A 71614-nucleotide genomic window follows, 5' to 3' on the forward strand; every position below is an offset into this window, starting at 1 on the left:
ACGAAAACGACATATGCGTTCCAAGTAAGTCGCATTTTCATTCCGATATGACAGTTTTTGCTGCAAGTAACAGAAACGAAACCGAAACGAGGCACCACACCAAGAGGCAGCACAGACCGCCAATAGGGATGGAACGATCTTGCCTTGGAACCCGATTAATCTTCTGGTGATCCTGTCGACTGCGCCATATGTCAGGCATAGACGGGATGACGACGTGCCACTGGTCGCTGATGACCCGTGATGGTGAAAACGGTGACCCAGATGACGTACCTGTTTATCCAGACGAAGAATCAGCAGGCGAGTTCAAGAAAAGACAAAGGTTTATTATGGCTTTAGGGTGGTACAGGGCAGAAGTAAGAGTTCATGGTAGATGTTTAGTCGTCGACAATGCCCGATCAACTCCAGGTACTCCAGGGCTTGTGTGGCGCTGGCTGCATTTTACCCGTTGTCCCCGTTGCTGCCACGATGTTGATGATGACGGGTCTGCGGAGGTGATGGTGATGACGCTGTCACTCACACACAACACGTTACCTCATGCATGCCCTCAAATCCGAGGCGCTGCACGCTATACCCCTTCCCAAGAAGGATGAGGATGTCCCCAATATCTCAGACGCTAAAGTATATGTACAGCATAAAGCGCATTGCCGAGAAAAAAAACAGAACATTTCGCTCTTCGCGTCGCGCACATGGAAGTATCTTCAAAGTAACTTGGGAAATGAGTAGAAGTTATTGAAAAAGGTATATTAGAAACTAAGTACTGACCTTTGAAAGTGTTTGCAAGATACCAAGTTTCCCGCAGAAGTATTTAAGATATGTAACTATACCCACTCACAAGTCTGCTGTTCTCATAAAAATTACAGTGTCAGGTACCTACTATGTGCGACTGTCACACAGTGCCCACTGCACCCATGTACCGAAAGTCTTGCATATGCCCAGATGAATCTAGACGAAGACGTGATTAATTTTTTCTCGGCTGATGTAAACTTGTTGGAGTTACGATCAGCGCGCTAATGTGCATGATGCTCTAAAGTCCGATTACCTTTGTCCTTTTTAACACATATCTGAGAAATTTCGTGCCCGGGGAGTACATTCTGACCGAGTGACACATTAACAGAGTGCTGACCACATTTGAATGCCATTTGGCGTTCCGCCAGAAACGCGCTTCCTCCCTCGCCCTTAAACGTGAGAAGGAAAGATAGCTGCTATTTTTTCCCATCGCATTTAAGGGCAAGTGAGGAAGCACGTTTCAAATCTGCCGGTTTTTGGGAGGCCAGGTCGTAACACATTGGCTAATCACGAATGGCATGCATAATTGCTATCTACTGTATCCGTTAGGGGTGTGCGAATCCGATCATTTGAAGTCGAATCGAATATCGAATCGAATGGGGGGGAAATGCCGAATACACAAACGAATATTCGTGCAAATTTTACAATACGTGCCTTTTGTCGTAAAAGTTTGCAATTTGTAACCCGTGGCTTTAGTGTAATTTTTCTGCCATTAACTATCACAAGCGAGACATCTAAATCTCGCTGCCTGCTTCAATCTACTTGCCTCGCTACCTGCTTCAATCTGCAGGTCACTTGTGAAACAAAACAAAAAAGGAGTTCTGCCACGAACCTTTGCCATGCGTTTAGCTTGTTTGCTTTAGTGTGTATATCTCACCTTGGTATGTTGCATTGCTGAAATTTTGAACGTAAGTGATGTCTTTAAGGCACCCTTTTGCTCCTGGGCTGCAAGCATTATCGATGAGTCTTCAAGGCAGCCTTCCAGACATCAAATCAAAATTCCCCGCCGCCAACCCTAAAGTGAACGTGGGAGAGACGTCGCCCCTTCGTCAGGCGAAGTATACACTTGTAAGTCCGTCGAACACAAACGTCGGGGGGCGCCCGAACTTCGCAGAGACCAGAAAACACACGACCACTTCGTAGCTTTGAAAAGAGACGACTATTTTATTTACAAAAAGAAGGGAGAGGCAGAGGCACAAGAAACAGTGACCAGATGCGCCTCTCGGAAGACGTTGCTTTGGGTATCAGGTTACACTGACCCATTCGGGGACGTTTCAGTGAGGGGTGCAGGTGCAGCGCCCCATAAATAACATGAACTGGTTGACAAGCCCCCGTGGCTCACATGAACAGTCAAAAAAACACAGTTCGACTGGCATCGTCAACAACATTCTCCGTTACTTTGTTACACGTTGTGATATTCGCCACATTCGGCCATCCTTATAAAATTTCGTCCTCGAAATTTCCATCATAGCAAAAACGTAGAGTTATACATTGCTAAATGAAGACACATAAGACACATAACAGGCTATGCTCTTAAACACATGGTGGGTACATCAAACATTGAAGAGGTGACATGCTTTCATCGATTAACGTAGCATTTGAAATATAGCATCAAAAATAAAACACTTCAATGTCAATTGAACATACGTGGTAAAATGGAATATGTAACACGTTTACGTTTACTCGTAATCTGAGTCTTTGTCGTCATCATCATCTTCATTCCCTGAACGCGAACTCCATAGCTTGAGTTGGTCGGCATGCGCCGTAGTGCTATAACGGCGGCCTTTTTGTCCGCTCAGACGAGTGATGCGGTATGTGTCGTTAGGTAGCACTGCTTCGATAACCAAGGGACCACGATACTTTGGTTGGACCTTGGTTGGCTTTCCGCCGCTTACGGGTAGTCTTCGCACTGCGACTATATCGCCAATTTCGTATCTTGGGGCTTTTGATCTTCGTAAGTTGTAGTGTCGAGATTGCTTTTCTTGTTGCTGCTTTATTGTTGGTTTTGCTTCTTCGCGGATGGTTTGTATGCTTTTGCTTGATCCTTCGTCGACATCTAAGTCACGCAAACGACAGTCTTGGTGTCTTGCAGTGAAACCAAATAACAACTCGAATGGCGTCTTTTGAGTTGTCTTGCTTCGTGTTTGGTTCAGGTTCCGTTGCACTTCATCTAGGTGTTGGTCCCAGTCCTTTTGATCAGGTCGTTCAATCGACATTGCAATCCTTGGTATGAGTGTTCTGTGTATCCTCTCGACTTGTCCGTTTCCTTGAGGTCTTTGAGTCGACACCAGAACGTGCTGGATGCCTTTGCCTTGACAGAATGCTTCGAACTGGCCTGAGGTGAACGCAGTTCCCCTGTCAGTTACAATGCGCCTTGGGACGTCGTAGTCATTTATGTATCGTTCCAAGGCTTTTAACACGTTCGAAGTTGAAGTGTTTCGTGATGGGTAGAGTCGTACAAATTTCGTGAAATTGTCAACTATTACGAGGAGTTCTTGGTTCCGGCTTCTGCTTACAGGAAAAGGTCCTAAGTGGTCCAAATGAAGCACTTCAAAAGGCTGTGCGCCTGGAGGAATCGGATTCAGCTTACCAGGCTTCCTCCCGGTTTCACCTTTGTGGATTACACACTCCAAACAGTGTGAAATATGCCGCTCAACGTATTTCCTTAATCCTGGAAACCAATACCGCCTCTTAATTTTGTCAACGGTTTCTTCGAGATGGCTATGCCCCATGAGATCATGGTGTTTGATAACCATCGCTTTGCGGTTACTCTTTGGAATGACAAAAAGCCATTTCCTCGCGCCGTCGTTTTCTTCAACCTTGTAGAGCAGTCCATTCTTGAGTGTGAAACCTTTTACTGCCCCTTTTTCTCGCTTTGTCCTGTCTTCGGCTTTCTTTTCCAGAATTTTAATTACTCTGTTAACGTATTCGTCTGCATGCTGTATCGCAATAACATGTTCTTCCTCGGTGACAGAGTACCAGACGTCAAGTCTGTCTTCGAAGTTTTCGTTTTCTGGAACTGAAACTGGAGCTCGACTAAGCGCATCAACATGCTCCATTTTCTTTCCCTCTCGGTGGTGGATGGAGAAGTCAAATTCCTGGATGTAGTCCATCCACCGTGCTATCTGAGGTATCTTCGTCTTCGCGGCATTCATGTAGACTATGGCACGGCAGTCCGTGTATATCGTGAAGTGTATGTCTATCAAGTAGATGCGTAGCTTGTCTACTGCCCACATCACTGCCGTTAGTTCGAGTCGCGTCGAATGGTATCGTGTTTCGGCTTCGGTGGTTCTACGGCTGATGCAGAACACCAGATGCATGTTTCCATCATCACCTCTTTGCAGTAACATCCCTGCCAATCCATCCTTTGATGCGTCCGTGTGTAACTCAGTTTCGGCATTACGGTCATAGAGAGCCAAAACGGGAGCTTTTGTTAGCTCTTGCTTCAGTTGAGTGAAGGCTTCTTCTTGTTTCTCACTCCACACGAAGGGCTTTCCTTTCTTCGTCAGCTCCGTTAGAGGAGCGGCTTTGGTAGCATGATACGGAATAAATCGTCGAAAGTAACTAGTAAGGCCCAGAAATCTTCGAATTTCGTGAACATCTTTAGGTCGTGGAAACTCGGCGATTGCTTCGAGCTTAGCTTCACCTGGCTGTATTCCGAAACTTGTGATCTGAAATCCTAGGAAACTTACTTCGGGCATTAGAAATGCACACTTGCTTAATTTTAAAGTCAATCCTGCTTCTTGTAGAGCTTTCAATACGCTCTCAAGATTGCTTATGGCTTCTTCGAACGTTTTCCCGGGCACTAGGATGTCATCAAGATAACAGACAGCTATGTTGAACCGGAGCTGTCCTAGTACAGTGTTTATCAGCCGTTGGAATACACTAGGAGCGTTGCATAAACCAAACGGCATGTACAAGTACTCGTAGTGGCCATCTGGAGTTATGAATGCAGTTTTCTCAATTGATTCTTCTGCCATGGGAACCTGAAAGTAGCCACTCGCTAAATCGAGGGTTGTGAAAAACACGTTGCCGCTTAGGCGATCTAACTGGTCATCGATGATAGGGATGGGAAATCCTTCTTCGTTTGTTGGTTCAACCGTCGGTAATCGACAACCTTGCGATACCGTCCTGTTTTCTTTTTAACTAGAAGACATGGGCTGGCGTATGGCGATACAGAGTCTCTTACGATTCCTGCCTCCTTGAGGTCCCGAACAATGGTGCGCATGTGCTCCCTTTCATCGTGCGTTGCTCTGTACGGTCTGCTGTAGACTGGCTTCGTATCATCAATTTCTTCGATTTTCATTTCAGACATCTTTGTTTTTCCGAGTTCGTGGATGTCTAGTGCAAACCAATCTCGGTAAGATGTCAATAATGTGATCAGTTGGCTCTTCTGTTCTCGTGTTACTGCCGGTCCGCATTGTACTTCGTGTTCCATGGTGCATCGCGAACCTACGGCATCTTCGACTGTGAGCACTGGAGAAACATCATGGACTTGTTCTATCCCCTGTGCCGTGCTCTCGTCAACGTCGTTGAGCTCGCAAACGTGTGTCGAAACTGGGTCTACTTTCACCGCTCTACCGAATGAAAAGTTCTTCTTTATTGTTATTTCATCGGAGCTTCTGTTTACAATCGGAATTCGCGTCCTTCCATCTTGTAGCTCAAGTAGGCATCCGATGTCTTGCTCGTAGAAGTTAAGCATAACAGTTCCTGAATCATCGCTGTTTTCGGCCTTAACGTCTATCAACTGCACGGAGTTTGGCGGTACTTTAATAGGGCCTTCGTTCCTCAGAGTATATTTAATGTCACCATCGTCCAGTGTGAAATCCTTAAACGGGCCGTCCTTTCGACTGTCGATTAGTTTCATGCAGTTCTTCGCCTTAATCATAACAACATTGTCAAGGTCGAGCAGAGTTCGTCCCACGAGTACATCGTAACAAATCACATCATCGCTCACAACATAGGCTGGGACTTCAGCTGTGATGTCATCGATAGATATCTTAATGACAGTCCTTCCAACTGGCATAGTTTTCTTTTGCGCGAGTCCGTACAGCGCATCCTTCTCGGCGACATCGAAAATTGTCAGTCCACATTTCGCTGCTGCGGAAACTGTAATCATGCTTACGGCACTACCTTGATCAATAAATGATGTCACCAATATTTCGTCGTTGATGACGGCTTGTTTTACGTATTTGCTGGGTCCATTGTCGCCGACGCAGAGGGATTCTTTCGTCGCTTTCTCACTTCGCGACTTGCACTCTCGTTTTCCGTGACCATACTTGTTACATGTCGTGCAGTACTTTATCCTCTTCTCTTTGGGGCAGTCCTTAGCTATGTGATTAGCGTATTCGTTACAATTGAAACATTTTTGGTTGCCCTGCGAGTCCTTTGCTGGGGCCCACATTCCTCCTTTACGAGTCTGGATTGAATTTTCAGTTGCACTGATACCGACTTTTTTCTTGTTTTCGGGCGTTGATTTTTGAGTTCCTCTGCCAAACATATCATTTCTTTCTTTCTCCAATCGGACGTGACGCTTTAGATCATGCAGTAGCTGTTCTAATGAGCTGTGATGTTTAGGCATAAGCATTTGGTACGCTGACCTGTCGGCAATACCTAGAAGGATCATTTCCTTCGTTTCGTCGTCCTTTAGCTCACAGCGTTTACAGAGATGCATCTTATCCATAAAATAATCAAGCACTGATTCGCCCTTAACTTGAACTCTGTTGCGCATTTCTTCGTACTTAGTTACAGGATTAGTAACAGGCACAAACATATTCCTAAAATGGTACTCAAAATGTTCCCACGTATCACATTCCTTTGACTTACTGCGATACCATGTTGCTGCAGGTCCCTTTAACTTCGTCTGTACCACGGTTAGCCTCATAGGCTCAGTCCATTGGCACTGGATGGACAGCTGCTTAAATGTCTCTAGCCACTCTTCTGCTTGCTTCTCGTCACCGGCGCCGTCGAACACATGGACCTCCTTGGAGATATCCGGCATGATGCGTGCAGAAGGGGCTTGACCATCGGTCCTCTTCGATGAGATTAAGTCGTAGAACATCTTGTCACGAACTTCGTCACGTTCTTGCATATACTTGATAAGTTTTTCCAGCTCAGTCATCGTTTTTGCTGAAACGTCGTTGCCGTCGTGAGCTTCGATAATCGTTGACGAGCCGTCTTCGTCACTTAAACCAGATTGCTGCTGGTGTTCGTCGCTGGTCGTAACGTTATCTTCGGTGCTGTTAGTTTTCGATCCCTGAGGGCGTCTTCGTTGCAATCTCGGCATTGTCTACCTTCGGTGCTTACGGGCTAAAGTCCAGATGAGTCAAATTTGATGAAAATGTTCACCTGCTCATCAGTCCAGTCAGTCCTTATCCCACTTCTGATAAAAATGTAAGTCCGTCGAACACAAACGTCGGGGGGCGCCCGAACTTCGCAGAGACCAGAAAACACACGACCACTTCGTAGCTTTGAAAAGAGACGACTATTTTATTTACAAAAAGAAGGGAGAGGCAGAGGCACAAGAAACAGTCACCAGATGCGCCTCTCGGAAGACGTTGCTTTGGGTATCAGGTTACACTGACCCATTCGGGGACGTTCCAGCGAGGGGTGCAGGTGCAGCGCCCCATAAATAACATGAACTGGTTGACAAGCCCCCGTGGCTCACATGAACAGTCAAAAAAACACAGTTCGACTGGCATCGTCAACAACATTCTCCGTTACTTTGTTACACGTTGTGATATTCGCCACACACTATTAACTTGAGCTAAGGTTATCTCACGCTAAACAACAACAGCCTGCCTGTACAGCCTCATGCAGGTGAAGCCCACTCTCGCGGTGGTGTAATTCATATTCGTGGAATAATCGAATATTTGGAAAACAGAATACTAGATATTCGATTTGCAAACCGAATACTTCGAGTGATTCATATTCGAATCGAATTCGAGAACTCGAATATTCGCACACCCCTATAGTATCCGTTCTTGTACAGGAGCTTATCCATGCGAATCGAGACAAGATCTACACTCCGTGCCCCTTCTTGGCCTCAAAATGACTGTCGACTTGGACAGCGCTCGCGTGAGCTCCTCTCCTAACGACACGTTTCCGGTATCCCCTCCCTAGAAGGGATTTCTTTTCTGGCGGACTCCTCTTCCAGTTTCGCAACGTTTACGTGCGAATTGCAATATAGCTATCCATATTCCATTGGCTAATTTGGCGACCTTGCTATATCAGAGACACAGAGAGGATCAGAGGAGGTACTACATGTAGAGGAGTCAATAACAACAACATGAAGAAATCTCGGGTTCAGTGATGACAATGATTGCTAGATAAAACAGACAAGCTGGTGGGCAAGATGTGTGAGGTCCTAGGAAGCACAATGTACTGAAAGTCGAGTGCAATGGGGGTGGACGGGTAGATGGAAGGCCTTGAACAGATCCGTGAAACTAAAGAACGTTGACAAGACACATACCGTCCACCCCTGTTGCACTCGACTTTCAGTACATTGTGCTGCTTGGGGTGGAAAGCTTGGGCTTGGGCAGGAAAATTAGACACACTGATGACACAACGATATCTTGCTGTCGTTCACCCAAGATACCAAAAAAGGAAAGTGTCCGCAGCACTACACGTGAGCGTTCGCAGAACCTGTTCATGACCGGTGTAAGACACAGTGGCGGACTCGGGGGGAGGGGGACCGTCCCCCCAAAAAAAAACATCATTTTATACACGGGATTTCCTTCTCTCCCCTCCCCGCTACGCGCTCCCACAAATACCCCCCCACACACACACAAAAAAAAAAAAAAAACAGTCGCATTCCTCAAATATCACCGTACTGACAAGAAGTCGCTTGCTCAATCATGCGTGCGTCAGAACAAAGGGAAAGGCTTGCAACCAGGGTGTCGAACCGAAACGTTTTTCGTTCCGGTTTTCGTTCCGGTTACATCATAAACGATCCGGTACCGGTTCGGCTCCGGAGCAAAAAAATAACGGTTCATACCGGTTTTTGAACCGGTTCCGCTTCCGCTAGGAATATTCATCCCCACAAAAAAAAAACAATGTTACAAAATGTAAACCCGTTTATTCCGCATACATGGTATTTAATATTAATAGACAGCTGTGAAATTGGTAGCTCCTGGTTCCTGTAGGTTACTGTCTGTTCAAATGGGCTTTCTCCTTTCTTGAAGTGCATGCTACAAACGGACTTGTTTGTCGTGATGTCTTACATAAAGTACTTTCTTGCTGGGTTGGAGCGATCGCTTCCCATCCAAATATCTGTTGCTACTGTCTAGCCAGCAAGCACCACCGCACGAGTACGACGCAAATCGAGGAACACCTTCACTCACAAAAGCGCTCGACGGCTTCGTTTTATTGTCTCCGTGTCCTGTCCACAAAAGAGTTGCCACTTCGCACAGGCTTGCCCTCGCGTATACGTAAATGCATTCAACATAGCTGCTCTCACACAAGGAACGCGTTGCGCGACATTACCGATAAAGAAGCCGTTATGCAGCCCCCTTGGGTCGCTGTTTAGTTGAGGAGAGTTTGGGGGGATCAAATTAAAACTAGCACTACGGCACATTGCTAGAGAGTCACATGCACCTCTAAGTCTGTGTGCGTGCTCGAACGATAAGCCATTACAAAGGGAGCCTAAGGGTCATACCGACATACATTCTACCGTAACCGTAACCCTCGTACAGTATCCATGACATGACTTCAGAGCACACGTCGTCTGTTTCATTCGCCTATCCGGAGTCCAAACCGGCGAAGTTTTTTCTTGGACCGAAAACCGTTAAATATATTTTTCGGTTTCCCTCCTGAGCGAAAAAAACGTATACGGTTTCGATTCCGTTCCGGTTCGCACCAAAATAGCGGTTTTTTTCGGTTTTCGGTTCCGGTTTTCGGTTCGCTCCGACACCCTGCTTGCAACAGGAGTCCGTGCTCATAACTCTCGCAGCTCACAGGCAGTCCCCTAAACTTTGCCCGAAGCGCTGGGAAAACCGAAACCGTGTTTGTGCTCCGTCTTTTGCAATCGAAACCTGAGGAAACCCCAAGATAAGGCGTGAATATATGTGCCACTCAAGTTCCTGCTTTGATAGCTGCACATGTCGTCGTTTCAGACGCTGCTTCACACAGTGACACGCAGCTAGACCGTCCTTCCAACGTAAGTTACACTTTTGACATACTTACCAACCACTATTACTTTAACTAAACGTCGGCAAAAAAAATGCACGTTGCGCTTGAAAAAGGCGTATTGAAGTTCTTGCTGTAAATGAAACAAGAAGTTTCTTCGTGGTGTATTGGGGATGGCTCCAATCTTTCATCAGGTGCGTTGCGTCGTCTGCCAGTGTTTCTTGGGCGCACTAGGCATTTGTCGTGATATGGAGACAATGCTATCCAAATAGAGAAAGGAATTAAGCAGATTAAGCATGCATTAAGAGTTATAAGCAGAAGTGCTCACATTCTGACCCCCTGAAGCTGTAAAAAATATCTCGTGCATGATGATTCAAAACTGTATGCGCATTAGACATCGTACCCTTATTGAGTTCGCTTATACTGCGTGTAAAGGGAAGTAAAATGACCTCCATAACCCCCACAAAAGAAATGGAGCTGCAGACGTCCGATGGGGCAGCCACCCTGCACCAGCACTCCGTCCAGCTTATGTACTGCTGCTGCTGCTAAAAGGAAGTTGAAATGGGGAGACATCAGAATACTCCGCATCCCTCCCCAGCGGGCAATTACACCAGAACCCCCTTTTCTTTTTCTTTTTCTTTTTTTCATTATCGTTGTCGAACTTAGCTTTCACTAAAGATGTTAAGGAGCCACACTGTTCGCGTTAGCTGTGTACAACGTGGACAGATACGAGATGACGAATATTGATGTTACTGAACGTACATGCGACAGGGCATACTAATTGTTGGAAATCTACACAGTCTAGAAATGGCCGTCACTGCATCTATACTGGTGGTACTCATCGTTGCCTCCAGTACTTTATGCGCACCAACGGTCGAGCAGTCCCTGACAAATATAGAACAGTCCGTTGCGGATCTGAGAAAGACCCTTCTGAGCGGTAAGACATATAGATAAGCGTACGTTATTATTATCTATATTTATTCGGGTGGTTCGACAAGTGACTGCAGATACGAGTGAAATACGAGAAAAACTTCTTCTGACCTTCCAGGCCGTCCAAGAGATTGCGCCGATCTTTATATCTCTGGCCAGAACCACAGTGGTGTCTTCAACATCTTTCCTTACGAAGGATCAAAGCCGGCTATTGCAACTTACTGCGATATGGAATCAGACGGAGGTGGTTGGACGGTGAGTTTTGAAGCTCGTTGCCGTGGATGATGCTGAAACTACGTCTACTAAAAAGTAGAGCAACAAGTCTCGAATGTGGGAGGGGAGCGACATCAGTGAGTGCATGTTGACTACGTTAACATCCTAGAAGTCTTGCCACTGCCATTAACTCGACCTAGAAATATGTGAAACATATATTGATGCATAGCTTGAAATTCGAGCCGTTCGCAAAGTAGGGCACGCGCGTATGGTTAGGTGTGCGATCGCTATGGCCGACCCGTAAAGTCTTTAAGGCTTCAGTTTCGTCTGGACCAAGTGCGTCAAGAACGCTGCGTTTTCATGGGCTCCAAAAGACCGCTCTGAAGGCTCATCCCACACCTTCTGCCCAGATCAAGGCTCTGCCCCTGGTCCTCCTTGGCCTCCGGTCTGTCTGCAAACCCGACCACGGCTGAGCTCCATCCGAGCTGCATGGCGTACTCCTGGCCCCATCTTTTCCCTCCGTCCTCCCCGACGCTCAGAACTATGTCAGCCGCCTCCGCGCCCGCAAACGTCCCCGGCCCTTTTCGTCCACACCAGCACATTCACCCATGTCTTCTCGAAACGGCTTTGCCCTTAGAAGTTAGATACTTTGTAACCTCGGTGATTTCTGAACGTTGCTGTGCTCCAATTTGCTTCTGCAGGCTGGTGACGCTCTTCTATATTTACGACAAAGAAACATGTTTTTTGGGTTACAATTGCAAATTGCATTAGTCACATATCGTACATGTTTTACATTTCTTTAGGTTTTTCAACGGCGCGGGCAGTTTGGAAATACAGTGTACGACTTCTATCGAGATTGGAAGGCTTACAAAAATGGTTTCGGGGACCCAGCAAAAGAATTCTGGCTAGGTATGGTAAGCAGATCAGAATATGAATGCTTGCAAAGTTTACTCGGTCACTGTTTCCGTCCATGAGCTGAGAGCGAAGGTGCTCTTTAAATACATAAGTAAACGCAGCATAAGATGCACGATCTCACAGTCCAATTGGCGTATTGCGCAATTTGACAGGAAATGACCTGATCCACGTCATGACATCTAACAAGGCAATGTCACTCCGTATCGTACTCACGAATCGCACGGGAGAGACTTTCGCAGCGGACTACGCTTCCTTCAAAATTGCTGGTGAAAAGGAACAGTACAAGCTCATAGTCAGCGGGTACACGGGAGCAAAAGGTAAATCTAAAGAACGTAGTACAGTTTCAAGGCTTTCTACCCACATGCAAGCCATCTTCCGCCGTTCGCTTCAAAATTTTTGCGCATGTATTCTTCCCAGGTTATGATGCATTCAGTCAAGCAAACGGATCCAGGTTCAGCACGTTTGACAGGGACTACGACATGAGCCGTGACAGCAACTGTGCCGTTACATACAGGGGAGCCTGGTGGTACACGAGCTGTCACGTGGCAAATCTCAATGGCCTCAACCTCGCCGGGGCCCACGCGAGCTTCGCTGACGGCATCGAATGGTCAATCAGAGGCGGCATAGGAAGCCTATATCATTACTCCTTCCCGCAGGTAGAAATGAAAATCAGAGAGAGAAGCTTTGGAACTTTGGCTGCTGGAACTGCAGACGCATAAAAAAAGAAATCTCACTCAATCGGCATGCGCTTCGTTACACGTTTATGAATAAATTCTAAACTCTAAACGCTGTACCTTTAAAAAAAAACCTTTTATAGGTACAATTTTGCAAAAATGTACCTTGGCGTAGGAGGCCTCTATCATTATTCCTATCCCCAGGTAGAGATGCAAGCTTTGGAACTTTGGCTGCTAGAATAAATTGAAATAAAGGATGGATAAATTCTTGATGCCTCAGTCACAAGTCCTAAAAGAACTCTGTACCTTGTGAGCTTATTTTCGACACCTTTAGCTCAACGCTATCGCCGCGATGCCAAACATTACTTCACCCAGGCTCAATGTACCGTACAGCGCACGTCTTCAAACTGAGCAGGCGTGACTTTCCGAACTGCAGTGAGTGTGACGTTGTAGAGGACGTATAGAACATATCCTTCCCAGTTGTCGGAAATACGTTCATACTCGAAGAGTTTTAGAGGCGAGCGTGCCTCGTGTGAACTCCCGAGCCTTTGACATCGCGAAACTGTTAGCTCCTCAGTCGTCCGATAAGGCGCTGAGGGCACTTGAAGATTTTCTACGAACAACCGGGCTTATGGACATTCTATGACTTCCTTAATGTGTGCTGTGTATACCCCCAGCGCTTTCGACATTTTACACTGACTTGGCTGAAACTTTTGAACTACATGTTGAACCCCATCACATTAACTCGTTCATTCGTTTGTATTTTCTGTGTGCAAGCGTCTTGGGGTAGCCAGTTCGACTTTGTCGTGACTCACATGGCCATGTTTTTCTTTATCACATCACCATCACCAGTTCATCCAGATTCATGGGGTGAGGGGCAGTCATCATTACAGCTATGTCCAGGGTTGTTAAGTAACTTAGTAAAAGTATCTGAGTACTTAGAGTACTTAGATACTTTTTGTGTATCTTGAGGAAATATTAGGTACATTTTCAAACACGCACTTCTAACTGTAACTTAATTACTTTTTCACTAACTTGTATCTGTCTTTTCGAGTATATTTTGAGTAAAAACGAGAAACACCGTCGCCGAGCAGGAGGTGGCGCGAAGCGTGCGCCGTCACAAGGGATCCTGCATGCGCGTGAGAAGCAGCAGAAACCCGTCGAGGCTCCCTAGCCGACACCAGGCACGAGCTCCACTCTTCCTCGCCCTTGCTGCACGTGCTCACGCCCCCGCACTCGCAAGTGACATTCCTTGTTTCTCGCCACTCTCTTGGCAGCCTTGGCGGTAGTGAAGAGAATGGCCGAGTTTGAAGGCGTCGACGCCACCTCGGGCGCGGACGCCGTCTGTGAGGCTGTTACGACGAGTAGCCCGAGCAAAGTTGCCTCCGTTCTTGTCAGAGGTACCGTGGCCACAATACCAAGAGCACTTTAAAGTCATCAGAACGAAGGAGAACGGAAATTTTGGGCTGAAATGTCTCCGCTGTGAGCCGAAGACGAAGCTTCTAAGCGTTTCACCTGTCCCTGTCTCGGTTACCTCCAGTTTAGGCGTTCCTTTCAATATTTTGCCTGCGATTACGTACGATTACCCAAAAAGGGATGTCTCTGTGGCTCTAGAGTGACACCTATTATGAGCCAAAGGCGAAAGATATGGTCTGCGTGCAGAATTGCAAAAAGTAACTCCACCCGTACTCGGATACTTTTCCAAGGTATTTATCACTGTATCTCAGTATATTTTCCTGACAGTAACTCTAACTGTAACTTAGTTACTTTTGAAAAGTAACTTTAACAATCCTGGCTATGTCGTAAAGAAAAACAATTACGGGGTGGCGCAAAAACTTTTTTTTTGGGGGGGGGGGATCTTGATAAATCCCTGAATATACCTGATGAGGTCCCCCTGATTGCTTTCGAGGGAGTGTGAGAACGTTGCAGAATGTATTGTGAATGGACGGCTTTCTGCATAAGGAAGTGGAAACATGGTGCATCTCAATTTATTTACAAGTTTGAGTTTGAATGTAAAAAAAAAAAATAATTTCGTATTACGCTGACCTGGTTCCCAGGACTGTTTGGGGCAACCCAACATCAGCGACATCCAAAAGAGATCGAACAGGAGAGATGACATTTCGTGAAATGAAATCAGCCAGTACATGCTGGGTTCGCAAAGAACTGTTTGTTTCCCGAAAGAAAATCTGCGAATTCCTTCTCTAAACACTCTAACCCCCATGCACCACTGTGCAACCATTGTGCACTACCACTGCTATAGGAAGGCTTGCTATCCAAACGTGACAACCGATTTCTGATCCCGAAAGGACACAAACTGGCAGGGTTACATGTCGGGATAGAAAGTTGAAAGAGGGACTGACAGATGTCCGATAGGACGCGTGACACGCCATGCGGCATCTCTATGGACTGAGGCCTGTTAGCAGTAATCACGCGCACTCAGATAGTTCCTCTGCTGCAGCACAGCGGAGCAATGCAACTTGAATTATTATTCGCAGCTTTGATGCTAGTGACATGACCTTGACCGTGGCACTTTAGAGGAGAGGTGTACACGAGTCTTTGTATAATTTTATTTCATTTCCTCCAGAAGCACAGCGGAGCAATGTAATTTGAATTACAGTTTACCGCTTTAGTGGCAGCGGTACAACCACCGGCATACTCCAGTTTAAGGGTCGGTGCACACGCTTTTGGAAATTTTATTTAACTTCTTCCAGAAGCACAGCGGAGCAATGTAATTTCAATTACAGTTTGCCGCTTTAGTGGCAGCGGTACAACCACCGGCATCAGAGGCGTTGCACGCGAGTTTGTTGAGAATTTTTAATTTTATTTAAAGGGTCAAAAAATTGCAAAAATTTCGCGACAGGAAAGGTGCCGCTACTTTGACACTGACACAAACAGGATTCACCGGCTGTGCCCGAAATTTGTAAGCGATAGAAACCGCAATTTATGATTAGCCTCTCCCTGTCTAAGGGGAAGCGCGGTAATTCAGAAAAAGCAGCAGCAGAGCGTTTAAACTGGGGGAACGCCCTTGTATCACGGGGGCAAAGAGATTAGCGACGACTTAAGCTATGCCCTTCTACTGGGATTGTACCTGAGGCGACCGCAAACTTCAGAAAAGACGGCAACATAGCCCTTTAAAGTGGATGAAACCCCTTGTATCGTGGTGCCAGAGGCATATTAGCGACGACTTATGCTATGCCCTTCTACTGGGATTGCAACTGAGGCGACCGCAAACTTCAGAAAACACGGCAACAGAGCCCGTGCTGCAGCCCATTTCAGCAACTTTGGCTATGAGCGGCGTACAGATGTGGAGAGATGGAGAGAGGACAGCAGGAAGGAGTGGGGGACAGGGGGGTTAGTATGCGTCTTGTGCCGACTTCAGGGGGAACTGTGCCGACATTCTTCGAAGCCCTGGGAAAACCTCAGCCCTCTTCGGAAAACCCTGGGAAAACCTCAGGCAGCACAGCCGGTGGTAGGATTCGAACCCTCCACCTCCCAGTCTTCAGCACGACATTGGCTACCACCAACGAGACGGACGCCATAAGCCGTTCGGCCATGCCGCTGGTTGCTTGCGTGGCATATGAGAGTGAAGGGTCGTGCTGAAGACTGGGAGATGGTGGGTTCGAATACTACCACGGACTGTGCTGTCTGAGGTTTTCCCTGGGTTTTCCGGTAGACTTTCCAGACGAATGTCGGCACAATTCCTTTTGAAGTCGGCCCAGGACGCATATGAACCCCATTGTCCCCAGACCCTCGCTTTGGAGGGGGGGGGGACACGGGGACAATTTCTTTGTTGAAACGCGTAACTGGGGAGGGGAGAGGGGAAAACTAATGTTATAACATAACGTTTTGGGGGCGTTTGCCCAGTCGCCCCTCCCCCCCCCCCTGGATCCGCCACTGACTGTCCCCCACTCGTTTTTGCTGTTCTCTCTCTCCATTTGCCCAGGTCTGTACGCCGCTCATAGCCACAGTTGCTTCGCGACGCTTACGCGGGGAAAAAAGGGGCGCAGAGAGGCGCAGAGGAGCTACTACACGTAGAGGAGTCAACAAGAACACGTAAAGATGCTTACGATCAGTGATTTTGTGTACAAAACGCGGAACGCAAATGACATGATTGCTAGATAAAACAGCATAACCGCAGGCAGTGGCGTATCTAGGGTGTGGCAGGTGTGGACAGGTGCCATGGGCGCCAGGTGAACAGGGGCGCCATTATGTGGTAGGGTGTGAATGTGCCAGGTCGGGCACTCAACCTCGCACATTCATAAATGATCTAAAACACCCCCATTAGAGAGGTCGTACCGTGAAACCTAGTGCGGACCACACGAAAACGCATCCCCAAGGACATCATGTTAACCATGTTGCCATGGGCGCAGGTAGCTCTAGATACGCCACTGACCGCAGGCAAGCTGGTGAACAAGATCTATGAGGAGGAGACGCTTGGGCACGAAAATTAGACAGAACGACACGACGATATCTTACTGTCGTTCACCCAAGAGACTAAAAGGAAGGTGTCGAGAGCACTACACGTGAGCGTGCAGGGCCCGGGCTCAACCTGTTCAAGACCGATTTGAGACGGCAGAAGTTTAAAGGAGCAGTCTAAGACCGAGAAAACAAAAATTAGTTTTTGATCGTGATCGTGAAAAAAACATCATTTTATACACGGGATTTCCTTCTCTCCCCTCCCCGCTACGCGCTCCCACAAAAAACGCCCCCCCCCCCACACACACAAACAGTCGCATTCCTCAAATATCACCGTACTGACTGACAAGAAGTCGCTTGCTCAATCATGCGTGCGTCAGAACAAAGGGAAAGGCTTGCAACATGGGCCCTTGCTCATAACTCTCGCAGCTCACAGGCAGTCCCCTAAACTTTGCCCGAAGTGCTGGGAAAACCGAAACAGTGTTTATTCTCCGTCATTTGCAATCGAAACCTGAGGAAACCCCAAGATAAGGCGTGAATATATGTGCCACTCAAGCTCCTGCTTTGATAGCTGCACGTGTCGTCGTTTCAGACGCTGCTTCACACAGTGACACGCTGCTAGACCGTCCTTCCAACGTAAGTTACACTTTTGACATACTTACCAACCACTATTACTTTAACTAAACGTCGGCAAACAAAACGCACGTTGCACTTGAAAAAGGCGTCTTGAAGTTCTCGCTGTAAATGAAACAAGAAGTTTCTTCGTGGTGTATTGGGGATGGCTCGAATCTTTCATCAGGTGCGTTGCGTCGTCTGCCAGTGTTTCTTGGGCGCACTAGGCATTTGTCGTGATATGGAGATAATGCTATCCAAATAGAGAAAGGAATTAAGCAGATTAAGCATGCATTAAGAGTTAAGCAGAAGTGCTCACATTCTGACCCCCTGAAGCTGTAAAAAATATCTCGTGCATGATGATTCAAAACTGTATGCGCATTAGACATCGTACCCTTATTGAGTTCGCTTATACTGCGTGTAAAAGGAAGTAAAATGATCCCATAATCCCCATAAAAGAAATAGAGCTGCAGACGCCCGATAGGGCAGCCACCCTGCATCAGCACTCCATCCAGCTTATGTACTGCTGCTGCTGCTAAAAGGAAGTTGAAATGGGGAGACGTCAGAATATTCCGCACCCCTCCCCAGCGGGCAATTACACCAGAACCCCCTTTTCTTTTCTTTTTTTTTTTTTTTTTGATTATCGTTATCGAACTTAGCTTTCACTAAATATGTTAAGGAGCCACACTGTTCGTGTTAGCTGTGTACAACGTGGACAGATACGAGATGACGAATATTGATGTTACTGAACGTACATGCGACAGAGCATACTAATTGTTGGAAACCTACACAGTCTAGAAATGGCCGTCACTGCATCTACATTGGTGGTACTCATCGTTGCCTCCAGTGCTTTATGCGCACCAACGGTCGAGCAGTCCCTGACAAATATAGAACAGTCCGTTGCGGATCTGAGAAAGGCCCTTCTGAGCGGTAAGACATATAGATAAGCGTACGTTATTATTATCTATATTTATTCGGGTGGTTCGACAAGTGACTGCAGATACGAGTGAAATACGAGAAAAACTTCTTGTGACCTTCCAGGCCGTCCAAGAGATTGCGCCGATCTTTATATCTCAGGCCAGAACCACAGTGGTGTCTTCAACATCTTTCCTTACGAAGGATCAAAGCCGGCTATTGCAACTTACTGCGATATGGAATCAGACGGAGGTGGTTGGACGGTGAGTTTTGAAGCTCGTTGCCGTGGATGATGCAGAAACTACGTCTTCTAAAAGGTAGAGCAACAAGTCTCGAATGTGGGAGGGGAGCGACATCAGTGAGTGCATGGTGACTACGTTAACATCCTAGAAGTCTTGCCACTGCCATTAACTCGACCTAGAAATATGTGAAACATATATTGATGCATACCTTGAAATCAGAGCCGTTCGCAAAGTAGGACACGCGCGTATGATTAGGTGTGCGATCGCTATGGCCGACCCGTAAAGTCTTTAAGGCTTCAGTTTCGTCTGGACCAAGTGCGTCAAGAACGCTGCGTTTTCATGGGCTCCAAAAGACCGCTCTGAAGGCTCATCCCACACCTTCTGCCCAGATCAAGGCTCTGCCCGTGGTCCTCCTTGTCCTCCGGTCTGTCTGCAAACTCGGCCACGGCTGAGCTCCATCCGAGCTGCCTGGCGTACTCCTGGCCCCATCTTTTCCCTCCGTCCTCCCCGACGCTCGGAACTATGTCAGCCGGCTCCGCGCCATTTTCCGCGCCCGCACGCGGCCAGTTTCGTCCACACCAGCACATTCACCCATGTCTTCTCGAAACGGCTTTGCCCTTAGAAGTTAGATACTTTGTAACCTCGATTATTTCTGAACGTTGCTGTGCTCCAATTTGCTTCTGCAGGCTGGTGATGTTCTTCTATATTTACGACAAAGAAACATGTTTTTTGGGTTTCAGTTGCAAGTTGCATTAGTCACATATCGTACATGTTTTACATTTCTTTAGGTTTTTCAACGGCGCGGGCAGTTTGGAAATCCAGTGTACGACTTCTATCGAGATTGGAAGGCTTACAAAAATGGTTTCGGGGACCCAGCAAAAGAATTCTGGCTAGGTATGGTAAGCAGATCAGAAGATGAATGCTTGCAAAGTTTACTCGGTCACTGTTTCCGTCCATGAGCTGAGAGCGAAGGTGCTCTTTAAATACATAAGTAAACGCAGCATAAGATGCACGATCTCACAGTCCAATTGGCGTATTGCGCAATTTGACAGGAAATCAGCTGATCCACGTCATGACATCTAACAAGGCAACGTCACTCCGGATCGTACTCACGAATCGCACGGGAGAGACTTTCACGGCGGACTACGCTCTCTTCAAAATTGCTGGTGAAAATGAACTGTACAAGCTCATAGTCAGCGGGTACACGGGAGCAAAAGGTAAATCTAAAGAACGTAGTACAGTTTCAAGGCTTTCTACCCAGATGCGAGCAATCTTCCGCCGTTCGCTTCAAAATTTTTGGGCATGTATTCTTCCCAGGTTATGATGCATTCAGTCAAGCAAACGGATCCAGCTTCAGCACGTTTGACAAGGACAACGACATGAACCCTGACGGCAACTGTGCCGTTACATACAGGGGAGCCTGGTGGTACACGCGCTGTCACGTGGCAAATCTCAATGGACTCAACCTCGCCGGGGCCCACGCCAGCTTCGCCGACGGCATCGAATGGTCAATCAGAGGCGGCGTAGGAGGCCTCTATCATTATTCCTATCCCCAGGTAGAAATGAAGATGAGAGATGCAAGCTTTGAAACTTTGACTGCTAGAATAAATTGAAATAAAGGATGGATAAATTATTGATGCCTCAGTCACAAGTCCTAAAATAACTCTGTGTTTCAAACTCGACCACTAGTTGCGAACTTTTTGTCAACAGCTTTAGCTCAACGCTATTGCCGCAATGCCAAACAGTACTTCATCCAAACTCAATGTACCGTACAGGGCACGTCTCACTTCTGGGCACGTCTGGGCATGTCTCTTCAAACTGGGCAGGCGTGACTCTCCGAACTGCAGTGAGTGTGGCGTTGTATAGAGGACGTAGAACCATCCTTCTCAGGTGTCGGAAATACGTTGATTGATATTCCAAGGGTTTTAGAGGCGAGCCTGTCTCGTGTGGACTCCCGAGCCTTCGACATCGCGAAACTGTTAGGTCCTCAGTCGTCCGACAAGGCGCCGAGGGCAATTGAAGATTTCCTACGTACAACCGGGCTTATGGACATTCTATGAGTCGCTCAATATGTGCTGTGTGTGCCCCCAGCGATTCCGACATTTTACACTCACTTTGTTGAAACTTTTGAACTACATGTTGAACCCCATCACATTAACTCGTTCATCCGTTTGTATTTTCTGCGTGCAAGCGTCCTGGGGTAGCCAGTTCGACTTTGTCGTGACTCACATGGCCATGTTTTCCTTTATCACATCACCATCACCAGTTCATCCAGATTCGCAAACATCGGGCTGTAGCAAAAACATGGGGGGAGGGGCGGTCATCATTACAGCTATGTCTAGGGTTGTTAAGCAACTTAGTAAAAGTATCTGAGTACTTAGAGTACTTAGATACTTTTTGTGTATCTTGAGGAAATATTAGATACATTTTCAAACACGCACTTCTAACTGTAACTTAATTACTTTTTCAGAAACTTGTATCTGTCGTTTCGAGTATATTTTGAGTAAAAACGACGAAACACCGTCGCCGAGCAGGAGGTGGCGCGAAGCGTGCGCCGTCACAAGGGATCCTGCATGCGCGTGAGAAGCAGCAGAAACCCGTCGAGGCTCCCTAGCCGACACCAGGCACGAGCTCCACTCTTCCTCGCCCTTGCTGCACGTGCTCACGCCCTCGCACTCGCAAGTGACATTCCTTGTTCCTCGCCACTCTCTTGGCAGCCTTGGCGGTAGTGAAGAGAATGGCCGAGTTTGAAGGCGTCGACGCCACCTCAGGCGCGGACGCCGTCTGTGAGGCTGTTACGACGAGTAGCCCGAACAAAGTTGCCTCCGTTCTGTCAGAGGTACCGTGGCCAGAATACCAAGAGCACTTTAAAGTCATCAGAACGAAGGAGAACGGAAATTTTGGGCTGAAATGTCTCCGCTGTGAGCCGAAAACGAAGCTTCTAAGCGTTACACCTGTCCCTGTCTCGGTTACCCCCAGTTTAGGCGTTCCTTTCAATATTTTCCCTGCGATTACGTACGATTACCCAAAAAGGGATGTCTCTGTGGCTCTAGTGACACCTATTATGAGCCAAAGGCGAAAGATATGGTCTGCGTGCAGAATTGCAAAAAGTAACCCCACTCGTACTCGGATACCTTTCCAAGGTATTTATCACTGTATCTCAGTATATTTTCCTGTCAGTAACTCTAACTGTAACTTAATTACTTTTGAAGCTGAATATCTGTAACTTAGTTACTTTTGAAAAGTAACTGAGGCGACCCCAAACTTCAGAGAAGAGGGCAACAGAGCCCTTTAAAGTGGATGAAACCCCTTGTATCATGGTGCCAGAGGCATATTAGCGACGACTTATGCCCTTCGACTGGGATTGTAACTGAGGCGACCCCAAACTTCAGAGAAGACGGCAACAGAGCCCTTTAAAGTGGATGAAACCCCTTGTATCATGGTGCCAGAGGCATATTAGCGACGACTTATGCCCTTCGACTGGGATTGTAACTGAGGCGACCCCAAACTTCAGAGAAGACGGCAACAGAGCCCTTTAAAGTGGATGAAACCCCTTGTATCATGGTGCCAGAGGCATATTATAGCGACGACTTATGCCCTTCGACTGGGATTGTAACTGAGGCGACCCCAAACTTCAGAGAAGACGGCAACAGAGCCCTTTAAAGTGGATGAAACCCCTTGTATCATGGTGCCAGAGGCATATTATAGCGACGACTTATACCCTTCGACTGGGATTGTAACTGAGGCGACCCCAAACTTCAGAGAAGACGGCAACAGAGCCCTTTAAAGTGGATGAAACCCCTTGTATCATGGTGCCAGAGGCATATTAGCGACGACTTATGCCCTTCGACTGGGATTGTAACTGAGGCGACCCCAAACTTCAGAGAAGACGGCAACAGAGCCCTTTAAAGTGGATGAAACCCCTTTTATCATGGTGCCAGAGGCATATTAGCGACGACTTATGCCCTTCGACTGGGATTGTAACTGAGGCGACCCCAAACTTCAGAGAAGAGGGCAACAGAGCCCTTTAAAGTGGATGAAACCCCTTGTATCATGGTGCCAGAGGCATATTAGCGACGACTTATGCCCTTCGACTGGGATTGTAACTGAGGCGACCCCAAACTTCAGAGAAGAGGGCAACAGAGCCCTTTAAAGTGGATGAAACCCCTTGTATCATGGTGCCAGAGGCATATTAGCGACGACTTATGCCCTTCGACTGGGATTGTAACTGAGGCGACCCCAAACTTCAGAGAAGACGGCAACAGAGCCCTTTAAAGTGGATGAAACCCCTTGTATCATGGTGCCAGAGGCATATTAGCGACGACTTATGCCCTTCGACTGGGATTGTAACTGAGGCGACCCCAAACTTCAGAGAAGACGGCAACAGAGCCCTTTAAAGTGGATGAAACCCCTTGTATAATGGTGCCAGAGGCATATTATAGCGACGACTTATACCCTTCGACTGGGATTGTAACTGAGGCGACCCCAAACTTCAGAGAAGACGGCAACAGAGCCCTTTAAAGTGGATGAAACCCCTTGTATCATGGTGCCAGAGGCATATTAGCGACGACTTATGCCCTTCGACTGGGATTGTAACTGAGGCGACCCCAAACTTCAGAGAAGACGGCAACAGAGCCCTTTAAAGTGGATGAAACCCCTTTTATCATGGTGCCAGAGGCATATTAGCGACGACTTATGCCCTTCGACTGGGATTGTAACTGAGGCGACCCCAAACTTCAGAGAAGACGGCAACAGAGCCCTTTAAAGTGGATGAAACCCCTTTTATCATGGTGCCAGAGGCATATTGGCGACGACTTATGCCCTTCGACTGGGATTGTAACTGAGGCGACCCCAAACTTCAGAGAAGACGGCAACAGAGCCCTTTAAAGTGGATGAAACCCCTTGTATCATGGTGCCAGAGGCATATTAGCGACGACTTATGCCCTTCGACTGGGATTGTAACTGAGGCGACCCCAAACTTCAGGGAAGACGGCAACAGAGCCCTTTAAAGTGGATGAAACCCCTTTTATCATGGTGCCAGAGGCATATTAGCGACGACTTATGCCCTTCGACTGGGATTGTAACTGAGGCGACCCCAAACTTCAGAGAAGACGGCAACAGAGCCCTTTAAAGTGGATGAAACCCCTTGTATCATGGTGCCAGAGGCATATTATAGCTACGACTTATGCCCTTCGACTGGGATTGTAACTGAGGCGACCCCAAACTTCAGAGAAGACGGCAACAGAGCCCTTTAAAGTGGATGAAACCCCTTGTATCATGGTGCCAGAGGCATATTAGCGACGACTTATGCCCTTCGACTGGGATTGTAACTGAGGCGACCCCAAACTTCAGAGAAGACGGCAACAGAGCCCTTTAAAGTGGATGAAACCCCTTGTATCATGGTGCCAGAGGCATATTAGCGACGACTTATGCCCTTCGACTGGGATTGTAACTGAGGCGACCCCAAACTTCAGAGAAGACGGCAACAGAGCCCTTTAAAGTGGATGAAACCCCTTGTATCATGGTGCCAGAGGCATATTAGCGACGACTTATGCCCTTCGACTGGGATTGTAACTGAGGCGACCCCAAACTTCAGAGAAGACGGCAACATAGCCCTTTAAAGTGGATGAAACCCCTTGTATCATGGTGCCAGAGGCATATTAGCGACGACTTATGCCCTTCGACTGGGATTGTAACTGAGGCGACCCCAAACTTCAGAGAAGACGGCAACAGAGCCCTTTAAAGTGGATGAAACCCCTTGTATCATGGTGCCAGAGGCATATTAGCGACGACTTATGCCCTTCGACTGGGATTGTAACTGAGGCGACCCCAAACTTCAGAGAAGACGGCAACAGAGCCCTTTAAAGTGGATGAAACCCCTTGTATCATGGTGCCAGAGGCATATTAGCGACGACTTATGCCCTTCGACTGGGATTGTAACTGAGGCGACCCCAAACTTCAGAGAAGACGGCAACAGAGCCCTTTAAAGTGGATGAAACCCCTTTTATCATGGTGCCAGAGGCATATTAGCGACGACTTATGCCCTTCGACTGGGATTGTAACCGAGGCGACCCCAAACTTCAGAGAAGACGGCAACAGAGCCCTTTAAAGTGGATGAAACCCCTTGTATCATGGTGCCAGAGGCATATTAGCGACGACTTATGCCCTTCGACTGGGATTGTAACTGAGGCGACCCCAAACTTCAGAGAAGACGGCAACAGAGCCCTTTAAAGTGGATGAAACCCCTTGTATCATGGTGCCAGAGGCATATTAGCGACGACTTATGCCCTTCGACTGGGATTGTAACTGAGGCGACCCCAAACTTCAGAGAAGACGGCAACAGAGCCCTTTAAAGTGGATGAAACCCCTTTTATCATGGTGCCAGAGGCATATTAGCGACGACTTATGCCCTTCGACTGGGATTGTAACTGAGGCGACCCCAAACTTCAGAGAAGACGGCAACAGAGCCCTTTAAAGTGGATGAAACCCCTTGTATCATGGTGCCAGAGGCATATTAGCGACGACTTATGCCCTTCGACTGGGATTGTAACCGAGGCGACCCCAAACTTCAGAGAAGACGGCAACAGAGCCCTTTAAAGTGGATGAAACCCCTTGTATCATGGTGCCAGAGGCATATTAGCGACGACTTATGCCCTTCGACTGGGATTGTAACTGAGGCGACCCCAAACTTCAGAGAAGACGGCAACAGAGCCCTTTAAAGTGGATGAAACCCCTTTTATCATGGTGCCAGAGGCATATTAGCGACGACTTATGCCCTTCGACTGGGATTGTAACGGAGGCGACCCCAAACTTCAGAGAAGACGGCAACAGAGCCCTTTAAAGTGGATGAAACCCCTTGTATCATGGTGCCAGAGGCATATTATAGCGACGACTTATGCCCTTCGACTGGGATTGTAACTGAGGCGACCCCAAACTTCAGAGAAGACGGCAACAGAGCCCTTTAAAGTGGACGAAACCCCTTGTATCATGGTGCCAGAGGCATATTAGCGACGACTTATGCCCTTCAACTGGGATTGTAACTGAGGCGACCTCAAACTTCAGAGAAGACGGCAACAGAGCCCTTTAAAGTGGATGAAACCCCTTGTATCATGGTGCCAGAGGCATATTAGCGACGACTTATGCCCTTCGACTGGGATTGTAACTGAGGCGACCCCAAACTTCAGAGAAGACGGCAACAGAGCCCTTTAAAGTGGATGAAACCCCTTGTATCATGGTGCCAGAGGCATATTAGCGACGACTTATGCCCTTCGACTGGGATTGTAACTGAGGCGACCCCAAACTTCAGAGAAGACGGCAACAGAGCCCTTTAAAGTGGATGAAACCCCTTGTATCATGGTGCCAGAGGCATATTAGCGACGACTTATGCCCTTCGACTGGGATTTTAACTGAGGCGACCCCAAACTTCAGAGAAGACGGCAACAGAGCCCTTTAAAGTGGATGAAACCCCTTGTATCATGGTGCCAGAGGCATATTAGCGACGACTTATGCCCTTCGACTGGGATTGTAACTGAGGCGACCCCAAACTTCAGAGAAGACAGCAACAGAGCCCTTTAAAGTGGATGAAACCCCTTGTATCATGGTGCCAGAGGCATATTAGCGACGACTTATGCCCTTCGACTGGGATTGTAACTGAGGCGACCCCAAACTTCAGAGAAGACGGCAACAGAGCCCTTTAAAGTGGATGAAACCCCTTGTATCATGGTGCCAGAGGCATATTAGCGACGACTTATGCCCTTCGACTGGGATTGTAACTGAGGCGACCCCAAACTTCAGAGAAGACGGCAACAGAGCCCTTTAAAGTGGATGAAACCCCTTGTATCATGGTGCCAGAGGCATATTAGCGACGACTTATGCCCTTCGACTGGGATTGTAACTGAGGCGACCCCAAACTTCAGAGAAGACGGCAACAGAGCCCTTTAAAGTGGATGAAACCCCTTGTATCATAGTGCCAGAGGCATATTAGCGACGACTTATGCCCTTCGACTGGGATTGTAACTGAGGCGACCCCAAACTTCAGAGAAGACGGCAACAGAGCCCTTTAAAGTGGATGAAACCCCTTGTATCATGGTGCCAGAGGCATATTAGCGACGACTTATGCCCTTCGACTGGGATTGTAACGGAGGCGACCCCAAACTTCAGAGAAGACGGCAACAGAGCCCTTTAAAGTGGATGAAACCCCTTGTATCATGGTGCCAGAGGCATATTAGCGACGACTTATGCCCTTCGACTGGGATTGTAACTGAGGCGACCCCAAACTTCAGAGAAGACGGCAACAGAGCCCTTTAAAGTGGATGAAACCCCTTGTATCATGGTGCCAGAGGCATATTAGCGACGACTTATGCCCTTCGACTGGGATTGTAACTGAGGCGACCCCAAACTTCAGAAAGCACGGCAACAGAGCCCGTGCTCCAGCCCATTTCAGCAACTGTGGTTATGAGCGGCGTACAGATGGAGAGAGAACAGTAGGAAGGAGTGTGTGTGTGGGGGGGGGGGGGTTAGTATGCGTCTTGTGCCGACTTCAGGGGGAACTGTGCCGACATTCTTCGAAGTCTTCGGAAAACACAGGGAAAACTTCAGACAGCACAGCCGGTGGTAGGATTCGAACCCTCCACCTCCCAGTCTTCAGGCACGACCTTGGCTACCACCAGCGAGACGGACGCCTTAACCCGTTCGGCCATGCCGCTGGTTGCTTGCGTGGCATATGAGGGTGAAGGGCCGTGCTGAAGACTGGGAGGTGGTGGATTCGAAAAAGAGAGGTACAGGAGGCGCAGAGGAGCTACTACACGTAGAGGAGTCAACAAGAACTCGTAAAGATGCTTACGATCAGTGATTTTGAGTACAAAACGCGGAACGCAAATGACATGATTGCTAGATAAAACAGCATAACCGCAGGCAAGCTGGTGAACAAGATCTATGAGGAGGAAAGCCTACGCTTGGGCACGAAAATTAGACAGAACGACACGACGATATCTTACTGTCGTTCACCCAAGAGACTAAAAGGAAGGTGTCGAGAGCACTACACGTGAGTGTGCAGGGCCCGGGCTCAACCTGTTCAGACCGAGAAAAAAAAATTAGTTTTTGATCGTGATGGAATGTCCAATCACTAAATAACGTTTTCACGCAAGAAATACTTTCCTCGATTCTTTTCGGTTGCACGGCGAAGACACGCAGTGCAACGAAATCGGGAACTCGCGTGTGGATTGAGGTCAGCACTACTCCAAAAGGGAATGGGGACGTGCAGGTGCAGTGCGAGTGGAAGTTACGATCGTTGAACTAGTTCAATAAGTTGCAAACAGAAAGAACGCACTTTGTTTGTCTTGTTTTCCAGAAACGAATACGAGGTGAGCCGCGTCATGTTGCATCGCTTCGCGAACAGCACGAACCGCCACCCTGCGTATCGCCTCATGTGAGAGTGAGACGCTGGCACTTTTCGTTAGTTGGAGACGTATATAAGAAACAAAAACAATGACTATAAGACACACGATCGCGTTACCATTATGAGCGTAATGTTTTATTGTTCGTTTGCACCTCTGTTTTATGCCTCAAACCAACAGAACATAATGAACCGCTGTCAACAATGAGCATGCCTCTCATGGCATGCTCATGCATGGCTTTCAGCATGGCTCTCTCACATGTCCGTTTTTGTCGTCCATTTCCTTCAAAAATAGAACCTAAGGGCAATCGAGCCCCGTAGTTTCCAATGGGTCCGTTTTGCTTCCGTTAAAAACACGGACGAGAAAAACGTTCGCGTGAAACAGGCCTAACACGAAGCTACTTGCGCAATCAGTCGTGTGCCAGAACAAAGGTAGAGGCTTGCAACAGGAGTCCTCATATAACTCTGGCAGCTAACAGGCGATCACCTAAACTTTGCCCGAAGTGCTGGGAAAATCAAAACAGTGTCTGGAAAACAACCTCCAAACGTATGCTCCGTCCTTTGCAATCGAAACTTGGCGAAGATATGGCGTGATTTTATGCTACTCAAGTGCCTGCTTAGATAGCTGCACCTGTCATCGTTCCAGACGCTGCTTCACACAGTGACTCGCTCACCAGGCCGTTCTTCCAAAGTAAGTTACACTTTTGGCACACCTACCAACCACTATTGTTTTAACTGAACGTCAGCAAACAAAATAAACGTTGCAGTTGAAGAAGGCATCTTGAAGTTCTTGCTGTAAATGAAACAAGAGATCTCTTCGTTGTGCATTCGGGATGGCTTGAATCTGGTATTAACCGATCAGACCACAATAATTTTTCGTCGGGTGCTCTCTATCAGTGTTTCTTGGGCGCACTGGGCATTTGTCGTGATATGGAGATATATGCTATCCGAAGAAAGAAAGACATTTTTGCAAATGTAAAGCGGGACCCGCATACGACGTTTTTCTCGAGCTCGTGACGTCAGCCCGACAGTAAGGTAAACCGCCGAGCTCACCCGCAAACGGCGATTTCTCGACGTCTCCTTGCGCGGCGTAGGCGATGCTTGGCCTTCGCAGCCCCTAGCGGCGTTCTTTGTCACGAGCATGAACATACGAGAGGGACGGATAAGGTTTCACGTTTATATTATAAAACACAACACTGCATCCATATACTTTGATGCCCAGCAATTCGGGACAAAACGTAAAGCAGGCTTCACCTGATACTGCTACCATAGAAGCCATGTATTAGGAATTGAAAATCGCGTGCAGCACGCTCCGTTGTTGACGCTTTGCATTCGTTCTCTAGTGGGACGTTGCCTGTGTCATAGCGAAACATTTAGTGCAAGTTTCGCTGACGAATATTGGGTTCTTCGAGGTTCCATTTTGGTTCCAAATTTCCGACCTGTAAAGGGGGCTTCACGAGATACACTGACGCTTTGGTTGAGGTCCTCAACAAGGTGAGTTAACGCAAATACACCACGCATTTTGCAAGAAACGCGTGAGTTGAATGCTCTGTACGGCATCTTAAACACCCTACAAGAGAGGTAAGTTCGCAGAATTTGTTGCGCATGCAAAAATAAAACAAATCCCTTGCTGTCACGAGACTCTTGCTTCGATGCACGAAGCTTGTGAGGGGATCTGAGGCCAGTGGCGTGCCCTGCAAGGAATATCGTTATATAAGCGATGGCAAACTAGCACAGAGGCCGATATCAGAGCACTCAGTTGACTCCTTTCGCCTCGTAAAGCGGGCAACATCTACCTATCGCCGAGGGATGCGCGCGTTGAAAATCGAAGAGCGCGTGTTGTGCGTTGTTGTTCTTATGGCAATGCCTTTAAATGCTGATTTGTGGGTGCATATTGTCAGGTTCCTTTAAGGTTCCAAACTTTTCCGCTCGGTTTGTTTGGGAGCCCCATTTGATGGGGGGGGGGGGGGTCCAAATGCCGCTTGCATGAATTGGAAACATGGAACTGGTCCAGCTCCTCCTATAACCCGAAGTCTTGAATAGGCTGTAAAAAGGACAACGAAAATCAGGTGAGAAGATGTTCATATTCAAAGGGTATTGGTATTGCTAACATCCCAGCAACGAACATCTGTTTCCAAAGTCCCGAACGTACAGATCATCCTCGCCTAGGTTCTTTAATCTTCTTTATGCCATCTCTCTTCAAACAGCCATCATTGCGTGTGGATGACTTTGGTTGGGCTACTCTGATACGCGCGTTTCGGATCGTTTTTTTTTTCTCTGTTTGGTTTCTAACAGGTATTACCCAACATTTATTTATGTATAATTTGTCACCTATTGTCCATCCTCCTGTCTCATCCCTACAAGCCTGACATCATGCTGCTGCACAAAAAAGAAAAAAGGAAAGCTTTGCAGACATAGTATGTGCGCAGTTGGTAGAAGCGGAAGACAAGCTGTCCAGCACCGGACCAGACTCCGTAAAACTCGAGCACACCTCCATTTGTTGTTGAGTATACGGTCAGTGTAGTGCAGTGCACATTTCAAGCAATTTTCGTTAACAAGTTTCGTCGGTAAACATTTATTTGCATAAAGGTGACATCAGGCGCTTTTACAGCACCCTGTTGTGTGTGATCAAGAAGCTCCAAGTGCGTATACAACGTGTTGTGATAGATGTGAAAGATGTCATCTTTAGTTCACCGGTAAAATATCAATGAGAAAACATACAACGCCCTCGTACCGTTATCACATTATCGCTACTTCAGAGACACGTAAGAGGGAAGCAACGCTTCTTCTGACACTTCCAAATCACACAATATCTTCTTTTTTATCTTCAGATTTATCTAACCACAGTTGAAGCGCACGGGTCTCAAGGAATGTAAGCTATGTAAGCACCTGCTGTACAACACCTGCGGTCTGTGCATCAGCATCGTGATAATAGCATGTAAAGGTTTATTTTAAGCTCTCTAGGAAGAGCGGCCGGCACTTCAGAGATACATATTACATGATAAGCCAATCGCACCGCTTCTTTGAAACGGGTGACATCACATTGCTAAGCTTGGATTTAATAACTTCCTTTATCGTATCGTTTTTGTAGAATTCTTCCAATGTACTAAAACACACGATAATGCAGAGTTTCAGTGCACCGTATGCTATCGCCTTTGCGTACGTAAGGGATAGCGTGGTGGTCCTGCGCAATGCGCGAAGCTCTCTTTATGTTTTTGCGCGCGCGCAGAGCGCAGAACCAACAACGCTTAAGTCCATCGTACGCTATCTCCTTTGCGTTCGTAAAAGGTCTTTTACGTACGCAATGTATGCACTGAAGCTCACTACTAGAAAGTTTTAGTGCATAAGTGCAAGTAGTGCATAAAACACAAAGAGAGCTACAGAAGATACGCAGTCATCCATTTTTTTCTTTTAAAAATCAATCAATCATACGCAGTCAGAGACAAGGGACGACAGACACGCAACAACTGCTTACTAATAACTGAATTAATCTAATGCAACAGAAAACAAGGGGAACACAAGGGGAAGTGACAGGAAAAAAACTGACTTGTTAGTCAATATATTCCTGTTTGGTGGTCTAATAGCGGGAGTCGCACAAGTAGCTAATCTCTTGTGGCGATAAGTCAATTGACCACCGAACAGTAAGATAATGACTAACAAGCCAGTTTTTCCTGTCACTTCCCCCTGTGTTTTCCTTATTTTCTGTTGCATTTAATTCTATCAGTTGTTGGCTAGCAACTGTTGCGTGAAGTCTGCCAACCCTTGTCACTGGCTGCGTATCTTATGTATCGAATATTGACCAACTACTCCATGAACGCGTTCATAAAGAGAGCTTCGCACAGTGCGCAGAACGATCATGCTATCACTTACGTACGCAAAGGCGATAGCGTACTTTGCACTAAAGCTCGCTGTTTGAACCTCCGGTAAATAGGTTACTCTTAACATTGGCGATTGAATGAATGATAGCGAAAAGTTAAGCAGCAAAATGAAAAAAAAAGAGCATAAAGTGATGTTTTTTCACAGCCGGCGTCTTGGCTGATTCGATTACAAACAGCTCCAGAAGTATACTGGGGGTCCCTGAAAACGTGTCATTGGATAAAAAAAAAAAAAAGAAACTACGCCACCTAGAATCGTGTGGTCAATGGCATTTGTTCTTACTAGGTTTTTCCCACCTCCTGATGTGAATGTCATGTATCGTAAGTTTAATTATGTAAGTATTTGCGAATTGAACTCTGAAATTTGCCAAGTAAAGGTCGCTTTTTTACACCACCAATATGAAGAGCGTGAAACTCAAACTCAAACTTATGATAATTTACATTGATATTCACGAGCTATCCCATCGGAAAAAATAGCCGAATATCATGCTTTCCGGAGCACCGGACCATGACGCGCGACGACTTCTTGAACGCAATCACGGCGTCTCGCTCGTGGGTTTCATGCTGAGTGGGAGGTGGTAGGTTCGAATCCTCCCACCGGCTGTGCTTTCTCAGGTTTTCTTAGGTCTGAGGTTTTCCCTGGGTTTTCCGAAGACTTTCCAGACGAATGTCGGCACAGTTCCCCTTGAAGTCGGCCCGGGACGCATACTAACCCCCCTGTCCCTCACTCCTTCCTGCTGTCCTCTCTCCATCTGTCTTCATCTATGCGCCGCTCATAGCCACAGTTGCTTCGCGATGCTAACACGAAAGTAAAAAAAAAGAACGCAATCCCACTCTCAGTCCGACGAAAGGAGGTTCCAAACCCAGCCCACAGAGTGATAGTAGAAAAAGTGATAGTTCCTGAAATTGGGAGAGGGAAAGCATGATCCCAGCGGAAGGCGGACGCGATAAGCCATGCCTGTGTTATCTCTTTCTGCGATGTGGGTTTGAGCTGAGTTTCCAACCTCCTTTCGTCGGACTGCAAACGATTGCCCTGAAAAATTCGTAGCGCGCTATCCTCACTGAGCTCAGTAGGGCATGCTGTACGGCTATTTTTTCTGATGAGATAGCTCCTGAATATCCCTGTCAATTATCATGAATCTGAGAAAATTACACACGCACCTCATACTTGTGGTGTAAAAAAGTGACCTTTATTCGGCAAATTTCCGAATTCACTTCGCAAAAGTTACATAATGAAACTTACGTTACACAACATTCACATCAGGAGGTGACAAAAACCTAGTTAGAACAAATGCCGTTGATCGCATGATTCTAGGTGGTGTACTTTTTTAAATTACAATTCAATTACACGTTTCTGGGGAAACCCTGTATGTCTTCCGCATAACATCAACAGCAATTTACCTGGCGAAGCGTGATGTAGAGTACAATTATGACTTTTCTTTTGTATTTCTTTTTTACGTGCGGGTCATCTGGAGCACCACACTATTGAGGCGCCTCCGTCTACAATTTGGGTTGATTTGGTTGGAAAAACACTGAAATTTCCCTTGCGACTCCAAAAGCCGGCCTCGCAGCTATATCTCATCGTTCTTGGAAAAAGGCCGTACGGCGTCAACAGTACGAGACATCCTGTTAGCGTATCGCAAGTGCACAGACATCGGTCACGACGTCATTCTTCAGTGGATACCTGGCCATATTGGCATAAGTGGTAACAAGAAGGTGGACGAAATGGCGAATATCGCACAGCTGTCATCGACAGAACATCTAGTTACGTTTTCTAAGCAGGACATCAAATGAGAGAGGCGGTACCCGAGACGGGGAGGAAGAGGGACGACACAACAAGAATTGTCGTCCCTCTTCCTCCCCGTCTCGGGTACCGCCTCTCTCATCATGCACCAGCTTGTCAGCGCCCTGTCACTTCTTAGGACATCAAATCTCTCCTAAAATCTATGACTGATGACATCCGCAGGACAAAATGACACCAAGTCGACAGTGGTCCGTCACTGCTGCGCACGCTAGACCCGGAGCTGAATTTTACCATACCCTCCAGAACACCCAGACACATAGAAACTCTCCTGCATCGTCTACGCCTGAATGTGCCCTATGGTCGCAGTTTTTTCATAAAGTCGGCAAGGTGGACTCGCCCAACTGCTTACTGTGCGGGGCAGTGGAAAACACTGAACATATCATCGTGTATTTTCCAAAACATGCTGCACAAAGAGACATGTTGAGGCAGACCCTTGGCCATCTCGACAACAGGGACCTTAGCATAGAGAAAGTCTTAGGCGTATGGGACGCTAAGCACAGGGACGCGGCCTTCAATGCTCTTGCCAATTTCATTGTGAAATCTGGACTAGAAACCCTATACTAGACTGTGCGTGGACATTACTATGATCCTTGAGGTGAACGGCGCGCTCCGTCCTGCGTGGTCGCGGTCGTGACGCTCGCCGCGGTGAACTGTTGCGGGTGCGCTCGCACCTTCTGTGGTGCAATCGTACCGTTTCTTTTCTTTCGGGGGGGTTGCAACCTCCCCTTGTTATTTAAACAACCAACAACAACAACACCGAAATTTCAGTACGCAAAGGAAGCTAAGACAGAAAATCTCAAAAAGATTAAACAAGAAATGTAGCTGGGGCTGCGTTGTTGGATGTACGATATAATGTTGCGATGTACGTTGAGGAACAGCCCTTCTGCTGTTGCTCAACGTACATCCCTGTGCACTTCAGCGTGCGTCATGGAGTTCACGGAAATGTGGTTGCTTCAACCTGAAGAGAGAAGAGAAAAAAAACGATATTGTGCGATTCGGGTGATAAGAGGCATCGTTGCTTCCCTCTTAAGTGTCTCTGAAGCACCGATAAGCGATAACTGTACGAGGGCATTGTTTGTTTTCTTATCGATATTGTACTGGACATGGTTTCATCACAGCACGTGGTATAAACTCGTGAAGCTTCTTCATCGTATACAGCAGGGTTTAGTAAACGCGTCTCGATGTCACCTTTATGTGAGGAGATGTTTAAACGAAAAATGTTGGAACTGTGCGCTGCACTACGTTGACTGTATATACCCAACAAATGGAGTTGTACTTGACTTTTACAGATTCAACTCTGCTGCTGGACAGTTGGTCCTCCGCTTGATGTACTGCTTGGGACAAAAGTTTACGCAACACCATGGTGTCGTACTTCCCAATTCGAGCGACAGCTGTGCAGCAAACAGGAGCGGACACACACACTGACATGGATAGGATATAGCCGGTCACTCGTTTCTTATTCGATCTCTTCCTGATAGTTAACACAGGGCCGCTTCGACGAAGAAATACGTCAGCGCCGTGTTCCGTAAACGGTTACCAAAAGCTGCACAAATTGCTCATGTACTATGTCTGAAATGCTTTCTTCTTTCTTTTCTTTTGCGTGCAGAGCAGCAGGGTGTCCGGCTTGACAAAGTGAGACGTGATGATGGACATTGGATGACGAAGGACACATGAACAATTGTTTGATTTTTTTGTGTGTGTTAATTCTGTGTTAGCGCCGAGAAGCAACTGTGGCTATGAGCGAAGTACAGACATGGCAGATAGAGAGAGGACAGCAGGAAGTAGCGGGGGGTTTGTATTCGTCCTGGGTCAGCTTCAGAGGGAACTGTGCCGACATTCGTATGTAAAGTATGTCGGAAAACCCAGGGAGAACCTCAAACATTACAGTCGGTAACGGGATTCGAACCCGCGGAAATCCCAGCCAAAATGCCACGGTAGTTTGCACATAAATAAATATTGGTTAATACACGTTACCAATCAAAGAGGGGAAAAACGACCCGAAACGCGCGTATAGCCAAGTAGCGCAAACAAAAAGTCACCCATACGCAAATATGGCTACGTAAATTAGTTGTTTGAAGGACGAATCATAAAGGGCAAAGGCGGCGAGGCCGGCTCTGTAGTTTGGGGACTTTGGAAACAGATGTTCGTAACTGGGATGTTACCATTAGCGTTTGAATATCGAGCATTATTTGTGCATTAGCATTATTAGCGGTATTTGGAGCACGCGAAGTTGATGCGTAAGTGTGCAGAGGAACCACCCACGTTATGGGCTCCCAAGTGGAGCTCCCTCAACCAGCCCTGCTGAAAAGTTTGGAACCTCAAAGGAACCTGACAATATTCACGCATAAATCTACGTTTAAAAGCATCGCGATAAGAAAAACAACAAACTACACGCGCTCTTCGATTTTCAATGCGCGCATCCCGCGGCGGTAGGTAGATGATGCCTACCTTACGAGACGAAAGGAATCAACTTAGTGCTATAATATCGGCCTCTGTGATAGTTTACCATCGCTCATATCACGATATTCCTTGCATACGCGCCACTGACCTCAGACCTCATCCCGTGCATCGAAGCAAGAGTCTCGTGACAGCGAGGGATTTGTTTTATTTTTGCGTGCGCAACAAATTCTGCGAACTTATCTGTCTTGTAGGGTGTTTGAGATGCCGTACAGAGCATTCAACTCACGCGCTTCTTGCAAAATGCGTCGTGTATTTGCGTTAACTCACCTGGTTGAGGGCCTCAACCAAAGCTTCAGTGTATCTCGTGAAGCCTCCTTTACAGGTCGGAAATTTGGAACCTAAACGGAACCTCGAAGAACCCAATATTCGTCAATGAAAGTTGCACTAAATGTTTCGCTATGACACAGGCAACGTCCCACTAGAGAACGAATGCAAAGCGGCAACAACCGGGCGTGCTGCACGCGATTTTCTGTTCCTAATACATGGCTTCTACGGTAGCAGTATCAGATGAAGCCTGCTTTACGTTTTGTCCCGAATTGCTGGGCATGTTGGTAACCGAAGCTCGCGAATACGAGATAGAAGAATGGGAAAACAGTCATCCCATTTTATAGGACCGTAGGGAAGCAACCGTCGCCAGAATCTAGGTGTTCTGTAACTGGGACGGACTTTTGTTTTTTGGTTCCTTCCACAAGGGGAATGTTCCTGTGTCCTCAATTGTGTTGCCCACTTCGTCCGTACGCCAACTTGGTCGTCTGCTGCTTACTGTCCACGCCGGCGCGAGCACACTGGTGTGCACGGGCGGATCCAGGCGGGGAGCGGTTGCGCGATCGCCCTCCCCCAAAACGTCAGTTTATATATGGAATTTCCCTCTCTCCCCTCCCCCACTACGCGCTCTGACAATGAAACCGCCCCCCCCCCCCTTCAAACCGAGGGTCTGGATCTGCCCCTGCTGCTGTGCCGGCGACCGCTTCCGGCAGAGACCGACTGGTCAAGACAGACGCGTCACTTCCGCCGCTCGCCTCAAATACAGTATCTACTCACCTCAGACGTCGGCAAAACAAGTTTGCGCCTATTGTCTTCGCAGTCGAGCGCAAAACCGTTGAGCCCTCGACGTTTTTCCGTCGAGAAGACGTCGTATGCGGGTCGGCCTTAAAACAGAAGTGCTCACATTCTGACCCCCTTGAAACCTGGAGAACTGTCGCGTGCTTGATGATCCAAAACTGTATGCACGCATGGACATCGTTTCTTTAAACCTTTATGGAGTTCGCGTACACTACATGAAAAAGGAAGATCAAATGGGGAGACATTATGGTGTTCTGCATTCCTCTTTAGCAGGCAATTGCAGGAAGCGTTTCACCGGGGCCCCCTTTTTCTTCCCTTTTTTTTTTCTTTTGCGCTTTTAAACTTAGCTTGCACAAAAGATGTTAGGAGCCACTCTTCTAGAGCAGTGCTCCTGTTAACTGTGCACAACATGAACAGATACCACATCACGAATATTGATGTTACTGAACGTGCATGCGACAGTATACTAATTGTCGGAAACCTACACAGTCTAGAAATGGTCGTCACTGCATCTACACTGGTGGTACTCATCGTTGCCTCCAGTACTTTATGCGCACCAACGGTCGAGCAGTCCCTGACCAATATAGAACAGTCCGTTGCGTATCTGAGAAAGGTTCTTCTAAGCGGTAAGACATAGATGAGCGTATACTATTATCTATATTCATCCGGGGGTTCGACGAGTGACTGTAGGATACGACTGAAATACGAGAAAAACTTCTTGTGACCTTCAAGGCCGGCCCAGAGACTGCGCAGATATCTATATCTCTGGCCAGAACCGCAGTGGTGTCTTCAACATCTTTCCTTACGAAGGTTCAACGCTATCTGTTGCAACTTACTGCGATATGGAATCAGACGGAGGCGGTTGGACGTTGAGTTTGGAAGCTCGTAGCTGCAGATACCACGTCTTCTTCAAAGTAGAGCAACAAGAGGATAGAGAGCTAGCACGCGAGCTGGTGGTATAGATCCATAACTTAAAAACCCGAGACTAGGGGACAAAAAACGATCACACAGACCTCTTGAGACCTTGTCTGTGTTGTCGCTTTTTGTCCCCTAGTCTCGGGTTTTTAAGTTATAGCGCAACAAGCCTGGAATGTGGGAGGGGAGCGACATGAGTGAGGGCATGGTGACTGCGATACAATCCCAGATGTCGTGCCACTGCCGTGAACTCGACCTGGAAACTCATATGTTGATGAATAGTTTGAAATCGTTCGCGAAGCAAGAGAAGTGACGCGACGTATGGTTAGGCGTGCGATCGCTATGGCCGACGTCTACAGGCTCCAGTTTTGTCTGCACCAAGTACGTCAAGAACAAGCCCTTTATTTAGCCTCCCACGCGTGCTTCCCGTACGCCTTATACCCTCATTCAACGTACATCTATATCGCATACCATAAAGGTAGACTTAATTCTCACGAACAACACATCAGTCGCCTTCGTTGCTTCCATGGATCATCATGGAATTCAAACTTTCGTCCGAAAATCCACGAAGCTGTGGTTTTGCTACAACGCTTCAAAGCAGGGTTCGCAAGCAAGGTGCGTGTCGTTGTTGGTCTACCTTTAAAGTTTGGATCACGTAGATATGGTAGTAGCAGCTGTGCTGTAGGGACCAGGGATTTCCCTACCCCCCTAAGACACTGAGATATTGCCCAATACAGCTCGGCTACCAATGCATAATACCCACAAACATGTATCCATATACATATACACTCCCCCCCCCCCCCCCGGAAGCTCGGTACCTCCTCCACCAGGTGTCGATTTCTGGGGGCATTACTGATAGGGACTAATGTTCACGTCAAGTGTCGTGCGGAAAGATGCGACGCACAGTATCACTCGAGCGGTTCAACTACAGCCAGGCCCTCCATTATGCATAGCAAACAAAATATAGAGGAACATTCCTCCATGACTTCCAGAAGTGGTTCCTGCAGCCTTTGCACCCAAGAAATGCCATCAGCGAAATGGGATCTGCGAACGACTTCACGGAATAGTGGGTGTTCTTGGAACCACGCAGGTGAAGGGGTTAGACCCTTAGACACTTCGTAAGCTCGGTGATTTCTGAACGTTCGTGTGCTCCAGATTGCTTCTGCGAGCTGGAGAAGTTCTTCTATACTCTCCGCAGAGAAACTTGTTTGTTTTTGGCTTATAATTAAAAGTTGCGTTAGTCTCATACCTACATGCTTTACTTTTTTATTTTAGGTTTTTCAACGGCGCGGACAGTTTGGAAATCCAGTGTACGACTTCTATCGAGATTGGGAGGCATACAAAAATGGTTTCGGGGACCCAGCGAAAGAATTCTGGCTAGGTATGCGTAGCAAATCAGAAGATGAATGTTTAAGTTTCTTCGGTCGGTTACAAAGGAATATAAGACTGTGCTGTCCAAAGTGCCATTTCTGCTTGTCCAATACAAAAGCAGTATAAGATGGACGCTCTCCCAATCCAATTGGTGTATTGCGCAATTGGACAGGAAATCAGCTGATCCACATCATGACATCTAACAAGGCAACGTCACTCCGTATCGTACTCACGAATCGCACGGGAGAGACTCTCACAGCGTACTACGCTCTCTTCAAAATTGCTGGTGAAGATGAGCAGTACGAGCTCACAGTCAGCGGGTACACGGGAGACACAGGTAAATCTAATGAACGTATAGTACAGCTTCTAGGCCTTCTACCCATATTCAGTCTTACGCTGTTAGCTTAAAAACATTTATTCTTCCCAGGTTATGATGCATTCAGTGGGGAAAACGGAGCCAGCTTCAGCACGTTTGACAGGGACAACGACATGGACCCTGACAGCAACTGTGCCGTTACATACAGGGGGGCCTGGTGGTACAAGCGCTGTCACCTGGCAAACCTAAATGGCCTCAATCTCAACGGGGCCCACACGAGCTACGCCGACGGCATCGAATGGTCAATCAGAGACGGCATAGAAGACCTCTATCATTATTCCTACCCGCAGGTAGAAATGAAGATGAGAGATGCGAGCTTTGGAACTTTTGCTGCTAGAACTGCATGAACATAAAAAAAAAGACACCTCACTGTATCGGCATGCGCTTCATTACTTTTTTATGAATAAATTCTAGATAACTCAGGCACAAGTCCTAAAAGAACTCTGTGCTTCAAACTCGACCACTAGCTGCGAACTTATTTCCAGCATTTTTAGCCCAACGCTATAGTGCCGGAATGCAAAACACCGGACAATATACCTCAAGGTTTTCCCCCAGAATGCTTCCAGTAGTGCGTGAGAACGTTACAGAATGTATAGTAAATGGACGACTTTCTGCATAAAGAAGTGGATCAACGTTTTATGAAAATGAAAACATGGTGCGTCTCAATTTATTTGCAAGTTTATTTCGTATTGCTTACCAGGACCGTTTGGGACACCCTAACAAAAGCAACATCCAGAGACAGATCAAACGGGAGAGGTGATATGTCGTAAAATGAAATCAGCCACTACGTGCTAGGTTCGCTGAGAACTGCTTGTTCCCCGAAAGAAAATTTGCGAATCCTTCCTCTAGCAAGCCGACCTCCGTCTGGCTGACCTTTCCTTTCCTTTTTTCTTCTTAATAAACATATCCCCACCCCCTCCTCTAAACTCTCTAACCACCATGCATACTACGCATGGACTGTGCAACCACTGTACACTAATAGGAAGGCGCGCTATCCAAACCTGAGAGTTGATTGCTCGTCGCGAAAGGACACAAACTGACAGTGGTTTCATGTCGGGATAGAAAGCTGAAAGAGGAACTGAAAGATCTCCAATAGGACACGTCAAACGCCGTACGGCATCTCTGTGGACAGAGAGAGTAAGGCAGAACGCATCTATGTAAGACGTGTTCCACAGGCTCACCATCGCGACAGAGCAGAAAGAAACGCGTTGTGATCTCAAAGTAAAAAAAAAGAAACAGTATTTCGAACACATTGTTTTTCTGCTAGGGCCTATAGTCCGATAGAAGAGCAGTCAATGTTCGAACTATCGGCTGCTTCCTGTCTGAGGCTTCTGCCTACCTTACCTGGACCGCTAGATTTTTTCACTTTTCGACGTCAGAGGCCCCTGAAGACCTGCTCTGGCCTCGACGGACGTCCAACCCGCCTACAGAGACAGACGCGGTGCCATAAGAGTACTAATCTGGGCAGCTTTTTAGAAGGACAGATAAGGGCGCTGTATTAATTCCTTGTTTTTGTGTTACTTGACACCCCTTCTCTAAAATGAAAGAAAGAAAACAGAAATGACTTCACGGACCATTTTGCCCACCATGAGGCAACGAAACCAGCCCACGTAAGTGAATAGCGGCAACCCCCCGTGGTGAGTACATTGACGGTGGCACTGGGTTCTGCTGCGCGCATTACCACACAGGCTACAAGCCAGTACTTCAGAACGAAATCTCGTTCACAGCGCACACACGACGTGTTCCGACGGACGAGGAATACTAACCAGGAGCACTGCGTTTGCATCCGTTTTATTAAGCACGCGATGGGCACCCTGTCGCTTTGCTTCCCTATCAGTAAATGGGGGGGGGGGGGTATATTTATTAGACGAAAGGAAAAAAAGTGGGGGGAAAGGTCACCCAAACGGGACGTCGGCTTGCTATTCCGCAAAGAAAAAAAGAAGTCTAAAATAAATAAAAAAAGAACAGAAAAGAATCAGGAAATAAAGGTAAACTAACAAACGGTGAAAGAAGGATGAGATAGATTAAAGACGACAACAAAAAAAAAGATGACTAACAAACGGTGAAAGAATGATGAGATGGATTACAGAAGATGACTTTAAAAGAAAAGCATGAGGTTAATGCGTTGAGTGGGGCACTGAAGAATGAGATTGCACGACTGGAGTTCACAGGCTGTTCATAAGACCTGAATCGCTCAAGAAAGTCAAAACTGCTTTGGTCACAGACCGCTGTGTGTGATGTCGTACTGGGCCAAGCAGAGCGGCCAGAGAAAAGTCTGTGCACCGCAGCTCGAGTAGGCGTCGTCTGAGCGTGGCTCACCCCTATCAGTAAGGACCACTGACAAATCATCCACGTATGCGAACGGCAAAGCAGCCTCCGAGCCAGGACACTGCAGCATATCCGGTGCACCGGAGGAGACAAGAGCTATCTGAGGTGCTTCATGAGGAGTGCGAATGCGTTGGGGGGGGGGGGGGTATGGAACTGGTATTGGACGACGAATGCGATGGCATGGAAGTCCCTCGGGCTGTAGGCCTCGTCAGTCCAGGGTTTACGGTACAAGACACTCAAAACAGTATTTAAGTTACTGAGTACCAGAGGAAAACAAACAAGTAACCGAGTACAACATTGCAAAGTTTTTGAGTAGAGTACAAAATACAAAAGTAACTCGTTACTTTCAAGATACTATCAAGCTCCAACTCTTTGTGAAATTTACTGCTCAACAAATACAAACACAGAAGATATAATCGGGTATCGTTCGGATGCTCTCGTTTTCCCGCGTTATCTTCTTGGTATATCCTCTCCTCCGCGGACACCTGCCCCCGATAATGTCGCTCGAGCGGGTATGCGATGCTCAGAGGAAGAGGAAGAGCCACACAAAACGAAAGTAAGAGGGCAAGTCACCTTAAACTACACCGATTCTTTTGAAGGTACCGTAAAGCAGCAGACAGGCAGTTCATGTTGACAGCGCAGTTTTACAACTTGTTGCTTGAAAACCCAGCGCAACAAGGTGCAAATATAACAGGGAAATTGCTAGCAAATTGAGGTAAATCGGCTCGTGGCAACGTCTGGTGACAAATAGTCCCTAATTCCTCAAGCAACAGTGATCTATATATACAACAGTATACGGTCTATATATACAACAGAAATATTCCCGACTGGCCTGCTGATCCTGATGGCTACGTAGCCTAGAGCCCTGCACGGGCACGGGCCCCCGACCCGGCCCGCGGGCCGGGTAGGGCTTGTTATTGGCTGTGTGCTCCGGGCCGGGCCGACAAAATACGCCAGCACCGCGGGCCAGGCCGGGCCCGGGCCGTTAAAATACGCCACCACCGCGGGCCGGGCCTGGGCCGACAAATATGTTCCCGAGAGTCAGGCCCGGCCGGGCCACGCAGCTAATTCCACACAATGGAGATGCATTAGTTCATATTATCATGCGTTTCCGTCATTCCTGTGCATATTTTGCAAAGACAAGCAAACGATACTGCATTATGCATATGATTCGACCCTCTAGAACATTCTCAAAGCCAGTTTACATTGCTCCTCACTCCTCACGTATTTCACAATCACTTTGCAAATCTTGGTGAGAGGAGTAGGGACTGGGAGAAGCAGTTTGTCGACAGCATGCTCTACCTCCGCAAAATCTTGACAGTGTAACGATAACGCCCATGCCCGCGTGCGTTCTGGATTTCATTTGGTCTCGTGCGGTTACGGCGTTAAACTGCCATCACTTGTATGTTTGTCTTCTCTCCTTATAAATTTACTGATAAATTTGTTTGATAATCGCCAGAAACGCGTACGTCGCGGCTGGAAATACTAGGCCGGGATCTACTCGCCGGGTCACCGGGCCGGACCGGGCCGGGCTCTAGTCACAGGGTCACCGGGCCGGGTCGGGCCGGGCCGCATAAAATTATGAAGGTCCGTGCCCGGGTCGGGCCGGGCCATTTTTCGATGCGCCCGGGCCGGGTCGGGCCCGGAAAAGTCGGCCCGTGCAGGGCTCTAACGTAGCCGACACATGGCCAACTTCTTTCGTTTTAGGCCTTGTGTTGTCCTCATGCAATGTAGTTTTGCCGCCGTACTTGACTAGCAGTGCGCAGGGCTCTACCCCAGCTCATACTAAGACAACTCATACCAGACAAGTCATACCACACTCAACTCATATCACACTCAACTCTTACCAAGCAAACTTATACCACACTTAAAGGGACTATCGCATCTGTCTCGGTCGATTCCGAAACTATAGTGCCGTTTTACTCCGCGTTTATCACTGCCGAAAATCCGACGCGAATTGGTGGCGTTGTTCCTGTGCAGTTTGATGTAAGAGCAGACGACGATGTAAGGCAAGAGCAGACGACGCATATTAAGAGTATTCCGGTTCGGAATTCCCTCTCTGGAAACGTCACCCAGACAAGGCCTCAGTGAGACCAATCAGGGAGCGGCTGGGGGGACCTTGGTAGCCTTGGCGACCGACCGACCGACAGGCGGGCGGGCGATCCGGAATACTAGGGGACGGCGTCTGCTCTGTGATCGGCTTGGGGAATGTTGTTTCTGGTTTTTCATTTCATTTATTTATTTCGTCACAAAAAACAAGTGAAGGGGAGGCTGAGGCAAAAAAGTCTCTAAGGGACTTGAGCTGGACTTAGCGTCGGACGTGTTCGTACAGCCAGGAGAGTAACACCGTGTTCCACGCAACGTGGTCACGTCAAAACTCACACTGGGAAGCGAAAGTCGGCGTATTTACCGAGGACTTTTCACTTAGTATGTTGCGATGCGAAAGCAGCAGACGCCCTCGGAGACAATCGCCTGCGCAGCGCTCCCATGCGTTTGCCTGGGTTACGTCATCATGTTGTTTCATCAATTGCGTCCTGGCTTACGTGATCAGAATCTTTAAAACTCGTTTACTGAAAACGTAAGATGTTTTCGGAAAAGAAATTTGGCCCAGTTGACTGTGAAGCGGTGACCACTGATCTCGATTGTAAAAGGCTGGATCGCGGATAGGGAGCGCGAGCGTGAAGAAACCGGCCGCCATCTTACGGTGCCCACAACAGCCGCCGCAGCGATCATGGCAACTTCTTGCAATTACGGTCGTACCAACCGTACTGGCAAGGTTACAGGGCCTAAATTTCTACAGGTGAGTCACTCTTCATCAAGGAATAAATAGGCGTCCATTCTGTACATTTATTTGACCATTATGAAGTGTTTTTGTGCCCAAAACGAGCACTGGATGCAGGTTGCTTGATCGCTCTTCCGACGTTCAATCGAGCACACTTGCATTTTACCCGGCGGAAAATACAGTTTGAGTGCATAATATGCTTGAAAGAACATGGTACACTACACAGGTAGTGTTGTCATCAATATATGTGCGAGCACTCGAGCGCTTTTTTGCATGCATTGCTAGCATGGTACACGGTGTTCTCTGCGGAAGCAAGTGCACATGCATTTCTTTGAATTACCTTCGCGCACAAGTTCGGTATTACGTCATAATGAGACCAAGATTGTCACCCCTTTTCATGTATTGGTATTGTTTTGTGCCTTGGTTTGATTTGTGACAAAGAATCCTACGTAACGGTGGTGTGGTGTGACTACCGCCTTTGTGTCTGAGCTATGTTGTCAGCTTGCGATAATAATAATTTGTAGCAGTGTTTAAGGCAAAAGTGGTATCTCAATACAGGTTTTCTCATGGGGCTACCCAGAGGATCGTCTATGAAGTGTGATGCGACTGAGTGTACAGGTAAGGATCATGTTCCTCATCCACGGGTTTCTACTTTACAGGAAGGAACCACCGCAGTGCACGGACTGAGGTTAGTCTCTTTCAATTTTGCACATTTTCTTACATGCTCACGTCAGAAACACACCTTATACACCTTAGGCTCCTTCACCCAGCAATATAATTATAATCCTTTTTAGAAGAGTTACCCATATTCTTTTTAGAATAGTTTTTAATCTTTTCAATTTTCAGAAGATACAGGGATTGTAAACCCTGTTTTAAACTGATGTTTTAACATTTATCCAACGCATTTGTTAAACAACATATTCATTTTTAACTAGTTGCATCCAAACCAATGTTCTGATGTATTATGGAATAAGGTTAAAACTTGGGTGGGTTGGTATGACATTTTTAAAATCGATAAAAAACCCAGTGCGAAGGTAAAATAAGGGGACGAGACGAACACAGACAAAGCGACAACACACAGCACTGACTGCAACCATAAGAGTTTATTTCGTAAAGGGGTGTTGTTATACTTGGAAGCCTTAACGATAAAGAAATTGGGGAATTCGTGTATAAGTGTGCCGTCAGTAACCTTGTCTGATAAGATAGAAGGTTTTCTTGCGTAGAATGTATTCTCACGTGATGCTGTGGTTAGTGTGGAGAGAAGGTATTAGTTTAGAAGGAGATAGTGACGGACATAAACTCTTATGGTTGCAGTCAGTGCTGTGTGTCGTCGCTTTGTCTGTGTTCGTCTCGTCCCCTTATTTTACCTTTGCACTGGGGTTTTTATTGATTTTAAAAATGATGTATTATGACCTTTGTTGTCGATGCACCATAAAAATTGGAATAATCATCATCAATACAGGTTACTTCACAGCTGCCTCGACATACTCAAGAAATGGGTGCAGAACCTGCGTGGTGCCCACAAACTTTGATTACCACAGCACCTCCAGAAACTAAAAGCATATGTGTCACATGGGATTTTTATATGTATTCACAATATATAATATCTTGTATTAACTGTTGTAGATCTAAGCCGCCTCTACAGTACTCTCTCAGAAATTAAAACTTGTCAGGGAACTGTGATAATTGTTTCAGTTAATAGGCATTCACATATATGCTATAAGAAGAAAATTATTTCTTGAGAATGCACTTCTCTGGCTACTGGTGTTGTTTACATCTAGTGTTGATCGCATTCATTTATCACATATTATATTCTTATATAGTATTATTATTCTTATATATATTTATATATTATCACATATTTGATCACATTAAATTTAAAATTCAGGATATATGAGAAAATATCAGGAGGGAAGTTGCTATTCATTCTTCATTCCAACCTAAAATTGAGTGCTACAAATTGTACCTGTCCATTGTCATTCCTAAAATATATATTGTCATTGTAGCAAGGTCACAAAACAATAAATGTAGTCTTTTTGCAACCTCCCTGCACGTTCATTGTATCCTGAAACGCATAAGTGCAAGAAATAAATGTTGAACTTGAATAAACTTGATGTTGTATAAACTTGAACTTGTATATTCTCTTTACTCATCATCAGTGATCTTCTTTACAAAAGAATATCATGTTAGACTTTTTTGTTTACATTTCACAGACTGGGTACACGAGGGCCAAAATGACAAAATCACAACTGCTTCAAGCTCCAAATTGTCCTGTTGCAATTTGCAGACCATACGCGTGTAGTACAAGAGGGCCCTTGCACATCAAAATGTAAGTGGTTCCTATGAGAGACTTCGATGCTGAACAGAACTGTGCAAACTGCGGAAGGTGCCATAGAAGACCTTCAGAAAGTGTGTCTGGTCTCACAACGGTGCTCCCTTTTAGATGACGATGATACTCATTGGAGTTTCAGATATGCAGCTGCATTTTTTGGAACGTGCTCCAAATAACAAGCATGACTAAGTCAGCACTGGATAGCAGGCCCCAGTCCCTAAGCAGCTTTGCTCACGCTGCAGCTGTATTCAGCAAATGCATGTGAGTACTCGAGAAGGACATTCAGTTTGGCATAACCGTGCCTGCAAATAATCAGAACCAATGAAGGAAGAAACAAACAAACATAGAAGGGTTGTACTTCAAAAAGAGATAAGTCCTGTGTCTCAAGGATGTGTTACCACTTTTAAGTAACTTAACCTGATTAACTGTTCTAACCAGCGTGATCTAATTGCGTGAAGTAATTATTTGGGCTGCTTCGGTGTGTCCATATTTGCGAGGCAAAGCACTGCTGTCGTTCACTAAAAGACTCTTTCTGCAGTGAAGCTTGATACAAATCATACTAAACCCATACACAGCTAAAACAACGGCTGTGATTCTACAGAACGATCTCTTTCTGCCATGCGAGTATATCTTTTCCCGGACCATTCTTTATGGAACAATTTTTGTTCAGAACGCAGCACGGGATATTACATACATGGTTGTTGTTAACCTCACATCGTTTCTTATTGAAATATTGGCTGGGAAACGTGTTGTAGTACAATACCCAGCGCTGCAATGCAGTGACGGTTTAGTTTCGGAATGCAAAATGTAACGTAATTAAGAATCGAACGGCAGGACACCTGTGAAACACTGTTAGGATACATCAGTATACTGGCACCTTACAAAATTGTGTGATGACAAACAACGATCAATGCTAGCAGTGCAATAAATACTCACAATCTCCGTTGCCTCCCATTGTTTTCTATGGGCACACACTACGCTTTAGGGCCTCCCAACATGGCGGCCCGAAGGCACGCCTCTCCCCCACGAGCCCCTCTCCCATGCGCGATCCAGCTTTTATACATAGAGATCAGTGGCGGTGACGAACATTACTGTATCGGTCTATAGGCTCCATGCACTTCGCCAGGGGCCAGCTCGACGCTAGGCCTTCGGCGCCACTCAGCGGCGGAACTGTTCGCCACTGGGTAGGTGAGCCGGCTACAATGGCTTTTTGTACGCCGTGGCTTCGAGAATTCTAATTGATCTGTTATGTGACTTCTTCGGGGTTCTAACTTGAAAAAATGCATTAAGCTTGACGAGAGTGGTCATATCTACGGAGTCCGTGAAACCATGCCATGTCACGCCATGTCACGTCGAGAGCGGGAGGTACCCGGGTTCGAATCCCGGTGCCGGCTGTGCTCTCTGGGATTTTTCCTAGGTTTTCCTCAGACGCTTTCAGACGTATGTCGGCACAGTTCCCTTAGAAGTCGGCCCAGGACGCACAATCCCCCAGGGCGTCAGTCGTGACTTGCCCACTTCTGTGAGGCCGACAACGGCGAGCCCTTTCGCCAGCACCACCAGAACAAGATAAACGTTGGCCCAGTCGTAATTGCAATACAGTCAACTCTCGATTTATGAACACCCTTCGTTCATACCTTCGCTTCGACAGACCCCGAGCATTCACCAGCACGTCCTTTAGGCCCTGCAGGCTACACCGTAGAAAGATGTAGGTACACCAGAATATCTGAGATGAAATGTATGCACATGTAAGTGGCTTAGCATTTATAGCCGTCCTTGTTCGCTAGTACTTCATGAAACACCGTTCCTCTTCCCGTGCTTCGACAGACCCCGAGCATTCACCAGCATGCCCTTTAGGCCCAGCAGGCTACACCGTAGAAAGATGTAGGTACACCGGAATATCTGAGATGAAATGTATGCACATGTAAGTGGCTTAGCATTTATAGCTGTTCTTGTTCGCTAGTACTTCATGAAACACCGTTCCTCTTCCCGTGCTTCGACAGACCCCGAGCATTCACCAGCATGCCCTTTAGGCCCAGCAGGCTACACCGTAGAAAGATGTAGGTACACCGGAATATCTGAGATGAAATGTATGCACATGTAAGTGGCTTAGCATTTATAGCCGTCCTTGTTCGCTAGTACTTCATGAAACACCGTTCCTCTTCCCGGGCTTCGACACACCTCGAGCATTCACCAGCATGTCCTTTAGGCCCAGCAGGCTACACCGTAATATGATGTAGGTACACCGGAATATCTGAGATGAAATGTATGCACATGTAAGTGGCTTAGCATTTATAGCTGTTCTTGTTCGCTAGTACTTCATGAAACACCGTTCCTCTTCCCGGGCTTGGACACACCCCGAGCATTCACCAGCATGTCCTTTAGGCCCAGCAGGCTACACCGTAATATCATGCAGGTACACCGGAATATCTGAGATGAAATGTATGCACATGTAAGTGGCTTAGCATTTATAGCCGTCCTTGTTCGCTAGTACTTCATGAAACACCGTTCCTCTTCCCGGGCTTCGACACACCTCGAGCATTCACCAGCATGTCCTTTAGGCCCAGCAGGCTACACCGTAATATGATGTAGGTACACCGGAATATCTGAGATGAAACGTATGCACATGTAAGTGGCTTAGCATTTATAGCCGTCCTTGTTCGCTAGTACTTCATGAAACACCGTTCCTCTTCCCGGGCATCGACAGACCCCGAGCATTCACCAGCATGCCCTTTAGGCCCAGCAGGCTACACCGTAATATGATGTAGGTACACCGGAATATCTGAGATGAAATGTATACACATGTAAGTGGCTTAGCATTTATAGCCGTCCTTGTTCGCTAGTACTTCATGAAACACCGTTCCTCTTCCCGGGCTTCGGCACACCCCGAGCATTCACCAGCATGTCCTTTAGGCCCAGCAGGCTACACCGTAATATGATGTAGGTACACCGGAATATCTGAGATGAAACGTATGCACATGTAAGTGGCTTAGCATTTATAGCCGTCCTTGTTCGCTAGTACTTCATGAAACACCGTTCCTCTTCCCGGGCATCGACAGACCCCGAGCATTCACCAGCATGCCCTTTAGGCCCAGCAGGCTACACCGTAATATGATGTAGGTACACCGGAATATCTGAGATGAAATGTATACACATGTAAGTGGCTTAGCATTTATAGCCGTCCTTGTTCGCTAGTACTTCATGAAACACCGTTCCTCTTCCCGGGCTTCGGCACACCCCGAGCATTCACCAGCATGTCCTTTAGGCCCAGCAGGCTACACCGTAATATCATGCAGGTACACCGGAATATCTGAGATGAAATGTATGCACATGTAAGTGGCTTAGCATTTATAGCCGTCCTTGTTCGCTAGTACTTCATGAAACACCGTTCCTCTTCCCGGGCTTCGACAGACCCCGAGCATTCACCAGCATGCCCTTTAGGCCCAGCAGGCTACACCGTAGAAAGATGTAGGTACACCGGAATATCTGAGATGAAATGTATGCACATGTAAGTGGCTTAGCATTTATAGCCGTCCTTGCTCGCTAGTACTCTATTAAACACCGTTCCTCTTCCTGGGCTTCGACAGACCCCGAGCATTCACCATCACGTCCTTTAGGCCCTACAGGCTACACTGTAGAATGATGTAGGTACACCGAACTATGAGATGAAATGTATGCACATGTAAGTGGCTTAGCATTTATAGCCGTCCTTGCTCGCTAGTACTCTATGAAACACCGTTCCTCTTCCTGGGCTTCGACAGACCCCGAGCATTCACCAGCACGTCCTTTAGGCCCTACAGGCTACACTGTAGAATGATGTAGGTACACCGAACTATGAGATGAAATGTATGCACATGTAAGTGGCTTAGCATTTATAGCCGTCCTTGCTTGCTAGTACTCTATGAAACACCGTTCCTCTTCCTGGGCTTCGACAGACCCCGAGCATTCACCAGCACGTCCTTTAGGCCCTACAGGCTACACTGTAGAATGATGTAGGTACACCGAACTATGAGATGAAATGTATGCACATGTAAGTGGCTTAGCATTTATAGCCGTCCTTGCTCGCTAGTACTCTATGAAACACCGTTCCTCTTCCTGGGCTTCGACAGACCCCGAGCAATCACCATCACGTCATTTAGGCCCAGCAGGCTACACCGAAGAATGACGGAGGTACGCCGGAATATGTAAGATGAAATTCACATGCAAGTGTCACAGGGCGCAAAACTAGAACAGATTTTATCCTTTGTCGACCTACCTGTCACAGGGCATACCAGTCGGAGGGAATACCCAAAATCACTTATAGAGGATGTATATAGAAGGGTCCAAATGGGTCCGCTGAATCGTTCGGACACTCCGGAGGGGAAAGGCTACGTAACGCTTCCATATACTTTTTTTTATTCTGTGTTAGCGCCGCGAATCAGCTGTGGCTATGAGCGGCGTGCAGATGTGGACAGATGGAGAGAGGACAGCAGGAAGGAGTGGGGGACAGGGGGTTTAGTATCAATACTCATAACGCTTTAATAAATTTGTCTACACGCTTTCATCCGGCCTCATTTCACCACACGCATAGCTAACGCTCAATTTCGCGTTACACGAGTCGTAACCATCCTGTTTTTTTTTTTTTTTCGTTTCTTTTCTTACTTGTAGATACTGACCTTCGAAAACTGATATTAAAGTCCATCCCAGATCACTGTGGGCGTAAAAGCGAACAAACGAAGGATCGCAAGCATTGCTTCTTTTGTCCTTTTCTATCCAAATAGGTAAACATGGGGGTCAACATTTAGGCTTTAAAAAAATCATTCAAATAGGCAGGGGCCCTAGTTCGAGCCATTGTCGAGCGCCATCGACAGTGTCGACAGAGGAGTATCTGTAAGGAGCGATTACGACTACCGGGAGCGATACCTGCCAGCTTTGGTATTCCCATGTCGCCCGCTTGGTTTGTTGAGTGTCGTTAGACTTGGCTGCAGAGTTAAGACGTCGGGCAACGAGACGTGGAATGCCGCCTGTTTCGAAAGCAGACGACGATGACGCGTTGACGATGGTGAAAAAGTCTCGGGCTTCTCGCCCAACGCAAGACTAATATGTGGGCCTGTGTGGCTAGTGGCCACTGTACCTAGTGGTGGAAGAAGAAGAAGACTAATATGAGATGATGTTGCAGTTCATGATTGAGCACCGCAATTTATTCACGGGCATTTTGTCGCCGTCCTACACGTAATAGACCTCTACCTGTTTGTAAACAAATGACGTCATAATGTTTGACAGCGCCACGAGTTTGGTAGAGTTGAACTACGTTCAATGCTAGTAGCGAACAAGGTCCCGGCCGAAAGCCACGGTCTTGGGGGGGATTACGATGGTCTCTGAAAAGGACGCGACCTTCGGTCGTATTTTTCTTTCAATAGGAGGCAGCGAACAATTGCCCATTCGTGGAACCCAGCTCTCCCCTTCCGATCTGGTTTGGTTTCGGTGTGTCTACCAACGTCATGATGACGTTTCTCGGGTAGAGGTTTATTGGACAGGTAAAAGGTGTGCGCAGAATAGACCTCTACCCGAGAAATGTCATGATGACATTGGTAGACAGACTGAAACCCAAAAAGATCGGAAGGTGAGGGCTGGGTTCCACGAATGGGCTTTCAGGGACCATCGTAATCCCCTCAAGATCGTGGCTTTTGGGCACGACCTTGTTCGCCCCTAGCTTCGAGCAAAGTTCAATTCTACCAAATCGGTGGCGCTGTCGAACACTATGACGTCGTGTGTTTACAAACAGGGAGAGGTGTATTGGTCGCGATATTAAATTCCGGCGAAGGAGCTGTCGGGAGTCAGGACAGTTGACAAGTGGAGAAATGTAAGCTTTAGGCAGACCATTGTGGTATTGTACTGATAATCTGTACATGGATGATGGTAAAGTGTAGCTTCAACGGTGAAGCAGTTTCACGAAAGACGTCTCATTTGATACAAACGCGTTGTCGCGCAACCTAAACACCGGCGCCAACCGTGACTGTGTTGATAGGAGCCATGCGAAGTAATTGCAGCCACCTTGACCGATCTTGACAGCTCTCGCTCCGCTTAACGACAGGGTCGAAGCCGTCGTCGTTGACGCTTGGGGTTTATACATTGGGTTTCTCTTTCTCCCCTCCCCTACTACGCGCTTCGACAAAGAAACCGCCCCCCACCCCCCAAACCGAGAGTCTGGATCTGCCCATGAAACAACGACAGACTAGTACGGCGTGTTGGCTGTGAAACATACTCTGGCCGAACGCAAGGTAAGACAGCCAAAAATGTGAGCAGCGAGTCTCTCACCCCTAAAGCAAATGAGGTCACCTTCATTCTACGAAAATCAACCTCCGATCGCAACACAACCGCAAAATGAACGTCAGGAACTCAAACAGGATTAACAATATGCGTCACTTCCGTGGTCTGCTACGACGGCCCGGCGACGCTCACCAGGGGCTCAGAACGCTCCGCAGCCGAATTTTATGTAGCGGTTATGGAGGCATTTCATCTAATATACGTAAATCTCAGTCCAATTCCGCTTTTTTTTTTTTTTTTTTGTACACACCGCAATATGAGGTGAACAGCTTTGCAGCTTATTTTCGCTTCCGTCGTCCTTTAATCGCGTTCTCCCATCGCGACATAGCCGTGTGCGCTTCGGAAATAAAAAAGTGACCCTACATCCAAATGCGACGAAGTAGTCATAAATACAACACGAATTTAACACAGTATCGCTTAAAGGGAGGGTCCGCAACGGTTGTGCCCAAAATTAAGTGAAAGTCGATTTCAGCAGAGACCACCCCCCAGATGCTGACAACAGCCTCCGTTTCGTATAAACGTGCGCGTATAATTTATAAACAGCGAAAACGATAAAGCGAAACCGAAACTATGAGAGCACGCGGTGGCATCGGAATCGAGGAGCGCCACGCCGTGACGTCAGTCGCGAGATTCGTCTGCCGTGGTTCCCATGTGTTGTATTGCATTGAAGCCGCCAGGAAGCAAGTTATGCTCAACGTGCAGTCATGGAAACCGACTCCGCATCGGAAAAGAACTCCACGGGACTTCAGCCCGATTCAGACGTGTATTCTAATGAGGAGAATGAGTTGACCGTCACCATAAACCACAACGACTCGCCGTATTCGACGGACCCTGTACCAGTGCGCGCGTCGCTTGAAACCGAGGCCTCGGACCCATACACTGAAGACTGTAGAACTCGGAGTAACTAAGGATGAGTTTCTAATAGGTTGTCGCACATTCTTATACAGGGTGTCCCAGAAAACGTGTCATTGAATTATAATAAAAAAACTACACCAACTAGAGTCATGCGGTCAATGGCATTTGTTGGTACTGGGTTTTTGCCACCTCCTCATATGAATGTCGTGTAACGTAAGTTTAATTATATAAATTTTTGCGAGCTCAAGTCGGAAATTTGCCTAGTAAAGGTAACTTTGTAACCCCGCCAATGTGAAGAGCGTGTCTAATTTGGTCAAATTAATGATAATTGACAATGATATCCAGGAGCTATCCCATCGGAGAAAATAGCCGAATATCATACTCTACGGAGGTCGCAGAGAATAGCGCACGATGAATTTTTCAGCGCAATCTTTGTCAGTCCGACGAAAGGAGGTTGGAAACCCAGCCCTCCCCGACATCCCAGAGAGAGATAAAACAGGCACGGCTTGTCATGTCCGACTTTCGCTGGGATTTTGCTTTCCCTCTCCCAATTTTAGGAACTGTTACTTTTTCTACTATCACTCTGTGGCCTGGCTTCGGAACCTCCTTTCGTCACACTGAGAGCGATTGCGCTGAAAACGTCATCGCGCGCTATTGTCCGGTGCTCCGAAAAGCATGATATTCGGCTATTTTTTCCGATGGAATAGCTCGTGAATATCACTGTGAATTATCATGAATTTGAGTGTATTCGGCACGCTCTTTATATTGGTGGGGTAAAAAAGTGACCTTTACTTGGCAAATTTCCGAGTTCAGTTCGCAAGTATTTACATAATTAAACTTGGAGTACATGACATTCACATTAGGAGGTGGCAAAAACTAATAAGAACAAATGCTGTTGACCGCATGATTCTAGGTGGCGTAGTTTTTTTACTATAATTCAATGACACGTTTTCTGGGACACCCTGTATAAGTGCCACGGGTGCACGCGTAATATGAAACATGTTGCAGGTGCAAATGCGGTCGGGGCCTCCCGCAGGTGCCACTCCGAGTTCCCGCATGAGCCGTCTTTTCGTGTCGAACATTCCTGGCTCAAAATGATGAGAACATATTGTTCTCGAGCTGGTCTACCTCCACTTGATTTTGCGCAGCGCCATTTCCCACTCCAAACGACGTTGTTTGGCCGTCGGAAACTGGAAATATGCTACGTCTGTTGTTGTATCCGACCTGTTGCCACAACTGATTATACAGCATGTCTTACCGGCCATCGTGGTGGGTGTAAGATCAGTGTGCGACGTAACGAACACAATTGCTACGGAAAATTTCCTTCGTCAAAACTGCCAAAACACACAGCAAAGCAAGGCGGACGGCGCGGGATATCTCGCGACTTACATCACGCTCGGTGTTGCTTGCAGAAAAGCGCTCGTGGCTCGCACTACCCTGTCACCGAGCGCGTCATAGAAGAAAATCATTTTTATCAAGTTTGACTCAGTTTTCGAAGGAGATATTTTACAGGCATGGTCGTTGATGGCTAAAGGTGACGAATATTCGAAAATCTCGGAAGGGACCTTATGCGGATTCTCCCTTTAACAAAACGGAAAACACACGAAACGTATAGGGACCGAGCGACACCTACAGGGGGCGCGCTGCTCCGTCGCGACAGCGCCGTCAGTGGCGGTCTTGGACGTATCCGACGTGATACCACGCCGCCCGTTCTATGCATTCTCAAGTGGAACCGTAGCTTGCGTGGCGACCTCCGTAATTAGAAGGGCTAATTTTCGAAGTGCAAATAATGTGGAACTTTTCTAGGGCGCGAACGAAGAGAATGGAGACAAACTGCACAGAAGCAACCACCGTATTAATAATGCATCTAACAGTACGGAAGGAGAACAGCCACTCGCGTCCGCCCGGTCAAAACACCTGTAAGTGATACGTCGAGAGGATGGTTATTTGACTCCTCACAAAATGGCTTGCTAGCGAAGGCTATATACGTGTATTCCTCTGACTCCAGCCATTTGTAATATGTTTTTGATTGAGTCTTGTATTCCTTTCGTCGTCTTTGCACACACATAGCTTCGTCACTGAAATTTACATCGTGCGTCCATTTTATCCATACATATAAACACGTGGGGTCACAACTTATTGCCTGAACTTGTACTGCAGTTTTTCCAGTATCTTTAGATACAATAACTCTAAAGAGATCCTCAAAGAAGAAAGTAAGTTTTTACCTCGGCTACCGCCGTGAGCTTGCGGGACGACAGCTGTGAAATGGTCGGTGCGTAAATACTAAACCTTTTGGACAACGTAGAACTTCTGTTCTCACTGTGAGACTCGTCATACCGGGTGCAATATCGGCTCTGGGCAGTGGCGATGAAACACCTCAATCATTATCTCGAAATAGGTTGCCGTTTGGTCGGTGCATTTGACGGTGATACAGTATCCAGCGGCGTTTCACCGTCACGAAAGTGGCAACTGTAAATCATTGACCATTTTGCAGGTCCTCATTCAGTTTCATTGAAACTAGAACAAAAGAAATAGAATATATTCGCTCATGTTGTGCACACCTCATGCAATGGCCGAACGCGCGTCACAAACGATTCGCTGCGAGTCTAGTGACCTCGGTTATGGTGGGCTAGAAAGACTGGTGTGCTTACCGCCATATTCAATACATGCAATGCGCGATGCCCCTGTTTTGAAGCCAAGCTCCTGAGCTCCGGCGCTATGCGCTCGCTGCGAACCAAGCGGATTCTCGTTGAACTAGTCCAACAGGTGCTGTGTGTGACGGTGTATGTGTGATTGACTATTTTTATAGTGAATATATTTGGACCAACACTACATTGGTTTGCCGCACTGACTGTTTACTAGCATCCGCAGTTCTTTGTAACTAAACCACGTGACATTTGCTACCGTCACGTCTGCCTAGCCGACGATCCCTGCAAGCGAAAGATATCGGAATGTTGCGAAGCACGTGACCGCATGTCTTATCTTCGTTGGATGATGACAGACGGGTGGAAAAACAAAATAAAGAGCGGCTACTGTGTCCGAGAGCTCGCCTCCTTGATGGTTTCTTTCTCTTCACTCTTTCTTTTCAGCCTAGATTATCGAGTTGCTGTGTACAGGAAGCTGGGAACACTTTGTCACGGAACGTAGGCCGATGGTAGATTGTTCAACTAAATTGTCATTTAGCTAAACTATGGCGCTTTCTATACAATGTACCTCGCCGCACATCTTAGTTGTTATGCGATTCTTTTGCTCCCTATGTAACTATAAAGGAACGTGGTATCGGCCATAAAAAACGAAATTGTAGCACCGCAGTAGTATGCTCTCTGCACGCACGGTTCTACTGTTGACCAGTAGAACGACCGAGTCATATATATAGCGCGAAAGATATATTCCTTATTTCCTTGCTCCTTATTTTGTTGCAGATATATATATATATATATATATATATATATATACACAGAACAAATAGGTTAATATATCAGACGGCTACGAAGTTGAATAAAAGTGAAATAATAAGACTTGGACAACAGATTACAGGAACGTTAAAGGGACTATGAAACGATTTTTTTCTTCGTTTCGTTCGTAAGAAGACATTTTTCTGAGTCTAGAACCGAAATTTTACTTTCGTCGCGCGAGCGGATGTCTCGGGAGCGAATTTAAACGGAGCGGCGAAGGGAGGACAGCTAGCGCCGCGCCGTGGCGAGATGCCGAGCGGAGACACAACGGGCAACTTGACGCGACCACGGCCGACTCAGCAACACGTCATCGTGACGTGTTGCCGAGCCGAGGAATCCCGCCAGGAGCATGCGCCGTAGGATCCCGCGTATGCGTTCATCGGGAGTGGAAATCTTCATGACAGCAGCTTTCGCGTGATCGGCAGATTTCGGCAGTGGCGGCAGCCACAGCGCGAGCTCGCGGCATTACTTGCCGTTGTGCAACACCGGTGACGTAGCGGGGAACCGAAGCGCGGTCCGTACAGTTACACCATTGGCAGGGAAATATGCGCGGGAGAGGAGGAACGCGGAAGAGACATTTCCAGCGCGCGCTCCTTACAAAGTGGAGCGATTTCGTCCGGAAAAATTTGTGGCATATTAGTTTCTCTGCGCGAAGAACAGTTTCCATCGAAAAAAAGTATGGGGGTTCGGGAAATTTCATAGTCCCTTTAACAAAAACTAATTTATTTAATGGGCAATTTAACACATAGATTAAAAAGGAATGGTCGACGTTTCGACAGTGGCACTGGGTGCGTTTTTTTATTCTACCCGGGTAACTCGGGGGTAACCCTTACTGGGCGAAAAATTGAGGGTGACGGAAGTGACGTCATAACCTACCGGCGAAAATTCAACTCTTGTCGCTCGAGGGTTACTCTGGGTACCTACTCTCACTGACCCAGCTCAGCAGGTGGGTAGCAGAGGGTTATGACGTCACACGACGTCAAGTGAGAGTCCGGCGTCTTTTAACTTTCGGATTCCGAGCATATTTCGGTGGCTTTAGCACGGCTGTAGTTTCGTTGGATGCATGCCTTTTTCTTCCTTCGTCATCATCTTCCCCTTCGTCAAATGCGCCAAGCAGCACAAGTGCCGCAACTTCTACAATCATGTCCTTGTCAAAAACGTCGTCTGCCTCTGCCGCCATGTTCGCTGAGACGGTCGTAACTCGTAATGGGCGAAAATTTCTAAACGGGGGTACCTACAAGGTATATTTAAACAGGTAGCGTAACTCCCATAGGCCCCTGTGTCTTCAGAATGACGCCATGATAGAGACGGTCAGCGCCATCCATCCGTTGCGCGGACTACTACGATTGTAAATAAATGACGTCAGAGGCGACGTCACTAGTATGAATAATAAGTAGTGCATAATTATCCATGCACGTTTACATTGGCCCGGCCCACTTCGCTTGCGTTGTATTCCCTTTTCCGCGCCCAGTCAACAATACCAGACGAGAGCACAGAAAAATAAAGCATATCAGATTTAATGAATCATATCAATTCCAAATACATACGGTTATCACAGATTTTGACAACTCCAAACAGAAAGGCATCGTGATGACCATAGAGAAATTAGGAAGGCTCACATACGGCCCATTTCTCACCTAGTGATTAGACGTTTGCATTTATTCAATAAGCGGCCGTTATAGGTCCATTGCAACAAAACACGACATCGTTGGTGCACAGTTGGTTCCTGCTAACACTCACACCATCATGGCCGCTCGTCCCATGACGAAATCTTTTTTTCGCGGGCCCAGCAACAGGGGATGCATTGTATTCATCCGTTCACTCGTGTTGATCTTGGTCTACAGCACGGAGATGTGAACGTCGCTTCCTGTTTAACCCAAAGAGTGTACGAACTCCGTATTACAATGCACGGACACACGGTACGGATACAGAGACGCACGGATAAACAGACCCAACTGACACATGCGCAAAGGAGCAGGATACGGAAATGTACTGGAGTGGTATATGATCTCGTCTATGTGCACGAGCGGGGCAACAGAAAGCTTTTTCTACATTGAAATTATGAATAACCTATTAGTACACACACAAGCCACGCCCATGTTGTAAAGTTTTTCTGTTTACAACCGTACCTCTACTGTCAACACCCAGGATCGCTCGCGCCTCTTGCTGGTGACCTTGCCGATGGGTCTAATTTGGTATTTTCACTTGTTTTCGCTACCAGTTTAGATATACCTTGGTACCTACCCACAGGTCACGTGACATCTCACTCGGGTCACATGGTGCGTAACCTGGGGGTTACCCGGGTAGAATAAAAAAACGCACCCACTGTCTTCGTCAGGACCAAAGAGGTACAAGGGTTGCATATTGCTTAAATAGGTTTCCTGGGTGACGTCACAATCGGTGCAAGTATGCCACGTGGCAGTTGTCTGAGTCATATTCTGGAACATTCCGCAAGGTCAAGTCCGGGTGGTGATGTCATCTTTCTTGGGGAGCCAGCTCAAGGTGAGCTGTACTGAGGCCATAGCTGAAAGGAAAAAAATGGGAAAGTATATCCCATCTAGACGACCAGATTCCTTACTGTTGAAAGTACACCGGGATCTTCGTTAATGATTGATTGGAATTTGTAAATGAGGAACTGTAAATGACTTTACTGTACATTACAGTATTACCTGTAACCTGTAAACTGTAAATGAGGAAGCGTGAGAATTTGTAAGGAAAGTACGCCGAGTAAGCTGTGCAATTCCTCAAAATTATTTTCCAGATATCGCTGGACGAAGGGACTGTCCCGAACGAATGGAAATGCGCTCGTATAAAACCGATACGTAAGGCAGGAGTCTCGACTTTGGTTTCGAATTTTCTCTTCTTTCCAGCTTTTGTGAATTGCTAAAGCACATCTTTTCCAAACAATTAACATCATGATCAAGTAACAGCATTCCTTGCAGCATATCTTTCGTGGGGGCTACTCCGCTGTCATGGCCCTGTTTGATTTCATCCACGACTTTGCATTTGCTTTATACAGGGTGTCCCACCGAAAAAGGGCCAGGGGCTAATGAAAAAACGGAGTGCTCTACGCAAATGGAACCAACTGCACGTGCTTGGCAGTTGTGTAGTCTATCCAAAAATATTTTTTCATCGCCCCTTGTCAATTAATTAGCGGTAATTAATTTTCTAACTTTTTAATTATCGGTTTTAGCTCTCAGGTGTCAATCAGGAAGTTGTAGTACATGTCGAAAAAGACGCAACTGAAGTGGTTCGAGCTTGCTATGGCTTGTGGTTTCGTTTTTTCCCCGAGTTTAAAAATTGGTTTCAGAAGCCGCGCGCACCACAGAGCGCTCCCCATAATTCGGCGCCCGCGCGCGACGATTGCAGTGCACTCTGATAGGTGTGCCGTAAACAGGTGAAATATCTTCCTCTTGTGTGACGTGGCCCAAGGATGGTCTCAAAGCGCTAATCTCAAGGTCAATGTACGCCGGAGGGAGCTGGAATCGTCGCGCGCAGGTGCCGGATTGTGGGCAGCGATCTGCGGTCCTCCTAGCATCAGAAACCCGGGAAAAAACGAAACCACAAGCCATAGCGACCTCGAACCACTTCAGTTGCGTATTTTTCGACATGTACTACAACTTCCTGATTGACACCTGAGAGCTAAAAACGATAATTAAAAAGTTAGAAAATTAATTACCGCTAATTAATTGACAAGGGGCGACGAAAAAATATTTTTGGATAGACTACGCAACTGCCAAGCACGTGCAGTTGGTTCCATTTGCATAGAGCACTGCGTTTTTTCTTTAGCCCCTGGCCCTTTTTTGGTGGGACACCCTGTATAATAACATACAAATTGAAATATTGGTTTTGCATCTCTCCACGGCATTTGACCGTGTATGTACCCTTTAGAAAGCTGACACATAATACCAAGATCATGGATTGGCTTCGGGACTGATTCCCTGTCTGATCGAACCCCATACACCTGGGGTTATACGACAGGAGTCAGTCTTGAGACTTTTGCTGTTTCTTGTCTATATGCACGATATGTTAAGCAACATTAATTGTAAAGCATGTTTATTCGCTGATGAGTGCGTAACATATCGCGCGATATATTCCGAAAAACATCGGGATGTCTGAACGTGCGTCCTCAATATATGCCGATCGTTCTCTCTCTCTCTTTTTCTTTTTCTGTGTGCGTTGCGTATGGCTCACCTTGCTCGCCTTATATTACGCACCTTTGCAAAGCAGTTTAGAACACATCAACGAGTGGTGTTACAAATTGCAAATCAATTTGAACACCGACAAAACTGTGTCTATGCTGTTATATGTAGAACAAAGGCTTTGCCAACATCATAGTATACTTGCAAGGGAGCTTAGTACAAATATCTTGGGTCGCCGTCCCGTCCGATTTTAGATGGAATTTTCACGTGCGCTTAATTGGCATCACAGTCAAGAGAAAGCCTCTTCTATCTCAGAAGAACGCTTCATTATGCTACTGCTTAGGTCAGACTACCGGTATATAGAACACTCGTGTTACCGATCGTCACGTTCGCGAAGGTAACTTGGGACCCCTTTGCTGCGTCTCTTTTGCCGGTTTCTTTCGAATTGTCGCCACTATACGAGTGTATTATGTGTATATATTATATAGTTAATGTACGTTCCCTACTCCTTCCCAGGTTCCTTCTGCGACCAGTATTCTGAAATAAATGTATAAATCGTTATATTTTCGTGTCGTCCCCTTTGTCTTCCGAATTCCTTCCCTCTACTGACTCCTCATATGCAGAGTGTAATTAGCAATTCTATCGCTTCCGTTGGTTAGCTGCAGTTAACGTATATCTCACGCTTATAGCCCACCACCGACTTAAACATTTCTATCACAATCCCCCGTCACCGGACCTCGCAACCTGGAAGGTAGAGGTCGCTCAGATGAAGGGAACGATGAGCACGTATCACGAATATCACTACCCAAAGGCAGAACCGGCTGCTCGAACACGTCTTTATCGTTATCAAAGTACACGTGTCCCAGACCCGAGGGCTGATATAGGGACGCGCCGACGAATGTCAGCACTGATATCTGGGTGTGCCATTCGTTTGCTCCTGCAGGTGACACTCAAGGGGCATTTTGCATGCAGAGCAAAGAAAAGGCACGCTCGTGGGTTAACGGCAGGTGTGTAATCACGTGACGAGTAGCACTGAAATGAGCCGCGAGAGGCGATTAGATCGCATAGCGCCGAGATACGCTTGGCGCCATCTCTCGGCAGGAACATCGGCGGGTACATATGACAACCGCCGAACGGCTCACCAGTCCTTCTAGCTCACCATACCTCGGTGGTATTGGAAGCGTAGAAATCACGAGAAATGAAGCATCTGGTCCCTAATGAAGAGTTTCTTTTAGGTGCTGGCACAGTTAGCGATGCTGTGGCAAAAAAAGATACCCGCACTTCACATGTAAACAAAGCTGGCTACCCGGCGGCTATCACGCAAGGTACTTTCTCCGGAGGCCGCATCGCGACGCCACCAGTTTGTCGCACAGTCCCTATAGGGCATTCCCTGTTTACCTGTCTGTCGCTCACACGTGGAGTAGACAGGGGGCCTTGACGAATGGAAGGGCGGCACGCTGCCGTGCACGTCATTTTACACCCTCGCCCTCTTTTGCTGCGTAGAAACCTACTTGCGGCGCGTGGTCCGTATGTGATGCTGCTAGTGAATATGTTCATGTCCAGTAAAAAAAAAAAAAATCCCACTGAAAACATGTTTCTAGCTGCAGTCAACACTCATACAGGAGAGCATGCAAATCCTGTCAAAATATGCCTCATAAGAGAGAATATCTGGCATCGTGTCCGATCTATTTGCATGAAAGGGGGTGAGGACTCAAAAGCCTGAGTTCAAGCGAGGCGACCGCCCTCCTTGTCCCCACCTTCTGACGCCCCTGCAAATCAGAGCTGAACCCGAACCGAAAACCACTAAAAACCGTTATCTATTTAAGTGGAACTGACCTAATCGAAATGATTTATTCACCCACTGAACCGAACTGGAACTGAACTGAAATAAATCTGAAGCGGTTACCATTTCGCGAAACGGTTTAGGTGGGATGCTTGCTTCAGCAAGCCGGTCCCAGTGTTTCTGTTACAAACCATGTAGCAGAGTTTCAACGGTTCCACAACGTTCTGAAAATCTTATTTCAAGAAAAATCAAGTGCATTAATTGGACAAATTCACGCACCGAAACGCGCATGAATGAGAGTTCAATGTCTAATGATTTCTTTTCAGTATACAAAGTTTCCTCGGGCTGCTTGAAGCGGCAGGCTAGAGATGCCAGTTTATCGTGGTTCTTGCTTTTTGGGACACCTTGCGTAGAGCTCTTGCCTTCAAATGAAAATATGAATTATAGTACATTCCGAATTTCTAGCATGCATAAAGGCGAGAACCACGTTGTGAAATTTCCTGTCTTTAATTCGACGTTCTCTCACTGCCGCGTTTACTGTATTTGTAAACAGAATTGCCACCTTGTTGTCGCAAATGTAGTGTTTCGGGGAATCGCAAAATTCGCTTGTGAGCTCTCTTCCAAGCAGAACACAACCTTCCATTCCGCCACATATTACAGATAGACAAACGAGCAGAGGCGGCTATTACTTGTGGACGCTTTACAGTCTGCACTTTCACTGTGGTCTTTTCACTTTTTTGCGGAGGATATCTACTATCTACACCGCACTGATAGCTTTGCTGGGTGATTCCATCTCAACTCAGGCAAGGTGGTCCGGACACCATGAGTGATTTTTATTGAAAAAATATATGTTGTAGCCTGACTCAGACTGACAATGGGACATCAAATATTTTTTCTCTAGCGTCTGTAGTTCCCGAGAAAAAAAATCCGGAAGAATATGGCAGGTCCGGCGCGCTTTCAGGCATAGCGATTTTGACGTTCAATATCTGTTCAACGAATGCGTTCACGGCTTTGAATTTTTTTTCACGCACTGTCAGCTATGTTGGCTTCCAGTGCTTGCGTTCGGTTCCGGCCGGGATTTTGTTATTTTGCTGCTAAAAATACGCAAAGTTGGTGGCGACGGCGAAAATCGCTCATATTCTTGCGGCTATTGCGGCACTTGTGTACATGCCAGTGAAACGAGAAGGGCATCTCCATGTAGCGGAGACTGAGCTCTATAATTTCATATCAGATTTAGGAGTCATGGCCAGGTTGGTGTCACTCATGAAGGCGTCTACAACACGTGACAAAAAATGCGGTTTTTGAGCGCTCATATCTAAAAAACCCCAACTCGAAAATTCTTCGTAGGCGCATGCTTCCATATATGATATTTGAGCGCACAGAAACTCAAAGGTTTTTTCCTTGCACGATAAAAGTTAGAGCGCGCCAAAGTTTCAGTGTCGGACTGTGGTGCCTGTAATGACCATGGAAGCGCTGCGACAAGTTCACTGGTCGATAGTCACCTTCTTCTTGTGAAAGCCGCCTGTGCTGTTCGTGCTGCTATTTAAGAACCCAGGGAGTCGAATATTCTCCCAGGACGTCGAAAGCAGCATGCCGGTTTCACAAGGACACTACAGAGAAATGTAGATTGAGTGTATGTGTCACTGCTTGGGGGCCCGGTACGTGCATGAAAATTCGATGTTTACATCCACCACTCTAGACCATGCTAGTAAAGATGAGTCACTGTTTATTTACATTTGATTGATTACATTAGCAGTTGTGGCAAAGATAATCAGACTAGCGCACGTTACAATACTGTTCAGGCGTCCGAACGTTTGTCATCAACGCATCGTCTAGCGAAGACACATGGGCGAAGTTCCTTTGAAAATTTATCTTCTGTCTGTACCTGTTCATGTAGTTCGCGCAGTAGACACGGTCTTTACTTAATTTCATGTTCAATGCGGAGATACAGACGGCAAAGCGACAGCGAGTCGAAACAATGTGAAACCACATCTGTTATAAACGAAATCACTGCTGGCAACTGCTACAGGAACAACTCACTCTCACAATGACTCCAAACTAACTTGGGTTTTGTACCTGAAGCCGGATACGAGCTCCAGTGCAGGTGGCGCTAATCCTGTTACTCTCCTCGCTGTTCATTAGCAGCGGCGGCGGCTCCTCTCATGGCAAAGTACTCCCCGACGGACACAGAAATCGTTGTCTATGCTTCTATGCGAACTGAGGGATGTCTCCTTGATTGTATCTCATTACGGCCGAAGTCTCATTACGGCCTATGTCTCAATACGGCCGAAAGTCTCAATACGGCCGATAATCCTTTAATCCCCAAGTGTCTCATTACGGCCAAAGTCTCAATACGGCCGAAGGCAGTCTCATTACGGCCGAAGATGTCTCATAATGGCCAAATGTCAAAATGTGTATTGTAACCTGCATTGATATGCAATGTCGCAGCCAGGTATGGATATATATTCAGCAGGGTGTAAGCCATGCACTGTGCCCTTAGGGCCCTTATCATATTTATATACACATATTGTGAGACGAACGGTATGTTATCATACCACAGCACAATGCAACATATTGTGTAATGTGTACTCCCACAAGGTAGCGTTGATGTTGCTGTGAAGCAGGCTACTATGTGGAGTTAGCTACTTGTAGAGAGCTAGATGAATATTGGCTTTGTTGTGACGCTTTTGGAGTCATCCTACAGTCACTGGCCAAGACGGAACACCTATCTCAGTCGATGTCAGTTTATTTCCATTCGCCTTACAATGGTACAATTCTTGGTTCTGGAATGAGTAAACCTGCAAGAAGCGAAGAGCAACCATGAATAGGCTAGAATATTAAAAAATAAAAAACAAGCATTTGACTCTACATGGCTGGTTTTAATGTGCAGAAGCTGCACACGTGTTGATATGTGTCTGTTATTTCATACAAGGTTAACATAAATCTTCATCTAGACAAAAGAATGACAAGCCTTAAAAATGTGACTTCCAGGTAAACACAGAGCATGACCATGATATGAATTTAGGTTCATTAGTTCATTCCCTTAATGGAAACATGTGAATATCAAATAGTGATCAATTACAATTCATGAAATGATGCATGCATAATTTTCCATTTCTGGTTTCTTTTTTATAAAAGTAGTGCACGAATTAACATTCGTGCACTACTACAAAATTTCTCACTTCACAACAGAACCTTATGATTATCTTAACAGTTCACCTCTTCGGCCAGGACTCCCTGGACAGCAACATCCTATTAGCCATGTTGTTGTTTTTCTTTTTCGGAATCCTCCGTGCAGCCACATACCATGCCTGGAATGGAAAACCAGCTATAAATAACAATGTATTGACTTCCTCTTGAAGTATTTCTTCTAATCAGATATGCTTTTGTGCCTAGTATGGTGCGCGAAGGTACATAAGTACAACATTTGCAGACATTCGACGTAAGCAGTTCGAGGAGATCAATTCAAGTACGCCGACTTGCGCTTTTATTTTTGAACAAATACGACGACAAATTTTAACAAATTAAATATGGCTCACAATAATACGAGTAAATGCTGCTGTACGGTGATGCATTATCGGTATCTTATCGTCTTCGAATAAATTTGTTGTTCCTAAACGCGCAACCAACTAGAAACGGCGCAAACCTACGAACAGATACCCAGTTACATCTATTACAGGCACTTCGGCTGTTTTGATTCGTTTAAATTACTCGTATGAGAATGCAACTATGTGTGGACAGCACACTACTAAGCCAGACAACCTACGAAAGCATTACTCACCAGAATTCCTGCTTGACTTGGTCTTGGTCAACACTGCGCGATATAAGACGATTTCAGAAATTGCATGGATGGCCCACCAGGAAGCGCCCTGTTGCGAAAGCCCCGCTGCACCTTGGGATTTAGTTTTCATGAGTCAGAGACACAGGGGGGCCATATGTCCGCCATTTTTGTAACTACCCTCAAGCGGTCGCTTGTGGCAACGCCGCCATCTTGTCATGGACCCACGTCACGGAGCCATCATCCAATGATATGCCCCGCCGGTTTGTTTTCCTTATGTTTTGATCATTCCGCCTGTTCGCTCCCCCGTTTCGTCTGCTTCACCGGCGGCGAGATTTTCCAAGGTCGGGATTAGGGTACGCGATTGTGTTTTGCTTTCATCAGTCTTCCGAATTTTTTATGGCGTATCCATAATCGAACATGGTACTTTGTTGTTATCCGGGTTGCAGTAACCGTTCCACGTTTGCTGGCAAAGCATCTGGCATAACATACCACCAGTATAAGTACGCCACTTGGAATGTGCTTTCAGTTGTAGTTTCACTTCCCGACTACACTTCCTAGCTTCTCTCGAGAACCGTCTCTACGATTGTCGTGGGAACATGCGATCGGGAGACCAGACCTTGTGCCAACAAAACACAGCGTGGTCTGCTCGAAGCACTTCAGAAACGAAGACTTCGACAGAACTTCGCTAACACACGTACGGGTCCGTCTACGTGAAGGTGCTGTCCCCATTCCTTCGCTGCAGGTTCAGCAGGTAGGCATCGTAAACAAAATGCAATGGTGTAGTCAATTACCGGTGGCTGCATTGCCTCTAGTTGCTTGGGAAGGAGCCAGACGTTGCTGGAGTGAGCGATCCCGAACCCAGCGCACAAGAGGCAAGAGCATTGATGACAGTATGTGTATTATAATAAACAGCACATCTTCTTATTATCCCATCACAGTTGCTTGAGGAACAGTCAAGCATGCCAGGAGTGAGCATGCCAGAACCCAGTGCACAAGAGGCAGGACATGTGAGCATATATATAATGTGAACAGTATATGCCTGCGACATGGTTGTCTCAATCTCAGTTTCATGCCCAAGCGGCTCCCCGTGAGACCTGGACGAACTTGTGTCGGGAAAGTAGTAGCAAAAAGCTAAACTAGGTCCCACTGCCAGTGTGTACTCCTTCATTCCCCATGGTGTTCACCAGGAACTGCAGAAGGCTTCACAGTGGTAGAACCCAGATTTCGAACAACTGTGTCTCAGGCAGTATACATATGAGTATCACAGTTGTTCTCATATTACAGGTGCACGAGGTCGCGGATATGCCTTCTGTGCCTCCTTCACCTGCTTTGGTAAGTGCTAAAAATCTCCTGAAAACATATTGCAGTGGTTCTGAAACCACGTACATTATGGCATGGGCGACTATCTTTATGTGGAGTCACTTCAATAAAACTTTTGATGAGTCTATGCCTGTAGAAACTGTCTTATTTTGAAGTACAGGGAGTCCAAATTGCTGTCCTTTACGCAGCTTGTTGAACGAGAGCGTGTCACGAAAAAAATATTTGAATCTGCTACCTGAGTTACAAACAGGTTCTATGTCAGGAGTATCACCTGTTTGTTACTCAAGTAGCAGGAAAGTAGCATTCGTTTTTCTTTTATTGCTCTCTTTAAATATATTTTCCTGACACTCGCTCATTGAACGCACTCATATCTATATCCTTTTCCTCCCCTCTATAGGACATATCGGTGGGTGACGTACATGAAGACATCAGTGGGGTGAGTTATTCACTTACCTCCGCATGCACATTGTCATGGTGCTGTTTAGCATCTCAACTTGGGAAGTTTTCCATTACAATATCCCTTCTCTTAATCTATAGGACAGCACTGGGTTTTACTGCACACATATTGTTACATGTGACGAGCAAAATGACCCATTGGTAAGACATATCACCGACTACGCAATAAGTATTTATGCATGCAGTTCTTAGTGCCGGCATTTAACTTGTGGGTACGTGGGTTTTGATTGTTGGTTTAGGTGTCATAAATTGTGCATCTTGTTGCAGCAATAATGTCTTTTCAGCATAATGCTATATTTTGTATTTTGCTTCTAGAGCTTCACTGATGACGCAAGTTCAGTAGGGACACCTGGGCCATCCGTTCAGTCATCCAGGCTGTTGTCTGTAGTAAGTCTTGTTGCACTTTTGGTAGTATCTAAATGCTGCATGCAAGGGAGGTTAACCGCTATAATTAAAGCAAGGAATAAAGAAACCTAAGGAGCGAGCGCACCACATTATCTTGGTTGGAGAAGGTGTGGTGGAGTTGATATTACACATGGGGAATGTAAATTAGAGGATGTAGTGTGGTGCCATTAGTGTTGGTCAAACAAAGGCCAGGGGGGAGCAAAGCACATGAGCAGCTAGCCAAGAGAGGAGCTTTGTTCAACCAACAGCTATATGGCAGCCACTCACTCATTTGGCTTCTTTCCTCCATGAATTAGGGTATGCGGACTCTACAAAGTTGAGCATCTTTATGATGAACTATTCATTTATGCTCCTATCTGTCTGACCTTTTCAGGGCACTTCCCCGCTTGCCTCCCTTACCAGCCCAAGCACCAGCAGAGGCGTGCTCGTGGTAAGGGTAATACTCATAAACATAACACAATATGATACTATACGTTATGTCGTGAACTGGCAGTACCTGACAGGAAACAGATGCAATATTTTTAGTCAGGTTACAACTTGTGACACGGACGTCTGAAATCTCAGTTCCACGCTATGGCTATGTTCTGCAATTTCTGGTGGACACAGTGCTGGGAATGAAGTATAGTAAAGAGTAGAGATATGGGACGAATCCAGAATCTTGCGAATCCGAATCCCAGGAAGGTTCTGCGAATCCACGAATCTTACGAATCTCGAATCTTTCAAATCCTTTTTTTTAAAAAGAGTTTGAAAAGCCAAGAAAAAAAAGACTTCTACTGGAGGGTGCTTTGAAGCAGAATATGACACATTTGTTCAATGGAAAAAAAACAAAAAAAAATTCAGTTTCGGGTGAAAGTATACCCATATAGTATATCTAACGTATTGTTTATCGACTACGAAAAATTCATAAATTCTCGTGTCTGAATTATTTCCATACAGCTAAAGCAACAATCAAAAGCAAAACCATGTTACTTTTAAACTTGTAATGTAACAGTTCCAGCCTGAACCCTTTCAGTCCAGAGCAATGCAAACAAACAAGAAAACACCCGTCGGTGAATGTGGCTTTCGGCGGACTCCGGAGGTGCCAATTTATAAAAGAATCAACCAAATGTGGTCAGTGGATTCGAAAGACTCGATTCCCCGTTTTGGACACTGGGTTTCAGATTCCCGAATCTCGAATCCCTGCCTAGGATTCGTGGATTTGAGGATTCGCGGATTCGGCTGGCACATCCCTAGTAAAGAGTAATATTAGAACGCAGTCTACATGTTTACTGCTACTTTCCTCATACTGTTCTGTTCTGAACTTCTGGAGAGTCGCTAAGGCGTCATACAGAGATTTCATGCAACTGTGTCCATAGCTGTACATGCCTGCTGAACAGACTCACAGTTACATTTGCGGCTGACATGTACATGTCACATCACGAGAAACTGGTCAGACCACTTCACGAAGAGAGTGATAAAAAGATACTTGAGTTACAAACATGTGGTACATCAAGAGCAGCACTTGTTTGTGCCACAAAGGTAGCCTCCAGTTTCTGTGTAGCACTCTTATTACGAAGCACTCTGGTCGGTTTTTCATGATGCACTTG

The 71614-nt window shown here is 46.7% G+C and overlaps 3 protein-coding genes and 1 long non-coding RNA gene across 4 annotated transcripts; all 4 read left to right on the forward strand.

Moving 5' to 3' along the window:
* The first annotated feature begins 9833 nt into the window (after positions 1 to 9833).
* On the forward strand, positions 9834 to 20462 carry LOC135370754 (protein scabrous-like). The gene is made up of 11 exons (XM_064604975.1): positions 9834 to 9943; positions 10713 to 10849; positions 10961 to 11097; positions 11859 to 11964; positions 12123 to 12287; positions 12388 to 12688; positions 18466 to 18602; positions 18714 to 18850; positions 19618 to 19723; positions 19882 to 20046; positions 20147 to 20462. The coding sequence occupies exons 2-11, from the start codon at positions 10720 to 10722 to the stop codon at positions 20440 to 20442; spliced, it is 1680 nt and encodes a 559-aa protein (XP_064461045.1). The 5' UTR covers positions 9834 to 9943; positions 10713 to 10719; the 3' UTR covers positions 20443 to 20462.
* An 8339-nt stretch (positions 20463 to 28801) lies between these two features.
* On the forward strand, positions 28802 to 40509 carry LOC135377485 (techylectin-5A-like). The gene is made up of 5 exons (XM_064609912.1): positions 28802 to 28914; positions 39332 to 39437; positions 39615 to 39720; positions 39883 to 40047; positions 40138 to 40509. The coding sequence occupies exons 2-5, from the start codon at positions 39363 to 39365 to the stop codon at positions 40431 to 40433; spliced, it is 642 nt and encodes a 213-aa protein (XP_064465982.1). The 5' UTR covers positions 28802 to 28914; positions 39332 to 39362; the 3' UTR covers positions 40434 to 40509.
* A 14026-nt stretch (positions 40510 to 54535) lies between these two features.
* On the forward strand, positions 54536 to 69363 carry LOC135371557 (THAP domain-containing protein 3-like). The gene is made up of 6 exons (XM_064605757.1): positions 54536 to 54664; positions 68380 to 68598; positions 68660 to 68719; positions 68786 to 68854; positions 69132 to 69179; positions 69304 to 69363. Exons 1-6 carry the CDS (start codon positions 54536 to 54538, stop codon positions 69361 to 69363), a joined length of 585 nt encoding a protein of 194 aa, XP_064461827.1.
* Positions 69364 to 69748: 385 nt separating this feature from the next.
* On the forward strand, positions 69749 to 70413 carry LOC135397116 (uncharacterized). Its single transcript, XR_010423593.1, has 3 exons — positions 69749 to 69764; positions 69939 to 70010; positions 70402 to 70413. It is a non-coding gene; the product is annotated as an uncharacterized LOC135397116 (long non-coding RNA).
* Positions 70414 to 71614: the final 1201 nt, after the last annotated feature.

The sequence above is a fragment of the Ornithodoros turicata genome, chromosome 1 (genome assembly GCF_037126465.1).
Source record: "Ornithodoros turicata isolate Travis chromosome 1, ASM3712646v1, whole genome shotgun sequence".
Lineage (NCBI taxonomy): Eukaryota > Metazoa > Arthropoda > Arachnida > Ixodida > Argasidae > Ornithodoros > Ornithodoros turicata.

What these genes read in the sequence shown, in the direction of transcription:
- LOC135377485 (XM_064609912.1), top strand. Translation starts at nt 39,363, where the DNA reads ATGCCATCAGCGAAATGGGATCTGCGAACGACTTCACGGAATAGTGGG. An exon ending in AGCGAAAGAATTCTGGCTAG is followed by an intron (nt 39,721 to 39,882) that starts GTATGCGTAGCA and finishes GCAATTGGACAG; the next exon opens with GAAATCAGCTGATCCACATC. An exon ending in CGGGTACACGGGAGACACAG is followed by an intron (nt 40,048 to 40,137) that starts GTAAATCTAATG and finishes TATTCTTCCCAG; the next exon opens with GTTATGATGCATTCAGTGGG.
- LOC135371557 (XM_064605757.1), top strand. Translation starts at nt 54,536, where the DNA reads ATGGAAACCGACTCCGCATCGGAAAAGAACTCCACGGGACTTCAGCCC. An exon ending in CGCCGTATTCGACGGACCCT is followed by an intron (nt 54,665 to 68,379) that starts GTACCAGTGCGC and finishes TTTCAGTTGTAG; the next exon opens with TTTCACTTCCCGACTACACT. An exon ending in CTTCGCTGCAGGTTCAGCAG is followed by an intron (nt 68,599 to 68,659) that starts GTAGGCATCGTA and finishes CATTGCCTCTAG; the next exon opens with TTGCTTGGGAAGGAGCCAGA.
- LOC135370754 (XM_064604975.1), top strand. Translation starts at nt 10,720, where the DNA reads ATGGCCGTCACTGCATCTATACTGGTGGTACTCATCGTTGCCTCCAGT. An exon ending in GAGAAAGACCCTTCTGAGCG is followed by an intron (nt 10,850 to 10,960) that starts GTAAGACATATA and finishes CTGACCTTCCAG; the next exon opens with GCCGTCCAAGAGATTGCGCC. An exon ending in AGCAAAAGAATTCTGGCTAG is followed by an intron (nt 19,724 to 19,881) that starts GTATGGTAAGCA and finishes GCAATTTGACAG; the next exon opens with GAAATCAGCTGATCCACGTC.